The sequence below is a fragment of the Gymnoscopelus microlampas genome (assembly GCF_963454915.1).
Source record: "Gymnoscopelus microlampas genome assembly, chromosome: 6".
In the NCBI taxonomy this organism is placed as follows: Eukaryota; Metazoa; Chordata; class Actinopteri; order Myctophiformes; family Myctophidae; genus Gymnoscopelus; species Gymnoscopelus microlampas.
The window spans coordinates 36,490,274-36,550,940 of record NC_139943.1 but is presented as its reverse complement, the minus strand read 5'-3'; the positions used below and the strand labels follow the sequence as shown (position 1 = coordinate 36,550,940).

The window sequence follows — 60,667 nt, the reverse complement described above, 5'->3', positions numbered from 1 at the left end:
AACAACTGAGAACTAACACGCTACGTTCTCATAAAAAAGACCACAATCTGACAAGATACATTGTAAGCTTTGCTTGAAGATTATAAACAGCACAGACAAACTGAAGGAAATCTTAGAGTAGGCAACATAAAACTGTCCGTTGCCAGGCTGATCTTACGCTTGAAAGTTAAACTATTGAGTCATGACAGATGTATTGTAATTTATATAATTTATTCTTCCATTTATATGCTATTTTCTGTATATTTCTTCTGGCTTGAAGATTATAACATATCCTACCTCAGGAACAGGGAAGATGCCATTCTAAATTGCCTGTGTATATTTGTAGTACTGATTTAAAAAATGTCTACACTTTACTCACTGACACACTTGATACACTTTACACTTCATTACTTTTTGCTGCTCAGTAAACTTATGGCTATTATAAAAAAAATAATAAAAGGCTATTATAATCTTATTACCTAGTCGTATACTACCTTTTTTTTTTTTTTTACATTGTTAGCACAGTCTGGCAGAGTAGGCCACACCAACATTTCACTGGGCATACGTTATGAGTGCATGACAAATACATCTTCTTGAATCTTAATTATAAAACAATTAAATCAAAATGTATTAAAACATGGCTTACACAGAGTGAGGATAACATTGATTATGTATGACCGTGTATGATCATTGACCTTATTTACTTCAGTGATAGTGGTGCCCTAGGGGTCTATACTTGGCCCCCTCCTCTTTTAATCATATGCATGGCCTGATTAATCATGGAGGAACTTTGTGAATGATACCAACACGAAAGCGTGAAAACCATGGTCATAAAAATGCTTGCATAACTGGGTACAAAGAAGGACAGAAATAAGCAGACACATTCTTTCCGTCAGATTTATAAATACGCAATTCGCCTGATTATATCAATCATTGTGGAACTCACATTACACGTGAGTCGGTATGACATTACTTACGGGCCACAGCTGTGAATATTTATAGCTGGTACCTGTCATATTGTAATTGAGCAAGATGCACAGACTGCAAAGACGGGATCTCTCTGGGTTGGGATAATTGCATCTCCAATGTGCTTATTGAAAGGCACATATGTTGTATCCTGTCACAAGCACCTTGTTGAGACAACTCAACGACTCAAGTTGCGCACAAAATGTGTTGCAACGGGTTGTTAACCTCTGTGACGTCTATTGTTTTCAAGTACCCACAACAAACATGTTGTATGTTTACCAGCAAGGCTACACAGGGCCTCGTGGTGTCTGCCCTGAGACTGGGAAGTCAGGATTCAATCCAAGGCAAGGTCATACCAAAGACTATAATAATAGCCTCCCTGCTCGGCACTCAGCATCAAGGGTTGAAATGGGGGTAAGTCCCTGCGATATACTGTACTAGCGTCATGTCCAGGGGGTGTACTTCAGGGGTGTACATCAAGCTGCCTCATGCTACAGAAACATGAGATAGGCTCCTGACCTATGGGCCACATGGCTCGGAAGCTGTTGGTTCCCAAGGCTACTCACACTTACCCACAACAAAGAAGTGAGTGATAGCATTGAGAGATCGGCTCGCTTGAGGGAGGTTGTCGTACAGACAGATACATAATGGTCGTGAATATATTACATATAAAATAAATAAACAAAACCTTGTCATGCAGACTGGCATCGTGGGCCACCAGCTGTTGTTCCACAGACTGCTGAAGATCCCCTGCAGTATAGATGGTTTTGATTGATTGATTGATTGAATACTTTATTAGCACGCTGCAAACGGTGCGGCAAGTACACTTTAACAAGCTATGCTAAAAGGCCACATAAAGCCCTGGGTGCTTGTGGGCCTATATATGTCCTATGGTGATACAAAAGAACAGGAAGTTCTCAGAAGGCAGCCAGTTCCAAAAAAGTAAGCAAGGAAGTCAGACAAAGAACACATTGTGTTAACATGAAAGAACTGTGTAGGGCAGAGGAGGAGGCAGAATCCCCTTTTTGACAAGTATGAGGCTCCTACAAGTATGAACATACAAGATATACATTAATGCAATAAACTGTAGGCTACATACAGCCCATTCATACGGTAGACTAAACCTACTCAGCAGATGAAGTTCAAAGCTTAATATCGAGGAAATGCGTGTGAATAGTCATGTGATGAAGAGAAATAATGATCATCCTCTCTCCTTTTCATTATTTAGTATTTAATTAATTTAGCTCTGGCTTGGCTTACTTCAGTCACATCACAGCTGGGAATCATGAAACATAATCAATATGCTGCGTTGTGAGGCAGTCTGTGGTGATGCTGCGTGTGTGTGTGTGTGTGTGTGTGTGTGTGTGTGTGTGTGTGTGTGTGTGTGTGTGTGTGTGTGTGTGTGTGTGTGTGTGCGTGCGTGTGCGCGTGCGTGCGTGTGTCTGTGCGAGCACTTGCATGTGTGCGTGTGTGTGTGTGTGTGTGTGTGTGTGTGTGTGCACATGCGTGTCTGTGTGTGTGTGTGCGTGCGTCTGTGTGTGTCTGTGCGAGCACTTGCATGTGAGCGTGCGTGCATGTGTGTGTGCATGCATGTGCGTGCGTGCGTGCGTGTGTGTGTGTGTGTGTGTGTGTGTGCGTGTGTGTGTGCGTGTGTGCATGCGTGTGCGTGTGTCTGTGTCTGTGTGTGTGTGCGTGTGCGTGTGCCGTGTGTGTCTGTGCGAGCACTTGCGTGCGTGCGTGCGTGCGTGCGTCCGTGTGTGCGTGTGTGTGTGTGTGTGTGTGTGTGTGTGTGTGTGTGTGTGTGTGTTATACAGTGGAGGAGAAGAAGGACAGATGTCAGCACTGATCAGAGGCAAGAGAGAGGTGTAGATGACACGAGGGGAAGCTTCAGAAGTGATGAGGGAGAGAGAGAGAGAGAGAGAGAGAGAGAGAGAGAGAGAGAGAGAGAGAGAGAGAGAGAGAGAGAGAGAGAGAGAGAGAGAGGATCAGCTGATTATTAAATCTCACAATGTTCCCAGATGAATACCTCGATATAAACACACCACGTTTGAAGTGTCAACATGAGCAGAGACGGTACAGTGCCTTATCAAATGAGCACAATTTCCTCTGTGTTTTTGCTCGGTGTGTTGACACAAGTATAGAGGCTATGCTTACTCATGTCAACTGAATGCCAACAACAACAAAATACAGCGCTGTCAGCCCCCAGCCTACAAAAGATAAAGTCGTTAATGTCTAATTCCTCACGTCATGCAGTCTCTATTTAGCAATGACAACCAAGCTCAATTCGGTTGACACAGTAAACATCCTGGCAGTCCAAATGAAAACTAAATATTTAATTTGTCTCTGTGTCGGTGATCTAAATCTATTTTGAAGCTATTGTATTTATAGTGCTTGTGTAGAGAACACACAGTGAAATCCTCAGTGTACAAGTGGAACCAAATGGACCCGTAAGGTTACATCATTTGAGTTATAAATAGTTAAATAGTTCGAAAACTCACTTGTAATCCTTGGCATTCGATGATTCAGACTGAGAGTTGCTGTTTCCGTTAGGCAATGTGTCTATGTGTTGCACCCTCTATGTGTTTCTCCCCTGTTTATTGTTTATTGTTTTACTCTTAAGTATTTTATATTTGTTTACTGAGTGTACAGCACTTTGGTTCAACACTGTTGTTTTAAATGTGCTCTATAAATAAAGTGAATTGGATTGTAGTTAAATTAACTGCTTCTACAGTGCAGCAGTGTTGCTCTATTACTTTGTTTCTCATACAGTATCGTTGCTGTCAGGTAGAAAGCTTGTATCTCCATATTTCATTATCTCCATATATGTTTTTTTCATGATTTAATGCCCTACTACTTCATCATACTACAGTGTCACACAAAGTAGCAAAAATAGCCGATCTACAAGCTCAAAAGCATCTCGATGTGACGCATTGTGAGCTTATAGATCTGCTATTTTTGCGATTTTAGATTTTTGTGAATGAAATGAATGAATGAAAGTGGTTAAGTGTGTCTGTGGGTTTTATAAATATTGAACCCATGAAAACTATTAACAACTAAATAATAACTACAGTAGAGCCATTAGAACACAGGTTAATATTTTCCATTTCCTGAAAAGTATACAGTTTTAGAGATACAAGGTTTCTGCACGACAGCAAAGATAGTCTAGCTTCTTCTCATTGTTTGTACCATCTCATGTCTATCTCACAGTACACGGTAAAATCCTGAGTGTTACAGGCCGATTCTGTAGCATTTGTACACTCTCAGTGTTCAAATTACACTCAGGATTTTTCAGTGTACCTGTGTAATCCATTTTTCACATGTTATCAGACACTTCATATTTAATCAAATGTGCTGTAGATCATAACTAGGTCTATAATTCATAGGACTAGCTCCATGTGTCTTACATATAACACCAACTCTGTGTGTGTGCATGTGCTCTCTCTCTCTCTCTCTCTCTCTCTCTCTCTCTCTCTCTCTCTCTCTCTCTCTCTCTCTCTCTCTCTCTCTCTCTCTCTCTCTCTCTCTCTCTCTCTCTCTCTCGGCTAGCAGTTGAAAAAAAAAGAAAAAAAGATCTAGAGTGATCCCTTATGTAAATGGAATGTCTCTTGCGAGCCATATTCTTTCATACCATAATAAAACTCACAATTCAAGCCAGACAGAGTTAGAGACAAAGTGGGAGAGTGGGGAGAGTGCCACTTAGCAGGGACTGGAGTGGGGTTGGTGTGACATATTGTTCGTTCTTTCTTTCTCTCGCTCTCTCTCCTTCTTTGTGTAAGTGTGCGCACATGCACATGCATTATTAAATGTTGATTTCAAGAGCAATAAAGCCCCTCTGTGTGCTGGTTCTGTCTAATTCATGCTTCTCTTCTCTAAGGCAATCATGTAAGACAAGATCTGTATGTGCACTCTCCTCTTTTCCCTATAGAAACAGAGGATCAATAGCCAGCCTCTGGGCAATAGCATTCCATCAATAACTCATTGAATCAATCACCCCACGAAAGGCCTGCCTCATGTCTGTTTTCATAACCCTGAAGGCCTTTTCTGGACTTTGCTGTAAATCGGTAGTAGAGGAGAGGGCTGGCTGTGAAAAAAAGTTTTCACTACTCTTAAACCAATGAAAGATTTCTTTAATATATTTTTATTATTAGACCTCTATGTAACCACTTAAGCCCGATATATACTTAGTCATATAACAAATACTGATAATAGTCGATTTACAAACTCACATTGCATCACAATGCTCATGCAACATGAGCTGTTTTTCTAAAAATGTTGTCATTTTTAGATTTTCTTTGCCTATAATGTCCAAAATAGGGATACCAGGTTGAAAGTCGTTGACTCATGTGTCGAAACCACATGAGTCACAGTGAGATTAGAAGATCTCTTCTTCAAAGGAGCCCTGGCCACAATAGCATAAATTAGAGTGTCACAAAAGCAACTACAATGGCAAAAATCATATGCCTAACAGACATTGCTATTTATATAGCTGAAATCTAAAATGACACAGATTCTTTCCCGGTTTTAATGGGTTAAAGGTGTAACCGATAGCTACGTAAATCAGAGCAGGGCATGGGCTAGAATGAGATCAACTATTTTTGCTGTTTTCTGATCCGGTCTACCGTCTAGTGAGAATCAGCTGATACTGATATAGCCTGTGCACCTACAAATTATTCCCTCAGAAAGGGGTGTCAAAGTGGTAGGGCCTATAAACCTCTGAAATCTTATGAAGTTTCTTCAAATACTTGTTGGAATATTTAGTTTGGTATATCCATGTTTTATTCTAACTCGTAGCGAAGGGGGACGCTAGGCTACTCGTATTCATGTGGGGAAACAACCCCACGGTACCCAACTGGCTATGGATATTAATGAGGGAATTTGTGGCTTAAATCAGACCACACCAGTCAGTTCGGAACAAAAAAACGCGAGGTTAGGGCTGGGCAGTGGGCACTATATCAATATTACATTTACATTGTGATATGAGACTACGGTAGATATCATGTGGGATTTTGGATACCATAATATTGTGATATGACAGAAGTGGACCTTTCATCACTTCAGCCCTGTATTATACCTTCACATTTTCTAGCAAATGAGGGGTGCTCAGGTAGCGCAGTGGTAAACTACCTGCCCCCGACCGCGGAATCCACTTTGTCGAGTGTCTATAACCTATTTTCCACTACGAAGGTGGAACCAGAACTATCCAGAACCCAGAACTTCACAGAGTTCTGGGTTCTGGAAAGTTCTGGTTCCAGCCCCGTAGTGGAAAAGGGGCTTATATGAACACAATTGGCCCTTGTTTGGGAGAGGAAAGCCAGGCAGGGGGGGTGATATTTGTCACTGCATGGGCTCCTACGGGCTGGGGCGGCACCTGTCAGCAGGGAGTGTTGGGCAGGAGGAGTAGGACAGAGGTTCTCCTCCCGGTGGAGGCTCCTCACTGGCAGGTGAGCCAGTATGATACAAAAGCAGTTTTTATGTGTTTTCTTTGTTGTTGCAAAAACAAACCTGGGTACAGAGGCTACAACAGCAGAACTACTATATTGGGGTAAAAAGAATTATGCAAAATAAATAAAAACAATTGCAAGAATAGCCGATCTACTTTTGCTATTTTTGACAATTAAAAAAAAAGTTTGTTTTATCTTTTATATTATAATCACAATATGATATTATCATCACAATATCGATACTGAGGTATTTGGTCAACAATATTTTGATATTTGGTTTTGTCCATTTAAAATCATCCAGCCCTAGACCAGAGGATCTATAATGTTAATGTAGGCCTACATTCAATGGCAGACATCTCAACAATACATTTTCATCATCCCCCCAGAGTCCTATTTTCACTGAAGGAAGCTGATTGAAGTTCTGACAGGATGTCAATTAGCCATGATGACTGCAATGATTTTAACATGCAACTGAAAACAGTGTGAGGGATTACATACCCAGCAAAGCGGCTGTGATTTCTGTCACTCAGATGAAAAACACTTCAGTCCCCCGAGTTGTCAAATCCTACACACCACGTCAGCTGACCCAGGACAAGATTGTAAAAGAGATACGAGCTTCCACATATCAAAGTCTACACATCAGTCACTTGTATCAGTCATCAAACACAACTGACAGAGAGTCCCAGAATGTACAGTAAAATACAGCTTCAATCAACATGAAATCAGTCAACATCAAAGATAGATTATTGTCAGTATAAAATGTTCATATTCCAAACAAATTGGCTTACATGTACTTTCACATGTACTTTGTACACTGTAAAACCGCCGTTAAATTAACCGTGTTAAGTTTAAAACTGATAAATCATGGCTTCACTTAAATACTAATTGGACGTAGATAAACCTATAACCTGGCTGGACTGCCCCTTTGGCTACAGTTGGCTTTCGGTGTGCCTTTGTTAAGTCGCTTGTTCTACAGTATTAGTATTTATATTGTGTTTTTGTATGGTTTTTGTATAGTGTGTTGCATGTTGTTTGTTTTATAATGGACAACAATGGAAACAAGCATCCGCTTTTTTTGTCTTTAATCCATTTTGCCACTTTTAATCGGTGATACTGTGCTTTTAACTGTTGCCAATAAAGTATTCTATTCTATTCTGTTCTATTTTACACGAAGTTCCAACCCAATCCAACCTTACTTCCATTGACCTTCATTAGTTCCAAAAGTTCCAAAAGGTAAACAAGAGGGGGTCTAATAATGGCGTCGCTCCCATGTGGATCTCGGACTTCATGTGGCTAGTTGTCAGCCAAGGTCTGCAGCTTCTGGTGTTTCAGTCATATGCAAGCCTTTTGTTTTCCGTTTTGCAATGACAATAAAGGTGCATAAACTCAGCTTATGTTATTTATTCTGGTATATCGATGATGTCAGTCATCTCCAAAGTTGGGCATGGTTTCAACTTGATATGAACCCTTTTGACTTCCATCCATTATACAATTAAAGTTAAAATATTTCAGCCAATATAAAATATGAAAAGAACACATTTATGAAGGTACTAAAGTTGGCAAAATATACAGGGATTTACCTCCTTGGCCTACTAGCAGTGTGCTCAAGAATGTTGGCGCTGATAAGTCAGCCCCTGGCACGCGTACACAAACACACACACACACACACACACACACACACACACACACACACACACACACACACACACACACACACACACACACACACACACACACACACACACACACACACACACACACACACACACACACACACACACACACACACACACGCACCACACAGACCCTCTTCCAGACAGCTCGGCCCCATAGGAGCCACGCCGTAAGAACATTAAGACACACAGGAAAGGGGATGATGCAACATCAGTACCTTGGCCTACATTCCCTCCTCGTCCCACAGCCTCGCTCGGCTGGATCAAAGCAGTGCTCTTATCACTCTCCGGCACGCGCTCCGTCCCCAAGGTAAACTGTCTTACAGTGCTAGTCTGAGGGCAGCGATGTGCAACTAGCAGCTTCCTGCAGGGTTCACGGCCCACTTCTGCATACGGCTGCAGAACTATACAAGTACCGAGGGACATCGAAGGAAGCGTTGTTATTCAGAACCCAACTTCCCGGTCAGCCAATATGATGGATTTGGTTCCATGGGCCACAAAATGTGCTGGTCTTGGACTTTTGTGATTGGTGTCCGTCTAGAGTACTTTAAGCACTTAAAACCTATACACTTCATTGACAGGACAAGTCCCCCAGGGCTCTATACTAGGCATAGGCACCCTCCCTCTGGCAAAGATAGCAGATCTACAAGCTTACAACACTTTGCAGCGTGACACGTATGCTTGTAGATCTGCAATGTTTTTCAATATCTTTTGAAAGATATATTATCTTTCAAAAGACTATTATTATGACATGCCCAGAATAGGGAAGCTAAGGTACATGTGGTTAAAGAATCTGAAAGAATGTGTTGTGTCCAAATGAGTAATACTGTCAGGGAATATAGAAGAGCAATTGTGGTGAAGGTTATAACATTTTGACATACAGTGTTTTACATTACTTCAGTGCCATTCCTCTAGATTTGTCATCCCCATCCAAACTGACGAACAATGCAGTCTATTTCATTTCATCTGTTTCAAAAGCCTCATACTGTATGTATCATCACCTTTTTTGTTATCCGATTAATAACGATAGTCACACTGTCTCAATCGAGTCTAGACTCTAAACGTCTTAACTCAAACACAAAGGGGGATTTGTCTGAGACTGTCATGTCTAGGGATAACTCAAGACACCGGAGGCGCCTGTTTTCCTTCTGTATCTGTGATTAATCTATGGCAAACAAGTCTTCACCCGTCACTAAGTGTTGCAGCACTGCTACATTGCAGAGGAACAACCACTTAAATGCTGCAAAGAGACACAGGTTATGAACTTTAAAGAGATTCTTTTTGTTTTTTCTTTTGTTTTTTCGTAGTAGGAGGTGCGAAGAGAAGCAGCATAATAACCATTATGGGGCTATGCTCTTCCCATCAGATACACTCAATTTTAAGCATGTACACCAAAACCAGTTGAACACATACTGTACGCATACTTCCCACTAGGTCCATCAACAAACACATTTTACACAGTAAATCTGGAGTGTTAATTTAACTCTGAGAGTGTTGAAATTTACCCTTTCTAGTTTAATTAGCACTGGCATTTGACCGTGCAGGAGACGTCTCAACAGAATGAAAACAGATGCACATATTTGGCACAGCTGGACCACTAAAAGCTACGACATAATTTCCGAGGATACAAAGCAGATCGTTGGCCTTTCCATAACAGTAACATTCAGTGTTCCCGTCAGTGGACCCCTCTCAGCAGGCCCCTAAATGTGGGCGTTAGGCCACAATGCTCCACTGTTGCCCCCCTGACGTATGCCATCCTGGCACTGACGCAGGCTCTGAGGACGGGCAATGCTGCCAAAAGGACTCAAAACTGGGCCCTGCCAAACCAACGGCTGACTTAATCCAGGGCCCATGCTTTTCCTATGCAAGACTGATCTATGAAATGAGAGAAGAAGGAAAAAAAGACAGCGGTGTAATGCTTAAGTTACGGTCGCGTGCTGAAAATAGTCAATCAACAAGCTCGCAACGCGTTGCAGCGTGAGCTTCGGCTGTTTTCGGCGCATGATGACTTATAAATCAGGCTTAAGGTACAGGCACTGTATGGTGTGGGGTATAGCATGTGAGTGGCGTGTTAGAGACAGAGAAAGCAATGAAAAGCGGTGGAATACTGCACGGCAGTTACAACACTATGGCCTATAAATACTGTAAATGACTGCCAGGCCAATCAATCTGTGACAGTTCTAAGTATGTCAGCGGAGGCAAAGGTCTCCCGCCCACTTGTGATCTGGGATTCAAACAGGGAGCTACAGTGCACGCTCCCAGAGGAGGCGGAAGGCTGGTCTTTGAAGCAAAGCCTTTTGCACACGCGCGCGCGCGCGCGCGCGCGCACGCACGCACGCACGCACGCACGCACGCACGCACGCACGCACACACACACACACACACACACACACACACACACACACACACACACACACACACACACACACACACACACACACACACACACACACACACACACACACACACACACACACACACACACACACACACACACACACACACACACACACACACACAGAGCAACACCTCATCATCTTTTCATGCCGCTGCCTGACCTTCCGACTCAGTCTATTTCTGAGCTCTGATCAGTCCAGTGCTTGAGTTCAAGGTAGTGCTGTACCTGCCATTCGTGAGAACTTCTTGTTCATCTCCCCTTGAGTGGGGTGGGGGGTGGGGTGGTATTGGAGCCAGAGGACGGGATGGCGGCTTGTTATTGGAGGAAGAAAACGGCATGGGGCAGGGGGGTTGGTATTGGAGGGATGGGGCGGGGGGTGGGGGATGTATTGTATAGGAAGAAGACAGCAGAGCTACGTAGCCTAACAATCGCTGAGGTAATTACAGATTTGAAGGTGAAAGAGACTTACACAATGTTCACTCAAACGACCCCGCCTGGGGCCAACTGAATAGAGAGGCCTCTTGTGCACGTGGGTATGTAGATGTGACTGATGTGTAGGGCAGAAAGAGATAGATTTTGTGCCTCTGTATCCGTGTCTGTGTGTGAGAGAGAGAACGCGAGAGAGAGAGAGAGCGGAAGGGGGGCAGAGATGGGGGAGCAGAGAATAGTTAGGAGAAAGGGTGGGGTGAAGAGGAAGGAAACACAAATACAGAGCGTGTGAAAGGATGAAGATTGAATTTCGTCTTCGCCGAGAGGTGAACACTGCCTGTGAGCAAACAAAAGGATGAAAGGATGATGTGCAGCGGTGCTCTCTCTCTCTCTCTCTCTCTCTCTCACAGCCTAGCTGATGCCGTCCTCATTGTCTCATGACCGCTCCCTCCACTGCGTGTCTTCCTCTGTCAGTGTCCGATATCAACGCTTAAAAACAATTATGGAACTGCCAGGGGGGTTGGACATAGCGCAGCGTCAGCAAACACATGTGGAACACCTGCCAAAATGGTGTGTGTTTGGGGGAGGGGGGTGTAAGATGGGAAGGAGGGAAAAGTCAAACAAAGGAGAACTTATTATAAAAATGGAAATGTAATGGACGTTAAGCTTCTTGTCGGATGTGGCTGACACGATTGTGTTTGTGTGCACAATATGTGTCCAGATGCATGCGTGTTTGTGTGCACATTATAATGTGTGTTTGTTTGTCTACACACAAGTGCATGGGAGAGATAATGTGTATCGTCTTCAACCGTAAAGTGTAACCAATATCTTTGAAAGAATCCAAAACTTCTCAGTGAAAACAGATTAAGAGATTAAGACATGTTCCAGAGGACATGAATAAATAATGCTTTTAGCTAGCTCTCAGTGTGTGTGTTTGTTTGTGTGTGTGTGTGTGCACGCCCGTGTATGCGTGCGTGTGTGGTTGCATAGCGCACGCCCATGGGTGTGTGTCTTCATGTGTGTGTCTTCATGTGCGTGTATATGTGCGCGTGCGCCCACGGTTTTGTGAGTGCATGTGTGTGTGAAAGGGTATGTTTAGATGATTTATTTCTGCATATTACTGTGGCCTAACCAGAGTGGAAGTGGACAGATTTCTAACCGTTATCTAACCAGGTAAAAAAGTTTTTTTTTAATTGTGTCCTGGTCAACACACAATAGCAAGAAAGCTGCAGATAATCACATAACAACACATTACAATGCATATATCAAAATATAGCAAAACACAACACAGTTGAGATCAAAACAGAGAAGAGAAGAGGGAGAGGGAGATTCTCCCATTCTACCAAGACCAAAGGGCCGAAAATGCGCTGGCAAATATTTAACATTTGGTGATGCCTCATTAGTACAGGTTGACGCTTTTATTCGTGCTGAAAATGTGCTATATCGCCTCATCATATTCACGTTATATGTGGATGTACTCATGACACAAACAACAATTTAAATTCATGCAAAATAATTGCACAGAATAAATTCTCCCGGTGTACAAAGAACCTTAAGACTTTACGTCTTAAGGTTCATTTTTGCAGATTACGAGATATCTTATCTGCAAAAATGATATTTTGTCCTGAGAATGGTGTTGGAAGAAAGGTCATAGGGTCAGACATAGTTTTCTCTGTTTTTCATCTTCCAGAAAGCACTCTTCAAGATTCATAGCAATCTGTCTCGATTTTTTTTATATTGTGTTCATAACTGGACATTAGAGAAAGGGTGGCTTTAGAGAAATAAGAGTAAGAATGGCCTCTGCAAGTTTCATGGCAATCTATCTGCCTATTATAGTTTGAGATGTCTTGTGTGCACAAATGAACATTCTGGCTTAATGGTTCTTTACGCCTCACAGGCAATTCAGCCAGGAGCTTTCGAGATGTGATGTTTGACACCAAAATACACCGACAAGTAAAGTCAAATAGAAATATTGACAGGAGCTGACATCTTGTTCCACAGATGTCAAATCATTTTAAATTCACAGAGAGATATTACGTCCTTTGATTATAAGTCCTAAATCAAGTCATTCCAGCAGCAAGGCAGCAACCCTGAACGCTTTTTTTGCCTAATTCAGTTTTAGCATCAGATACAGCAGATGGGTGCAGGTTTATGATTACTTTAATGGCTGCAATGAAGCAAATGAATTGCTAAGATCAGTGGATGGGCCAGTTGGTTGGATAATCATCCCTGGATGGAAAATAACCTGCACAGCTTCGCCTGTGATGACTTTGCTTTTATCTCCTCTTCCTGTGTGGAGTCTCCACCTCCGGTTAAGTCTGAGGCACCAGAACAATCCCACGGGATCAGATTGTTTTTACATGCAACCCACGTAGCATCGCAATTTGCTACATGGTACCACGTGTAAAAGGTGCCATGTATGATATCAGAGCTTTGATATCACCGCTGGCCCGCTGGGACAATCTGCTCCAATGCGTTTTCTATTCCTCAGTTTGTCTTTCCCTCTGTGCGTTTAAGCTTGATATACTTTGTTGCACACTGGTGACAAAAAGCCTTAGAAATGGGATGATCTGAGTCGAAAATAGGAGCAGCACTCATCAACACTCAACATATGGTGGCAGATGTGTGGCAGTGTGTGAGAGCGAAGATGGGGGAGGGGAGGTAAAATAGCGACAGAGGGGTTGAAAAAGAGAAAGACACAGACAGAGACAGAGAGGGAAAGAAGAGAGGGGCAAAGAGAGAGAGAGAGAGAGAGAGAGAGAGAGAGAGCGAGAGAGAGAGAGAGAGAAGAAGAAGAAGAGAGAGGGAGACAGAAAGGTGAGAGATGGAATGGAAAGTTGAGTGGTTCATACCACCACAGCAAAACAGATGCCACATTCTGTCTGGCACAGTGATCTGTGTGCTTGCCTCTATTTATACCCCTGCTCTGTCACTTCAGGGACAGCAAGCACTCACGCACGCACGCACGCACGCACGCACGCACGCACGCACGCACGCACGCACGCACGCACGCACGCACGCACGCACGCAGACACATTCCCACTCACATCTTCCATCATGCATCCAACTTTTTCAGCTCTCTCACACTGACTTGAAAGAAAGCCAGATTAAAGAAGCTTCCAGTGAGAGAAATATGACTGAAAGCATCGTGTGAGGGCACAGAGATGATATACAGATCATTATGGATGTGATACGTGACCAGTGAAGTGCTGCATGTTGGAGTAGAGAGGGAAAAAAGTGGTTCAAAATGTAGGGTCAAGGCCATTCTTGTGGGAGATCAAAACAGCAAGTTTCCTCCCCATTCCTTTTCTTATCGCCTCAAATGCTTGGCTTTATAGTTGCCAGGCTGGACTGTGGGAAAGAGGAGAACGAACAAACAGAGGGAGGAGGACATTTATGGAGCTTCTTGGATACTGAGAATAACAGCCATCAGTTACATCAGCTTTTCCACACTGACACCGACTAGAGCTGGGAAAACCCAAAATAAGGGAGGGAAGGAGCGACGATGCTAAGAGAAAAGTAGCTTGTTTTCAGAGCACCTCTTGGACAGAGGAAGAGAATGTGTTAATTCAGGGGCAATATACATTTCTATAATGTCTCAATGCAAAAAGCTTTGTTTATTATATTAGTGCTGCAGAGAGAGAGAGAGAGAGAGAGAGAGAGAGAGAGAGAGAGAGAGAGAGAGAGAGAGAGAGAGAAAACAGGGACCTTTAACCACAAGAACCCTCACAGTATGTCCCTCTTCTGGGCATTCCATAGGCAAACATTCTGCGACGCGTGCTGCATTGTGTTGCAGTCTAGCTATTTTTGCTATTTGACGTAGGGTTTAACCACATGAACCTAATCTGGGCATGTCAGGCGAACATTCGGTCAAAATAGGTGGACATTCTGTGAAAATAGGCAATTTGGTGTACAGGGAAACGTGGAGGGGGCCAAGTATAGACCCCTGGGGGACACCGGTCAAAAACGTACGGTTAAGTAGTTAATTTAACAAGAAGCACCCAGCGGACAAAAAGCCTACTGTAAGTGTGTGTGTGTGTGTGTGTGTGTGTGTGTGTGTGTGTGTGTGTGTGTGTGTGTGTGTGTGTGTGTATGTGTGTGTGTGTGTGTGTGTGTGTGTGTATGTGTGTGTGTGTGTGTGTGTGTGTGTGTGTGTGTGTGTGTGTGTGTGTGTGTGTGTGTGTGTGTGTGTGTGTGTGTGTGTGTGTGTGTGTGTGTGTGTGTCTCATTTCTTACACCAAGTCCCCTTCTTAAGCGGCAGACCACCGCTGCATGTTAAACGGCCTTTGTTTGTCATCAATCAGTGCAAATGTTACAAAAGCAGAACAGGGTTCATTACACATCCAGCTCAGAAAGATGACACAAGTTGCTGCATCCATCAACTTCACAGACCGCAGGCTCCTGCAATATAGCACTCGCTGGCAAGGAGAGGACGATGCACACTCACACACACAAAGGTATGTGCGCGTGCGGACACACAGACATACAACACATGTGCGCTCGCACGAATACACACCTGCGTGACTGATGATGTTCCTCAGGAGAGTCACACAAACAAATTCAAACGGTGCCGGGGGGGTGGCACTTTAAGAGCAAGGTGAATATCTTATGCAGGTGCAATGAAAGAAGCTTGGAAGCAATCTGGGGGAATGTCACCTTATATGTCATGAAAAATGAATAGCTAAATCCTGTCACTATAGCACGTTGTGTGTGTGTGTGTGTGTGTGTGTGTGTGTGTGTGTGTGTGTGTGTGTGTGTGTGTGTGTGTGTGTGTGTGTGTGTGTGTGTGTGTGTGTGTGTGTGCGCGTGCGTGCGTGCGTGCGTGCGTGCGTGCGTGCGTGCGTGCGTGCGTGCGTGCGAGAGAGAGAGAGAGAGAGAGAGAGACTAAGACAATAACAAGCCAATTTTCCTGCAGTTTGATGTGCTTCCAGGAAATACGGCCCATGCTAAGTGTGACCAGGCAAGGGGCAAGTTCTAAATCATTGACATGACGTGTGTGTGTGTGAGAGAGACAATACAGAAGGTGTGTGTCGTCGTGTATGTGTTCTAATCTGTGGGAGCGTGTGCATGTGCACATAAGCTTTGCATTTGTGCAAAAGTGTGCGTGAACATTACAGCTGTCAAAGGCAAAGGGGGGAATAGAGAGATAGTGAGTGTGTGTGTGTGTGTGTGTGTGTGTGTGTGTGTGTGTGTGTGTGTGTGTGTGTGTGTGTGTGTGTGTGTGTGTGTGTGTGTGTGTGCAGGAGTGAGGGAGAGAGAGAGAGAGAGAGAGAGCAAGGACGACACGGGAAAGAACAACAACAAACGCTTGCTCCTCTTTGAAGTAGCTCCCTATCACCTTCTCTCCCCTCCGTCCTCCCTCCCACTGTCCGTCAGCAAGCCATAAATCGGGGCTCTTGTCTGGCAGAACGCCTCTGAAGTTCAAGGAATGTGTGCCCGGGATGTGAGGCCCGGTGAGTTATGGGAACACCTGGGAGGGGTGGAGGGGGGATGGATGTGGGGGGGGATGTATGAGGCGGCAGGAGGGGGAGGGGAGCTTGCATTCGCCCCCCTCATCCATCCTTGTACCCATGCAGGGGCGCCACGATGACAGCCAACAGGGCTGATGGATGAGCTGTCACCTACCCGCTCAGCGCTGGAGATGGGCATTTCAGCCACGGCATATGCACGGAACACGGGTCCACACACACGGACGCAATGCGGTGACACAATCACACAAAAAAAGAAGAAAAAAACACCCGCAAGCCTGTCCTTATTGTGAGAAATGGGAATTTGAGTATAGAATCCACACAGTAACATATTTTACTGACTTACAGTGTTACTGTAAGTCAGTAACAAAGTCTGGGAGTGTAAATGGACCCTTAGAAAAGTGTTAATTTAACCCTTATCATCATAATCATCATCATATCCTTTATTTAACCAGGTAAAATCTCTTTTCCATGAGTAACCTGTCCATGAGAGCACATCAACACTGTCACAACAGTAAACACAAATGAAACAAACAGACAAATACAACTATCGAGAGAACTAAATTCTCGATATTTCATATTGATCAGTTCTGACCATTTCAGGTCCTTCTGTTCTTGATTCCAGGATGAAACGGCCTGATTGCCTGATTCCATTCTAACTCTGGGGAACAACACCTGTAAGGTAGCCTATAGTGAGAGCACAGCCCATATAAATGTTGGTTTCTTCACACGTATGTATACAGATAAGGAGGAGCCAGCCCAAGGTGTGTAGAAATGTGTCCTTATGGGTCCTTATACAATCCTGAGGGCTAATTTAATTCTCAGAGTTCAACTGACACTCAGGATTTGGCTGCAGAGGCCTGCCCCTCCAGCGGCGACATCAGAGGCAGGGTTTTGGTGAGAATCAGCGGGCCGGCGGGGGCGAGGAGGGGGTCGTTTTTAGAGGGAGGAGGTTATCAAAACAGAACATGGCTGAGGTCACGGCCTGTCCTGGCTCTGTCGTTCCTGAACAGCGAGCTCACATTCCTGGAGCCTTATGGAGCCTGACACGCACCAGGAAGCCACCCATCTGCCTGCCTCGTGTCTGCTGCATGGGACCATGGATGCACCACCGCACTGCGCTCCAGATGCAGGCTGGATCTTTCCATTTCTAGGTGGATATGTCTGCCAGGGCAGAGCTAGAATGTTTTAATCTGTGCACCAGGTGGGTGTTTCACAGTAAAAGGCTCAGTGTTACTTTATTCCACTGGTTCTCAAAGTGGGGTCCTTGAGGGGGTCCCCAGCAAAATGTGTTAATAAGCCATCAAATTAGTTTAACGACTTTAACACTATACATCAGCTATTTGAAAATAGCCGATCTACAAGCTCAAAATGCGTCGCTCATATTTATTCAGTTCAGTATGCTTTATCAACACAAATGCAATATGAAAAATGTCCTAAAGTATATTAAGTGTGTGTATGCTAGTTATATACTCTCTCTGGGTCGGCTTGCTTCTCTCTTAAAGTGCGTGTTGTATGTGATGTGTTTTGTGTGCATACATTTGCATGTGTGCGTGTGTGCGTGTGTGCGTGTGTGTGTGTGTGTGTGTGTGTGTGTGTGTGTGTGTGTGTGTGTGTGTGTGTGTGTGTGTGTGCGTGTGTGTGCATGCGTGTGTGTGTGTGTGTGTGTGTGTGTGTGTGTGTGTGTGTGTGTGTGTGTGTGTGTGTGTGTGTGTGTGTGTGCGTGCATGTGTGAAGGTATGGAGGGGGACATTAAGATGTCACAGCAAACGCATCATATTACTTTGCAGATGGTGAGACAGCCAAGACAGCAGAAAATATAAATCAATAGGCGAATGAATAAATCAAATTAATAGTTGTATATGTCCTTGCAGGAGATTTCTGTTTTCCTTCTCTCTGTGTATCTCACAGCCCATCTCTACGGCTTCCCCCCTTCCTGATGGGAAGGACATCAATTTTGCCATTAAAACGATTGACTCCTTTCCTATCACCAATCTCAAAGATATATTCCCGGCCTCAAGTGTCCATTAAGAATCCCCCTCTCTTTCCTTCCAAAGGCTAAATGATAAAGAATAAATTAGGTATTTCACAAAAATCGAAGGAGAAGGGAGAAGGGAGAAAATGAAAGTGAGAGAAAATACAGGATATTCCCTTTGTGCCTCGATACTAATGGATGTGGAAACCAAAGAGAGATTTAGATTCACTGTCAGCGACATTGATTTGGTGGAAGATGTCTTTGTAGACACCCTGGATGATTATCCCTCCCCCAATCAATCAATGCACACAGGATCTTACAATAGCAATATTTGCACGGGCCAAATTGACAGAGGAAACTGAAATGATAAAGAATATGAAAAGACGGTATAGGGAGAGAGAGTGAGAGATGGGTAATGAGTGAAACACAGCGACAAAGGAAAGGGGGAGAGGGAGTATTTTCTGGTCCTCTGCGGAGGGGAAATTGCTTGCTTCACCCAGCAGATGGCTGATCAGATTGCTCTGGTGAGCTGTTAGGGGATAAGTGTCTTGCTCACGGATCAACGCGTAGGGGGTCGAACCGGCGACCTTTCCATTCCCACACGGCCTCCCCACCCATTCAGCTAAGGGCAGCCAGGGAAAGACCTTATTAAACTGACACAAAGGAGAGCGCCCTCCCAAGGTGACATACATCCAAATTGTCTTACTTCGGACAAAACTTGGGAAGAAATTGAATCCACCTTTATTCGCCTCAGCGCATGTGTGTTATGCACAAAGTATGTATAATGTGTGCATAACAAAGAGCCGAGAACACAAAGGTTTGCTGTGGTTGACTTAACACGCTCTGTGGAAGGAAGTAAAGTGCTATACGCCCAAATTATGTGTTTTTTTTTTCTTTCTTCTTTTTTTAGGGGGGAATGTGAGGATGTCATGAAGTGTTTGTGTTAAACAGAGGGCTGCACCCTGCGTTTGTCTCAGGCTATAATTACTGTGGCTCCTGGCAAGGGAGGCCAGTCTGTATCAGACCTATGATTTGACTTGAATCAGGTTACAGGTGTGAAAACAATCTCTTTGTAGGAGAGGGGGGACATTTTCACTATATGACTGTTAGTTTGCATGAACACAAAGAGTGTTCATTTAACTCTGAGAGTATACAAATGCAACCAAATGGAAGAGGCAGCCAGGCTACCTGATTATTCTGTGTTCTTGAACATTCCACTTTTTTTTTTGGATCGATTGAATACTTTATTAGTCAGAAATGCAGCACGTGGTACAGTAAGACATTAAGACGAAAAGGATAACAAACACAAAAATGTCCTGAGGACTTGTTTCCATTGCGGTCCACTTTAAATAATTAATTCTATACACAATTCCACAAACCGATCACAGAGTGAGAGGAGGTGATAAGGTTTGCAGTGAAGTTTTTGATGTTGTGAGACTTGTGACCAATAAATTGGGTTTTGACTCGTCTCTGGATTGCTTGGTAGCCAGCCAGAGTTTTATAAATGATTTTTTTTTTCGACAGCAGACTTTTTAAGGTGTCATAGCTGGGTAAATGCAGGTGAAGATAATAACATTAATCCTGGTCTGTTTCATTTGTGTGTTTCTGGGTGCCAGCATGAAGTTAACTGGACAGGTGTTGTTCGTGCTGGCACTATAGCAGTACACAGTATAACTCTATAGCTGAGGATCACATTGTTTATAATATGTTTTAGAAGCTTAGCAGCCCAGAGTGTGATTTCTGCACTACCACCCTCCTGTTAAGACCGACCAAATGTGTTACCACTTAAACTCTAAATACTTTGTTGACCAGTGGTCTACTACATCTTGCCCCCCTCCCTTTCCCCCTCAACACTAAATCTCTTTGCAGAAAATAACTGATCTACAAGCCAGGGTTTCCGCTATAGGCATTTTTGGGCTGGCCAAAATGGCAAAAGAATAGTCATACTGTAATACGTCACGCCACATGTATGTGCTTTGCTTCGCATTGCAAGCTTATAGTTTGGCTATTTTCGTTCAACTATTTTCGACAAATATTCACCTATTATGACATGCCCAGAATATCGATGCTAGCGTTCATGTGGTTAAACAAGACTGGGGTAAAACAAAGTAGGCCTATGTGGTGGGACCTTGTATGGGCAACTTATGAAATTGTTGGCAATTGGTGAGTGATGCAATGTGGTGATGAACATTTTTTGTTGTTTTCTTTTGTTGCTGGTTGTTAGAGGGATAGTCAGTGGTAATGTCTGTAATGTGAAATCCTGAATATCGTTGCTGTCAGGCAGAAACCAGCTATCTCCATTTTTTTCATAAATCAGTGCTATTGAACACCCTTTATGTCTGTGTGTTGGTTTAAACAATATTGAACCAAGTATCCAAAGTAACCAAAGTATCAAAAAGCGCTTCTGACAAAACCAGCTAACTCCATTGGATCCTCAAATTGTCCACCAAAGGGGAGTTAGCACCGGCTTCGAATGCTATCAATCCGAATCAGGTGGAGTTAGCTGGTTTTGCTGACTCCCGGCACCACACCCTTTTGACATCCAACCTCATTGTGAGCTTGGAGGTCCATTCAGCTTGTCTTATCAATGAGGAACAAAACCTCCTAACTTGAATTTCCTGAAAAATGAACATTTTGGAGTTAACTGGTTTCTGCCCGACAGCAGAAACCGATGAAATGTTCATCTGTAATTTTCTGTAGTTGTCCCGGTAATATTACGTTGTTCAGTGTACTGAATTAGGATATCACATGACATGGGTAAGATATGATGATAAAATAAAAAAAAGTTATTATACATTTAGTTGCAAGAGCAATACTTGTTTGATGTTTTCTTGAAAGAGAAGTTATTAATTCATTATCACTAATTATCTGTTGACTCCCCTGGCTCTTTCGTGTGTTTCCACTTGCGGATGTGTGTTGTTTGTTTTTCTGTTATGTTAGCGTGATTGTTTTTAGGGGTGTTTTCTCTCCTACTCTGCTCTACCGTAGATTGTTACAGTGGGTAACAAGATGTTTGATTTGAAAGAGGATCACACATCAAAAGAGGTCACACATTCCGACAAAAAAAAACTTCTGCAAAGGAGCACACTTGATGTATCCACGCTGATCCTCGCTGCCAGCAACTTGGGGAGCCTCCTTTCTCTTCGTTCCTCCAAAAGCAAATTAAGATTTGGAAGTGGAACGCATGCGATTTCTGGGTGATGCTGGAGGACAAAGGACGGAGGAGGCAGAAATGTGTGTATTGGGATTTGGCTACAGACTTGTACTCCATTCACTTCATCCCATAGCCTGGAGGGACGATAGATCTGTGATTGGCTAGTTAGTTGTTAGGCCAACCAAGGATAGAGTACATCCCATAGCCCGAAGTGAAGATTGCTAATTTGGCTAATCCGTTGCGGGCAACCATCAGTCAGTCAGTCAGTCAGTCAGTCAGTCAGTCAGTCAGTCATTCAACGACATATGCATCTATAGGGCTGGTCCAGGGCCCAGCCAAAAACAACACCACATAAATTCATTAACTGCCAATTAGGGCCGGTCCGGGACACAGCCAAAAACAACACCACATAATGTAATTATCTGACAATTTTTCCGGACATTCTGTACAGTCTGTGCTTGTTCATCTACAATGGGGATTTATTTTTGCACATTTGGATTGGCTATATGATGTTTTGTTTTGTTTTGTTTTGTTTATTTCTGTCAATTATGTAGTAGCATACAGTTTAGATTTCAATACAATAGGTAATATTGGCTATAGCATGTTGCAAGGTGTCACTGTCCACATCTGAAACAGAAGTAGTAGTATAATAAGCTGATTAAGATTCCTGCAATACACACAAGAGCCACATGAAATAACAGTTCGATTTACTTGTCTAAATAAAAGTGTGCCCCTAATTATATGCTATTACCCATAATGTTGTGCAGTACCATCTCACCTTCACCAAGGCATGACCGATCCTGTTGAAAAGACGGAGATACTGCCGAGTCAGCCATAAAGTGCCTCTAATGCAAGTGTCCTATGAGCTGATCCCTCTTTCCCCTCCTAGGAGAGAGGCAAGCACATGGACACAACCCAAAATCACTACCTGCCTCTACGGCAGCCTCACTGCATGACTGAGTTCCCTGGATCTGCACTTCCATCTACCTATCTACTTGATTGACAGGCTGACTGCCATGGCATCTTCTCACAGAGAGAGAGAGAGAGAGAGAGAGAGAGCCATAATCATTTCGATGTAACGCTGCACCATTACTGTACGAGGCTTGCCGGAGCATTTATAACGTACAACAGCCAAGTACAGCAGCACAAAGCCCAATTTACATAGAAATGACCAAATTACAGAGCACCAGCACAGCCAATGGATGCTATCATTCAAAGTGACTGCTACAAGTAACCTCGAGCGGGTCTCCAATAGGCTACAGCCTCCGGCTGGGCTGACTAACATTCAACAGAGAGTGAATGGTCAGCTACAACGAAGGAATGAGCTGACTCAGCAGTGTGAAGGTATTTTGTCATCAAGTGTCATACGTCCCCCTGCCCTTCGGTGTATCGATCCCCTCTGTACTACAGCCGGTGAAAACACAAAATCCTTGTGACACAGTCAAAGCACACAGAAGAAATAACCAAAAGTGGAAGAGCACTAGCTACAAAGAAAATTTCCCAGGCATGGACAAACATATTCATTTTTGTAGCTTCGAGCTTGTAAAGTTTTTGTAAGCTAAATCCAGAGTTATACTTGGTTGCGCGCGGGAGCTTGTAGATCTGCCATTTTCCAAGTTTAAAGTGTTTTTTTCACACGGGAAGCAACTGACGCGCCTAGTAATTTGTTTTCAATAAGGGGAACGTTCAAGTAGATGGGCAAGTGGGCGAGTTGAATTGTGTTTAACATTTTTCACATGAGGTGTGCAATGCGACCCCGCGGATCCAAGTGTCGCTCCCCGTGTGACAAAACCCGGGGAGTATCAGGTATGAGGTTTTGTAAAGGCAAAATTGACACTGAGAAGACATGAAAGAAAGGGTTATGCTAAACAGTGGTGCAGTATTGCAGATGCCTTTCCGGATTTAGTAAGGTCATCTGCTTCTGCTTGTTGGGCCAAGAACAACCGCATGTCTGGCCAGCAAATTTGGGCCAGTCACATCTTTGTCTGGCACTGATGGTGAATCACAAACGTTGTGCACAGCATTAGCATAGAAATATCTTCATAAAGGATATCAGCTAGGTGTACGCACCCATGAATGAGGCTCATTCAACAGTCAAATCATAGATTATCTTTCCATGAATGTGACGAGTTATTCTTTCCTTCAAAAGACTAAGAAAACAGACATTTCCATAAGCATACTAATTCAAATTTACATAGAGATGAAGCTGGATGCAAATGAGCGCAACTCTGCTTGAAACAGGTCCCCTGGCTGCAACGAGGCATCGGCAGGCGTCACCCAAAGGATTACAAGAATCCACCAAACATGTCAGTCAAATTCTGGGTGAGGTGTGACTTAAAGCAGAGAATAAAAAATTATGGCACCGTAAATGCTGGAACACAGTAAAAGTTTTTACAAAGGACCTTAAGGCCTGGCAAAAAAATAAGGGAAAAAAGGAAAAAGAAAAAGGATAAACCATACATGATGTCATTTCAAAATGAGGCACATGTTCAATATTTGTTTTCTATTAAACACTCTTTTATACTTCTCCATATGAGTGTTGAACGAAAATAGATGATCTACAAGTTCACAACTTGTCGTGATGCGACACACTTGTGAGCTATTTTTATGTTTGGGCAAGTAATGACATGCCCAAAATAGAGTTGCCAGGTTGACAGTGGTTACTAATTAAAAACACAAATGTGTGAAGCTGTGAAGCTAAATGAAGGTTATGACTCTCTGCAGGCCATGGTCTGACATTTGTCTTTATGCCACAAATAACTGCTGGGCTCTATACTTTACTTCAAAACAATTGAGGGACGGAGCTTGAGGGGGAGCGCAACAAATGTGATGAAGCTAACTGTAAAAAAATGTATTTTATTGTATTCTCCAACTGGCATGAAGCTACTCATATTAAAGAAAGATGGGGATGGATAAAAAAGCAAACCTAGGACAGGATGAACTATTCTTCTTTGTAAAACAGCATAATTGGGTACATGCAACAGCAGTAGCTTTATCATCCATCAAACATTAATAGAATGATTAAAAAAACAGTAAACAATAGGTATAATACATCATACATTTCCCTTGCAAGTCAGACGATTCTTTCTGCAATAAAAACCTCTCTTCAACAAAGACCACTTCTGCGACCACTTCATTGCTTGCTAGCATTTAGTTATGATTGAATGAAAAGATGCACTAGCTCAATGAGGGTAGCAGCCATTTGTGATGGAAAGGGACAGGGAGGACGCAATCTTTAAACTAATCTTTAAAGTGCAGCCACAGTGAGGGTGGACAACAGCTGGGGAAATGTATGAGCCGGCCTGTTCCCCTGCGTACGATTTACTCTGACAGAGATCAGGGGGAAACAAAAAAACAAAAAACAAAACAATTCCACATACCCGGATGTGACTGTCCATAATAACACAACATAGGCCATCAGAGCGTATAGGAAAATCTCTTGTGCTAGAAAGGCTGGTCTCTCTTTCATGGGTAATAGGTTTTTGCTTTACATTATAGCACCCAGACTCACACAGCAAAATCCTAGGTTGTCAACTCTGTCTGAAAGTGTAAAGATGGACTTACATTAACACTCACTCACTTGCTGTTTCTTATTCTCTTTTTCTTTTGTTTCTATTAGAAACCGACTGGTGCAGTATTTTCTGAAACCCATATCGATTTTAGAGATGGGGGGGCGGGGGGGGGTTATGATTCACCACCCACAGTGCATAGTTATTTCCAATATGAGTATCCAAAGTTATCCTATTTGAATGTGAGTACTGAACTTGACAAACTCGGCAAAGACAATTGGGAGAAAAAATTGGGAGACTCGCACTATTGTAAAGTAAAATCATGTACCGGTAGGTACTCTGAGATACTCTGTAATCTGAGCCTATTAATTTCTTCCTCAGACAAGCTAGTTATAATACACAGAAATAATACATTTTGTTTAATTTGGTGATGACTCTTCTAACTTCTAACTCAAGATTTCTTACTCTGTAACAATATGAATAGTCATACGCTATTAAAGCAGCAGCTCATACATAACAATGATTTTTATGTCCCCAGGACAAATATACTGCAATACAGTGAATGTTTTCCCAACTGAAAACAACTGAGTACACAGCTGGGTCTCTCTTCACTTCAGATTCCATTTCACTGCAAAATGTGTGTATGTGGCTGTGCAAGGCACGCATGCATGTGTGCGTGTCCATGGCGATCCACCCTCAGCTACTCTGGAATGTGTGCAATGTGGAGGAGACAAAGATCAGTGTGTTTACCTGTAGTCTGGGCTCATGTCTGCTGCGGGCCCCTGGTTGTGTGTGACTGCTTACAATATTAGCATTTAACCACTTTCAACCTGGAGTCCCTATTTTGGGCATGTCATTACAGGCAATGTTTTTTAACACGACACAACGTTGACACCTTGTGAGCTTGTAGATCAGCTATTTTCATCATATGGTGAAGTATATATGGCTTAATGTGTTAGGGATTTTTTCTTTAAATAAGTGTTAAATATCTCCATAGCATAGCGTATATTTGGTATATAGTGTCTGTATTGTAACTGGGTCTCCCCATCTCTCCAGCTCTTTAGTAAAGAGAAAATACATTTTCAGGTTGGGATACCAATGAATGTCATCAAATCAGGAAAGAGAACTCATACAGGATATAGGATCCTGTATGAGAAGTGAAATTGGAAGTAATAAAAAAAAAGAGCAAACTAAATTGGAACTGGAACACTACAAAGTTGAAGCTGATAAATGGGTTCTCTCTCCTGGTTGGATGAAATTGGAGACCCACCTGAAAATATAGTATTTTTTGTCTACTAAAGAACTGGGGACCCTAGGCAGACCCCTGTTACTGTGGAAAAAACATTCTATAGCAATGATTGCTAGTACTATATAGAGCTATAACTTTTTTACAAAAACATTTTTGTTTTAAACAAATAATAATGTCCTGCTCTTTTTGTTTAGTTTTTTATTTGACCTGAGTAGCCTTTAGCTTGCTGTCTATCAAAACAAGTGCCGTTACCACCTCAAGTCGATAACGTTAGGGTACCCAAGAAGGGCCCTGACTTTGTGACTTAATCCTTGGGTTTTTAGACTAACCTATGGCCTGGAATCCTGGCCCTTGCACTCACCAGCCCCCTGGGACCACCCAGCCCCCAACTTGTCCGTCGTGTCCTGTGTGCCCACTGCCCACTCAGCTGTGACTAAGTGACTCTCCCTCCAGTATGTGCTGCGTTTCATAATGAAATCACTCAGTCATGAACAGGAAGTCCCCTGCACTGTGCAGCCATGAAAGAATGCCAGTTATGTCCGTCCACGGGGCCCACTCCTCACTAGGACAGAGACAGTTAAAATCAGCAAGCCTCCCATGGCAAAAGACACAGTTGTTTGTTAACTTGTTAGTCTTTTACACTTTGAATAATGCCATTTCTTTGGATTTAATTGAGCATCAGCAATACAAGCAATACATATCAATCTTTAACAGCCTTTTGCTGCTTTTAATTGAGATATTCTAAGCACAAACAATATGTTTGGTTTCATTTGGTGACACTCATGATGTAACATGATTAAGTTATGTTTTTTCGAGGGAAATACTCCCGCTTTCTCTATAACATAGAATATATGTTAAGGCAGCTCATAGCTTACGATGATTTGATCAGTCCCACTCCCCAGGACTGCAATACAAATCAGTGGAAGTCTTCTCTACTGAAAACAACTGAGTTTATATACACAGATGTGTCTCTCGTCACTTCAGTTTTCATATAGCTGGAAAACATATGTATGTGTGCACACACGTGTGTGTGTGTGTGTGTGTGTGTGTGTGTGTGTGTGTGTGTGTGTGTGTGTGTGTGTGTGTGTGTGTGTGTGTGTGTGTGCGTGCGTGCGTGCGTGCGTGCGTGCGTGCGTGCGTGCGTGCGTGCGTGCGTGCGTGCGTGCGTGCGTGCGTGCGTGCGTGCGTGCGTGCGTGTGTGTGCGCGCGTGCGTGTGCGCGCACGTGTGTCTCCTTGGCGACCCACCCTCAACTACTGGAATGTGTGCAATGTGGAGGAGGGAAAACACCAATGTGTTTACCTGTGGTCTGGACTCGTGCCTGCCCCTCTCTGTCTGTGTGAGTGTGTGTGTGACTGCTGCAGGCCCCTGTCTGTGTGTGACTGCCCAGTCTGATAGACAACAAGCCGAACTGGATTGAATCTATCAGACAACTGGTCAGTCAGTGATTAACTATTATAGATTGGATAAAAAGGATTCTGGTCAAGTGGCAGCAGTGGCCAATGAGGCCAGTGACACCATTTGACACATGGATGTGCCTAGAGATTTTATTGTGTCTGGGTGAAGGATGGCTAGATGCCGGAGGGGGTAATTTTATGCAGTGAGCCAACACAAGCCAGGCAGGAAAAGCACAAGACACATGTAAACATTTAAAAGGCTGTTAAACCACTTTGATATCCACCACTGGCATGATTAAGGCTGACATGGTCTCTTGTCCAATAAATAAATAAAAAAGATAGAAGGGTTTTCTGGTAAAAAAGCATACATAAAATAGCTACAGTAATCAAAAATATGAAAAGTTATTTTTCCGTTTAGCTAACAACTGAAGACAGACGCAAAGCAGGGAGGAGAATGGAAGGAGGGTACAAGTCTGGTTTAGACATGCAAACCTCAGTTTAGCATTGTTTTTAATCCCTGGCGTCTGCAGACAGTCATAAATCTCTCGGGAGTGTTTAGTCACCGACAAGACGTGCCTTCGAGCAAGACGCCCAGCTGCAAGCACAATCCTTGCTGCAACCCCGCCCCCACACTACATCATCGCACCACATCCTTCGTCCAGCCTACAGCCAGCCCAGCAACATCCAGCAGCTTACTGTCTGCTAACGTGGCCTGCTTTTCCCTACACAGGTGTCTGCACATATCGATCCTCAGGTCCTTATTACAGCCACAGCAGGCAGCAGGCCGTAGGACTGGGAAAAGCCACCAGCTCACCTGCCTCAAACCACCGGCTGTGTCTCTCTCTTCTACACCACTAATTGCAAACTAATAAGGAGGAACACATATTGATGCCACTGATACACATACTGTAAAACAGTGACCCTTTCATTTTAAAGACCCCCAGTTCAACCATCTGATACATTTGTGAGTGTGTGAGGAGTGTGTGAGTGGGGGACTTCTAATTTAACCGTTACAGACCCTTCCATTTGGTTTATACATATAATTTAGCAGGGGACCCCCTGGAACCCCCTCAAGGACCCCTGGAGGTCGCCGGACCCCTAGTTGAGAACAAGTGTGTGGGAGGACCGGAGAAGAGAACATCATGCAGCCTAAACCCTTATAGCCACTGTGAAGGAACCACGCTGACTCCACCTGCCTGCCTGGCTCTCTGGAACAGGGTGAACTGTACAACACAGCCCTGAAGCTAGCCATCAACAAAAGGTGTAAAAGAAACCAGATGCAGGATAGAGGGAAGAGGGAAGGATGGAAACCATTAGACCTTCAAACGCTTTCTCATTGACATCCCCTCTGATGTGCCCCTGGGTGTACTAGATCTAGTGGATCAGACTCTGCTCTGCCCACAGTGGAACTAATGAGGGAAAAGCCGCTTTCAAGTGGGTGAAATTAAATGAGTGTTGCGGTGAGAAAAAGTGACAGCCTATAAGGCAATGACACAACTGACCCCGGGGGTGCAAATATACTTTACACGCTGCTCTTAAATTCCTTTCACAGTGATAAAATAGATTTATTTTTCTTCCCAATAGCTTCTCTAGCAAGGCTCTCTACTGAGAGTAAAGTCACCATTAGTTGTGGGCTCCTTTATGCCAAGAAAATTAGCTATTCTCCTTTGGCTATGACCATTTACATGACCGGAATAATGAATGAATCTATCTAAATATAGCATCAGCTTCCCTGTAGATATAAACATGGTATTATTACTCAGTACCCTTTCACTGTAGTCAATGTAATTTTTTTATGTAACAATAACATATATGGATATATTATTTTTGTTTACAAGTTTTAACACATTTCAAAGGGTAGGCTACTGACTGTTCTCATGACTCACGACACTGATCCTGTTTTTTAAAAAGGGGGCTTAGAAATTCCTGTTGTAACCTGCTTGTGACTGACAGAATGACTCCTCGGTAACAGCACCACGGCAACGCATTTCTACAGCACAATGGGGACCCTGTGGCAGACACGCACAAAACCCTTTATATAATCCCCCAGGGACACACACAGATAAGCAAATGTTTGACCCGCCATTGTAATAGCCTGAGAAGGACTTCAATAAGAAACACAACGGTCTGACAATTGTTAACTTAAATTACAATATTTATCAAAAAGGATGACAGGATTTGGAATGTTACAATGCACATTAAGTTAGTGGCGCTTCAAAAGTCCCAAACGGATTGACAGACAATTATTTACACGGTACTTACAACATGTACAACATATATGTTATTATGACATTAAGGCTGGATTTACAATCAAGAAGGTAAGTAGCCTACATGAGAGCAGGTGCTTGCAATGACAATTGGTTTTGCAACATATCTTCTATAAAAGAGACAAACATTTGCCAAAACAAATTAAAGTAATACAGTATTCAAGAGTCAGCTCATGTTAAGGCTTAGGAGTGTATCTCAAGGATATCTGAACACAAAGGCAAGAAGCCAAAAGCACATATTACAGGCTGTGGTTACACGTCATCAATATACCCATTACATTGTGTTCCTTAACACGTCAGCAGATTTGTGTCAAGTGAGTGAAAGGCAGAACATAAGAAATGCATTGACTGTGACCATGTCTCACTCCTCTCTGAGGCATGTTATGAAAATGCCCTATAGGACCCTTGGGGGAGGTTATAAACAAACGTCCATTGTTGACAGTAGGCAACACATTTTATTCACAAGAGGTAGTTCAGCTGGATTCTAGAGACAGCTTTGTATAATGCATTGATTTAACACAGGTGTGCCAAATCACATTTCGCAGTGCTCATATTTGTCAGCAGCAGCAGGCAAGAAGAACTAAACCCCATCACCTGTGTGCTGCGAGAGGGATCTAACGTCAAACCCTTTAGTGTTAATTTAACTGAGAGTGTAAAATGTGAGTCTATTTGGGTCATTTCTTGCACTCTCAGAGTTAACCACTTAACCCCCTTATGGGTAACCGGAGTCCTTCAGGGCTCAATACTAGTGCCTTTTGTGTTATTGTCGATCTGCTATTTTCAGCGAAAGCTTGCCCCATGATACGGATGCTGGGGTTTAAGTGGTTAAATGAACAGATGAATTTTTACTGTGTAGCGAATGCTCACAGTTGGCTAAACCTTCCTTTGCAATGCAGTATGTGTTTGTATAATCTGTCGATTCTGTCCTGCAGGACCCCCGCGTGTTCGTCCGAGAGAAACCCCAGCAGCGACGACAGAGGCTCGTTCTCACGGTAACGGTCCAGGAGCCTCGTCCTCGCGTCTCGCCGCCGGTGCAACTCCGTCACGCGTTCAACGGTCCTCCTCCTGAACACGCACACGGAGCCCAGCACGGCGCTGTGGTACTTCTCCCACATGCTCAGCACCCGGTAGCCGTGCACGAGCCCGGCCTCGTTGTCTATGAACACGAGGTCGCCGCGCGGCGTCCGTAGCAGGTTGTTGGTGTCCCGCTCCATGACGCGCGGATCCCACTGCAGGCTGAACAGGTTGCTGACGAGCCGGTCGAAGTTGGCGGTCAGGTAGTCCAGCACGATCAGGTCGCTCCACTGCACGAGCTCGGCGAGCTCCGCCGCCGTCTTGTTCCGCAGCGGAGGATGGAGCCCCCCACCGCCACCGCTCTGCTGCTGCTGCTGTCTGAGCGGCGCAGGTGTGACGACCCCCGTCAGGTTGGAGACCCACTCGGTCAGAGACACCACGGCCCGCTCGCTCCACTGCAGCGCGCCGATCCTCCTCCTCACCGACGCCCACTGGTCGCCGTCCACGTTCAGCTGGGCCAGGACGAGAGGCGGAACGTTGGTGATGCCCAGCAGACTGGCCAGGTAATACGTTAATGTTTCCCCCTGGACCTGGTCCGCGTTGATCCCGTAACGGACGCACGCTCTGGTTCCGTCCGAGAAGGTGGCGAGCTGGTTGGAGATCCTGCCGCAGCCGGGCTCCAGCTTCACCACCCGGCGGCCCCGGGCTCTCTCTCGCCAAGCCCGGGCGTGTTCCTCCGTGAAGCCCACGAGGAGGTTCTCGTCCAGCCGCTTGTTCCAGAAGATCCCTTCCTCCACCACGGGGGAGCCCACCGGGTCCTCCTCCCCATCCCCTTGCGTTGACCCCTTGTTATCTACATCCACATGGTAACGATCGGTTTGATCCCTCGCATTAGTGAGGTTGTGAACCTCCAGACTAAGTCTAGTATGCGCTGCAGGAACGGCGAGCAAAGTCCGGAAAGTTTTGGTGGAAAGGTCCACGGTGGGAGGACCGGGGTGCAAAGACCCCAAATGGAACCCGCGTTTGTGTCGCTCCAGCCGGTTCTCCAGCGTGTCCCACACGTAGAAAACACTGGCGCAAGTGCACAGAAAGAGCAGTGCGAATAAGTTGGCTGAAACAGCCCTCATGGTTTAAGACTAACTGACGGGTTATCCTTCCTTTTTGGTGCGACGAGGACCGTCGCCTCCACCGGGATCGGGATGAATTCTACGAGGTTAATGTATTAAATAATCCAAGTTGCTCCAGGTCCCGTCGCCCCATGCATACAATCCAAAGCCGATCCGCTCACATGCGGACTGTTTGGATCATAGGAGTGTCCGCTAATAAACGGCGTCAATCGCATCTCGTCCTGTCCCGTTTGGGTGCAAAGTAATCCGTCTCTGTCGATAACACTGTGTGTTTAAAGCCATAGAGCAGATATTCTCAATTAAACGCTCTTCGCATCGTACGGGTAGCGACGGCTCTCTCTCTGTGTTCTCATCTCTCTCCAATGGGTGCTGCTGCTGCTTGCTTGAGTTTGATTTGTGTGGCTTCGGCTCACAGACACTAGGCGGTGGGGCACGTGACTCTGCACCGCGATGGGAGGGTAACTGGAAGACTCGCCCCAAAACACGCTCGTCCCCATTTTTTAAACGGGCGGCTCGCCGCCAGCGGTTCTCGTATTCGTGTATTTGTTTTACTGAGGATAAGGTTGGAAAGTTTAGCCATAGTTTTTTTTTACTGAGGTTACATTTAGGAATAAGGTTAGGTTTAGGCATAGTTTTACTGAGGTTAAGATTAAGAATAAGGTTTACTGAGGTTACGATTAGGAATACCAGCCAGGTGGCGACTGTTCCGAGGTCGCCGGATTTGCCCCGGGGCGACTGTGTTTTGGGGCGAATGTTTTGGTATTCGATGGGAGGCGTATCATGGGAAGGAGGGTTCAGAGACGAGCAGAGCAAGTGTACCATATGTAGGGCCAAATGACACAGAATTAGTAGAATCTGATGGGAGGCGGCCGTTATGAGCGGCACTTGGGAAAGTAATGCCACTTAGTTTAGGTAATTCCGAATGCTAAATTCTCTGTATTTGAAGTAAAACCTGTCAGCTAAATAGTAGCTAAAGTCAGTGAGGCACAGTATGCTTATTTAGGCTTAGTAGCCTACATATAGACCAATTATTTGTTTACTAACATTGAGCCTGGACGCACAGGTGATTGTTTCACGCAATCAATTCCCAACCTGTTTCGGGGTGCACTGGTTTCAGCACACCCCAACCCCCTCTTGTGTGTGTTGGCTAGTGAGACGCGTCCTAACGAGGCCTGATATAATGGGTTTCGTTGCGCGCATACTGGCTGCACGCAGCCAGTATGACGTCGTCTGTTAAGGGGTCTATGGGCCCTATCACAAGCCAAGTCACATTCATGTCAGAAATTTGACAATTTATGAAGGCTTATCTAATCACTGAGATGCACAAGAGCCAACTTACTGCACTAACGGATGCTTTACTCAATTTAGCACTTTGTAGCCTATCTTATTCATGTATATTTCAGTCACAGCAACTCATCTGAGAATCTTCAAAATGTTCTGCTTCTTCATATGCTACACAAACACAAAATAAGGAGCATACTCATGCACAGTGCCCTACCCTTCTGAATATTCATTGTCAGCATCCTTGACTCACTTTGTAATTCAAGTCATATGAATCCTAACCTAAACCATAGCTTCATAATCAAATTTACTGTTCGGTTTTATAGTAACATGGTGGCATGCTAAATTGCCCGAGTTAGAGGCACCGCCCCATGGACAAGAATACTCAATTATCCAGACTAAAATAGTTAGAAGTCCAGCAATGCATGGTGCTCCAAATGCCAGCAGTAGCTGCAGGTGCCCACAAATTGTTTAGAATTAATGACTTCATGCCCAGAGTCAGAGAGGAACAAAGTGCTAAAAACACAACTACACAACCCAAATATATATTTCGACTATGGCTAAAGAACATTGCTTGTTACTTACTACTTATAACTACTTATAATAACACTTTCTATAATGTATTTTTTTATAAACATACACATAATGCATTATAATGTGCTTGTAACATGTACATGTATAATCACAGTTATAAGCACTCATACGTTCTCATAATGCTATATATATGTATAACAATAATCATAACATTATAGGATTATGGATCATATAATACATAATTACTGGTCACTCACCTTTTTATTTTGGCCAGCATTATAATGTATTACAATTATCAAAAAAAATACATTATACTAATTTTAGAATGAACTATAATCACTGTTACATAATGCATTATAGTGTGATTATAACGTACTACACGTGGTCTTTGGGTGCTTTAAATAAAGCTGGGGGGTGCATTAAATCTATGCAAGAACAACTCAAAAAAGTTTCTGCATTCACCTCCAGGAATGTCATTACTTTAAATAAAACAATTTATAGTACCTTATAACTCATACAGTGTTAGCAGATTAGTGCATTCTAGCCATGGGCTTCATAGAAAGTGTTACCATGTGAATAATTCCCTATTACTTAAGGCAAATTGGCAGCAGTGCAAGAATGTTAGGGGGACATTGGTGTGTAAAAAGAATCCCCAGAAATGACATGCATGAGTTAATGGAACTTAAAATAATGCCATACAATAATTATTGTTATGGAAATAATGTGTCTTTTGAACTTTAACTTAAGTGCTATAAACCATACACTGACTATTAGTGCATACAGTATATCTTTGTCAACCGTCTCACTGTATACAGTACATGTGTGTGCTTGTAATGCCACACGTTTCTGGCAGGCCTACTAGTGTATTCGATTTCCTGCTTCACCTTGAACCAGAAGAAGATGACTCTCCTGTCACTTTTCACATTGGATCTCCGTAACAATAAGGTGTCAAGATTCCGGAGTCCAGACATGAGGAAATGTAGAAGGTTTGTAAGTGCACTGTTGGAATTCCGTCTGGCGGGTTTAATGCTTTTTAGGGGTCTGGAATAACTCTGTACCACCACCATACTGACTCGCTCAGTCTGCAGCAGCATTCGTGCTGGTGTCCCTTTCGCTCTCCACGAGTGCAGACATGTTCAGATATCAAGCCTATCCGTTTCCCTGCCATATGTTATCTGCAGGTCAGTGCGCCTCTGAGCCCCTGCCTGTTACATTCTTCCCTCGGCTTTACTCATAAAAGACCCACGGGAGTCCCAGGAGGGCTGTAACACAAGGGCAAGGTTCTCTCCACCAATCGGTGGCCATCTGTGGTCAGCGTAACTGTGACACGGGAGAGCCCGCACTGTCCCTCATTCTGTCCACAACGACACAGTACACTCAATGCTGCACCGTCAGGCCACCGGGCCACAGCTGTGACAAGATCTCGGGTTCATCCATGTGATGCCTGTCTGCCACCGTTGGATAGACAGACAGAGGGAGGAATGGAGGCGTGGAGTGAAATGATCAGAAGAGGAGAGAGTGCGGCAGGCTTCCATCACTTCCCTCACATTCTTAAGGTTAGCTCCCGCTGAGCCATAACTCATAGGTCCCCCGACGCTATGCAGCACTCTGGTTCCTGGACTGAATAATGAATGTGCGGGCCCTCCATTAGCGTTGAAAGCTCCGATCATTTCACAGGGGTCTGACAATTACTCACGCTCAGAGAATCAGGGACAGTGTGGAGGGTGGAGTGGGGTGGGAGGTGGGGGCACTGGAATAAATTCATTCTCTCTCGCTGTGTGCTATCTGTATGACAAATATATCTGTGAGCTTGCATGTGTGTAGGTGTGTGTGCATGTCTGTTCCCTGGACATGTGTGCTCCCCTCTTGTTTATAGTGTTGGGTTGTAGCCTCGAAAATTGAGCCGAGCAGATAAGAGCAAGAACAAGGAGGGAAGGCAGGAAATGGTTTAATTTTGTATTCTAGAGGTGAATACTTATGCACACAAAACTGTCTGTATAGCTACCTTAAATTCAGACGGCACGATGTTGCCATCTGTTCAAGGAACCCTATACGTTCTCTGCATACAGTGGGCTGATACAATCTGGCTGTGGTATAGTAGAAACAAGGATGCACCCTTAAAATAGAGCTTCCTACTAAGCTGCACAGTGACTCAATAATGAGACATGTCCTGTAACCACTGGCGACATGGACACAGAGTGGATGTTACAAGGCCACGCTTGGGAGGAGATGACAAGTTGTCATCACTTATCTCAAGTGTGCTCGAGAAGCTTCTGAATAATGCATCCATTGCATCCATGACAGGACCTTGCAATCATTTGTCTATTACACGTACAGAATGCTTTACGTTTACGTCGGAAGGCGTATGTCGCTGATGTCGTAGAAACACTCCATTGTTGGTTCGACCACAGCAGTGAGGCCAACCCTATAGACACGAAAGTCTGTGACTGATTCACTGAGTCACTGACTGACTGACCGACTGAGTCACTGACTTATGAAGCTACACCATTGTTCATCGAATGTTGGAGTTTCCTCACTGGCCATTGCTCTTTCAAAATGATTCAGTGCTAGCAGTTTTCAATTATGTCATCAGTGTCTTCAGTTATGCATTCAGGGGTCTTCAATTATGTCCTCAGTGTCCTCAGAAGGCCACTCAGTTCCACTCAGCTCATTCCGAACTTATTACACGTCACAAATAGAATACTTTGCTGCTGCTGGATAGTACAGCTGAAGACCAATGCTCACTCACCTCGGCAGAGTGTCGGCACTTCCTCTATCTGTCATTTCAAATTAAAAGCTCTCTAGCGTTTCATACACGGTCCAGCCATAACTATACTAGGTTGTCAGTCTTGTCTGTATCAATGCTTCTGAAATGCAAGAGGTTATTTAATGTGGAGCCATATCTTTTCTGTGATAGCGCAGCTTTATAATACAGAGATTTTAAAGTTGTACAACTCTCCACCTCTGGTGTTATCTATATAGAAACTAAGCACCAAGGGGTAACAAGCAGAAACAAGCAGCCTAGGCAGAATCAAGAATCAAGAGGCTGATCTTCAAACAGGAAATTTGCTGCTCTGGTGGGACCTGAGCATGGCACACAGCCACCAAAATCACACACTCACTGCAGTTTCATTAGCTTGCTGTTGCCAATTTCCTGAGGCCCATTACTGCTCCCCGATAAGCAGGCTCGTGATTCTCAGAAATGATTTTCTACCCGCTAATTGCTAATGAATGGGTAATTGTTAATGAATGCTAAATTGCTCTGTCAGCCATTGTGGGAAAGGGAGACTTCAGGCTGTCCGATATACAGTACTGTAAGTCCTCATCTCCATCTGGTTTGAAGTTGTGGCAGATGAGGCGGGACTTTGTGCTCCTCACCCTCCTGTTCAATCAGCAGGAGAGAGGGACATTGAAATGCAACGCTGTGCACGAGAGACCTTCTCATCCATCCATGCCAGCATAAAATGGTCAATGCCAACATTTTATTCTGGCAATTGAGAGAGGAGGGGGCAGAGAGAGAGATATACAGAGAGAGACAAAGAGAGACAGAGCGAGCGAGAGAGGGGGGGAGGGAGAGGGTGACTGTCTTGCAACTCAATTAAAGAATCAGTGTCCAATCCAATCTCCTGGATTATACCCCCTGACCTGACACAGCAAATCCCCCATTAAATAAGTCAAGAACACATTTTATTTTACATTCATTGTCTTCTAACTGGCTTATAGACTCCAGTGTGCTCAGATCTTTGTGGAAGGAAGGCTTGCCTTTATTTCAGCTAAAGACATTTTGCCATGTGAGACAAAGGCTTGTCTTTTTACTGATATATTTATGTTATAGATGATTAGACAGAACATACACCATTGACTCTGATTTTGACCTGGGTCTTCCAAGGGTCACGCAGCCAGTTACAATTATTATAATTATGTGGTTGAATGGTGTTCTGATGTTCCAAGTGAAGAGTTACTTTACTCGTCACGAGTTGCAACGGCTTTCAGTTTAATGGGCAAGGCAGCCTGAAATGTTCGCTCTCATCACATCACATTGAAATGATTTTACATGGAAGGGAGGAGGGTTGTGGTTAGCGTACCCTTTCCTAACTCTCTCCCTTGTACACACATCACACACACCACCCAACCAGCCCAGATCTTTGAGACCAAGTCAGCCAACCACTAATGAAAACCATTTAGTGTTTTTAGCCACATGAGCTAGATAGAGGGAAGATGGAGCTCGGTTGGGTTCTCTTAAATCTCTTGAATAGGCGATGTGTCCAGATGTGCAAACGATGCCTCCAAAGGAAATGGTTCTTGAAACAGTAAAACAAATAATTAAAAAATCACAAGATAACCTTCAACAGTTTGTTAGTCTTTTTTCACTTTCTTTTATGTAGCGATATACTCAGATATGTTGTGGTTAACCACCGCGCTCCAGGGACCCAGGCACTTTTGTATTGCCTCTGCTTAGTGCGTCAGTAAGCTTATGAATCGCAGATGTGCTCTTTGCACTAAATGCTTACTCTTAAGGTTACCATCAGATTGTGAGGCCACCAGAAGCCTCTGTATACTCATTTCTTATTTGCTTTCTGTAACTCTAAAACAACAGAGAAGATGAATTAATTATGCAAAAATACAGGAAACCAATTTTTTAAATGAATCAGTCAGTTGTCACAATCACTATGACAATGTTTTTTCAAGGGTTATCTTATTTCCTGTCTTATCTCATTCTATAGATCCTATTAGTTATGTTTGTTTTTTAAACCTTCATTAACTCGAAATCTCATGAAGCATGACAAGCTCTTCCACAGCAATTCCCTGCTTTACACTTGCTTTATTTACTATAGATTGAGATTCACGTGCTTGTTGTGATTTTGGTTGACCAACCATGTGGTCACTTAAGAGTCTCCATCTAACTACTAAGGGTGGTGGGTGATGTTTCAGTTGAGTCGCGTGCACGGGGAACATGATGACACCAGGCAGTATCACACGACAAGCTCTGAAGTATAGAGAAATATATACAGTATTGGACAGTGGACACATGACGTGACCAGAAGATATGGAACAATGACAATAACATAATGGCTAGGCACAGAACATGTATCTCGTATCATTGTGCACAGACATCAGTCTCACTGATAAAGTATGGTCATTGTATCGCGGATATCTTATGCTTACGTATATGAGTGATTCACCACATACAAGTGTGCTGGGTCAAGCGGAAAAATATCATAATTCATAACAATGCTAAGTGATGGCTTGTGACCTTACAGTCACAAGCCATCATGTTTTTAGCGGTGCCAGCCGCTCTACTCTTGACTATGTCCGTCCGTATGTCTGTTTGTCCGTTTGTCCGTTTGTCCGTTTGAGCACGGGCTTTAAACAGCTATAACTCCAGTTCGCAGCATGCCAGCAAGTCCAAATTTGGTATGTGGACTTACACCACCAATTGGGACGAGCATTGATTGCTGAAGCCCCGCCCCGTCCTATTATAGCGCCACCAGGAGGCCACTGTGTCCGTTTGAGCACGGGCTTTAAACAGCTATAACTCCAGTTCGCAGCATGCCAGCAAGTCCAAATTTGGTATGTGGACTTACACCACCAATTGGGACGAGCATTGATTGCTGAAGCCCCGCCCCGCCCTATCATAGCGCCACCAGGAGGCCACTGGCTTTAAACAGCGCTTTACACAGCTATAACTCCAGTTCGCAGCATGCCAGCAAGTCCCAATTTGGTATGTGGACTTAGACCACCAATAGGGACGAGCATTGATTGCTGAAGCCCCGCCCCGCCCTATTATAGCGCCACCAGGAGGCCACTGGCTTTAAACAGCTATAACTCCAGCTTGCAGCATATGCCACCAAGTCCAACTAATACCACCAATAGGGACCAACTGTAATTACATAAGCCCCGCCCCCTCTGTCTTCCCATTGGCTGGGCTTTAAACAGCCATAACTCCAGTTCACAGCATGCTACTGAGTACAAATTTGGTACGTGGACTCAGACCACCAATAGGGACAAACTGAAATGTAGTAAGCCCCGCCCCCTCTGTCTTCCTATTGGCTGGGCTTTAAACAGCCATAAGTCCACTTTGCAGCATGCTACCAAATACACATTTACCACGTGAACTTAGACCACCAATAGGGACAAGCTGTAATCGCTGAAGCCCCGCCCCCTCTGTATTGTCATTGGCTGGGCTACAAACAGCCATAACTCCAGTTTGCAGCATGCCACCAAGTCCAAATTTGGTATGTGGACTTACACCACCAATAGGGACGAGCATTAATTGCTGAAGCCCCGCCCCGCCCTATTATAGCGCCACCAGGAGGCCACTCATCAAAGGCACCGCTTCCTTCACACAGGGTGGGATTTTTAAGATACTTTTTGTGTTTACCCTTTAATCAAAATCTAGGTTTTTCCCTCCACATTGTTCCTTGCAATTCCAATGCAATGATATACAACAGATTAACCCCTGCATCCTCAGCTGTTGTGTCAAGTTAGAGGGAAGTAGAAAACACAGAGAGGTCAGAATCCCTGGACACAAGACTGACCCTTGGCATTCTGACCCCCTTGGGTTAGTGGTGTTGACAGAACCCTGGTGGGGGAAGGGAAACAAAACAAGACATGTGGAGACATGTTCAGGCTTCTTCTGAAACAGCCAGGCATCCATTACGAAGTTCATCTCTTGGAACAAAAACTATACAGTTAAGCTGAGTTTGAATAACTTTGTTTACCACACCATCTGGACTGTTTGAAAGAAATGTTTGATACATCTTGTGCCTCTCAATTTGAATGCAAATATATTTGTAATACTTGTTTTGTAAGCTTATCAAACTGCATGCAAATCAGGAATAATCCCCTAACTCTTTATCTCTTAATCTTTGTTTATACTTAATCCATGCTAATCATAACATCCTGCAGGTTGTCGTTGTTGTTTTTGGTGGGGGCGTCAGGTATATAACAAATAGGATTGTCAAATGCTACACAATGCCCTGGCCATTTAATTTCAGCTGTATTTCACTGAGAGCCACTGTGAACGGTATATACTGTATGTATAGGCTTGATTTACAACTATGGCCTTGTGGAATGTCCACCTCCACAGGCCTTGAGGTTGAGTATATTCTACTTCCTTGTGCCTGGATACATTAATGTTGTGAATAGACTACTACCACCACTGATAGATTTGTGTCCCCTGAGAACGGCTTGTATCACTGTTGGCTGTCAGCACATACATTACACCGTTTAAGCGAGAATGATCACCGCCATTAACAACAAAGGAGGCCCAATTGAATAATTTAATGTGGTAGAGGGTATAGTGGCAGAAGCGCATTGCTGATAAAAAAGGAAGAGCAGAGAAAACGATCAAACAGTCACGCTTAGCTCAGTTGGGGGAATATAAATAATGGAATGAGATGAGAGTGATCAGTTATGGTGGCCTGTTCCGCCCCACTGCCTTCTACTTACACTCCTCTCCTGCTGAGTGTCTAGCTGTGGACATCTTGATTGCACTTTGCTGCCTAGCAATGGCAAATCAATACGTTCCATTACGGATGGAAATGCAACAGTATTGGATGTATTTCACGTGAAGTCATAGAAATCATTATGTTGTAGAGGTGAGGGGTAGTGGTGCGGAATTATTCATTCGATCTGTATTGATCTGTGCGAGCAGGCCACAAAAGTTAGAAGCGAATGAATGTGGCATTTCGTTATGATTAGGCCAAACTGCAAGCCTTAATGGCTACTTTATACTTCATTGTGCAACCGCATTGCTTGATGAAAATCTGATATTTACGATGAGCAACACGGTCGTACAAGAAGTATAAATTAGGATTAAAACTATGATGAATTCATCACATGCAATGCCTGCAGGACTCTTTGGATTATTAGGCTATGGCTCCCTCTAGAGGGAGACCAGTATGCATCCCATAGATAAGGCACTAACAACAAGCCTAATTCCCAAACCACTGTCTGCAAGTGTTTTTAGCGGTGCCAACCGCTCTATACGTGGCTTTTGACTTTTGTATGTCCGTCCGTCCGTCCGTCCGGCCGGCCGGCCGGCGGTTTCAGCACGGGATGAGCACGGCATAGAAGCAAACAGCTATAACTTCAGTTTGCAGCATGCCACCAAATCCAAATTTGGTATGTGGACTTAGACCACCAATAGGGACGAGCATGAATTGATGACGTTATCAAAAAGGGGTCCAGGGACCCCCAGCGCCCGTATGAGCACGGGATGAGCACGGGATTTTAAACAGCTATAACTCCAGTTTGCAGCATGCCACCAAATCCACATTTGGTATGTGGACTTAGACCACCAATAGGCACGAGCATGAATTGATGAAGTTATCAAAGAGGGGTCCAGGGACCCCCCGCGCCCGTATGAGCATGGGATGAGCACGGGATTTTAAACAGCTATAACTCCAGTTTGCACCATGCCACCAAGTCCACATTTGGTATGTGGACTTACACCACCAATAGGCACGAGCATGAATTGATGAAGTTATCAAAGAGGGGTCCAGGGACCCCCCGCGCCCGTATGAGCACGGGATGAGCACGGGATTTTAAACAGCTATAACTCCAGTTTGCAGCATGCCACCAAGTCCACATTTGGTATGTGGACTTAGACCACCAATAGGGCCCAGCATGAATTGCTGAAGCCCCGCCCCCTCTGTCTTCCCATTGGCTGGCCTTCAAACAGCCATAACTCAAGTTCGCAGCATGCTATGGAGTACAAATTTTGTACATGGAGTAAAGCCAGCAATAGGGACTAACTGTCATTACTTAAGCCCCGCCCCCTCTGTCTGCCCATTGGCTGGGCTTTAAACAGCCATCATTCCAGTTTGCAGCATGCTCCCAAGTACAAATTTGGTAAGTGGACTCAGACCACCAATAGGGACGCATTGAAATGAGTTAAGGCCCGCCCCAAAGGCACCGCTTCCTTCACACAGGGTGTGATTTTTTTTTCTTATCTTGCAAATGTGACCTCTTTGACTCCATCAAAACTTTTCTTTACTTATTATTTGCTTCTCATAGAAAGGAAAGGACACAGCCGCCTTTCTGCTTCAGTTTTATTAGCCTTACTGCTTTTCTGGCTGATTAGTTGAACAGCTTTTGCGATAAAGCTCAGTGTTTTAATAGCTTCCATCTATATACAAAACAGTAGCCTATAGCTATGTCTCCGTTTCAATACCTCCTAGTTTGGTACTGAAATGTTTGCTCTAACTTCCTTCTGTTATTTATTTTTTGTTCATTCTTAGCTATTTCTTGTAGTTACCAAACAAATGTAAAATAAATAGAACAAAAATGTGTTTAGTTCAGTACATGGATCTAAAAATAAAATAAATACATATACATTTTAGCTTTATTACACTTGCAAAGGCCTTCATTTGACCCATAATGTTCTCCAGATGAATTATGATAAAACAGATTAACCATCCTCTGGCTCCTTATCATCCTGACCTATCCTACAATAAATGCGCAAAATCTCTGTCTGTGTGTGCGTCCGTATCTCGAGAGCCGTCTGACCGACCGACTTCAAACTCAGCACTCGCATTGGCGAGGACCCGAGGGAGTGCCGGTACCCAGCATTGAGTCAGTGGGATAAGCGGTTGTCCAGAACATCTGATCCGACCAGTATACCCAAATATGGGTATTGCATAACTGGGTGGGCATGCATTTCCAACTTGCATAGTTCCCCGGTCTAGTGCCATGTAATGCCATCGTCTAAGATTTCAATTTGTAATTTATTAGCATAATGCAAAACTGGTCATGTTTCTCAGGAACATTGCAAAGACGTTTCTGTCATCTCAACACACAGAGAAAGTTAGTCATGCCTTTGACACATGTTGTTTAAATGACTAAAATGCTGTTTTTACTTGCATGACTCGGTCGTCTTTAAATCAACTACAGCTTGTCCAAAATTCTGCTGCCAGACTCCTAAGTCTGATCACATTACTCCCGTCATAGCCTTCGTACACTGGCATACACTGTATGTTTTATAATACATTTAAATTGTATTTTATTGAATTACAAGCCTGTGCATGGCTGAGCCCCATCATATATATAGCGTATTGCCTTAAAACCCTAACCTTACCTAGCGACCCTATTCTGGGCATGTCATCATAACAGGTGAGGTGAAAATAGTTGATCTACAAGCTCACAACGTGTAGCATTGGCTATTTTTGGTGATGTGATTTGGTGTATAGGGAAAAAAGAAGGGGGCCAAGTACAGACCCCCGAGGGACCCTGATCCACAAAGCAAATAAGGTTTAAGTGGTTAAAACCCTACCATTCTTCCAAGGTCTTATAGCTGTCACTCCGGTTAAGCTTAGATCAAAAGGAGGCGGAGACCAAGCATTTCCACTTCTGGCTGCCAAGCTATGGAACAGTTTACTGAACCTTGTAAATCCATGTTTTCGGTAACAACTTACCGCAATAGAATTGCCTTTTCATCTTTTTTAACTTATTGTTTTATGTAATTTTATAGTATTTTATATTCTAGTATTGTATTATATCTGTTTCATTATGTCATATATTTCTGTTTAGAAGGGGCGTGAGGCCTGGTCTGTTTGGATGTTCAAATTTTTTTACATGCTGCACAAAACTATAACATCCACTGTCTGCCTGTAAGTTCTCAATGTGACACCAATTCAACCGTCATCAACGTCCTCGTCAGAATCTATTATACTGTAACTTTAACATAGCCAACTCTACCACACGTAACAGCAGTGCCGGTTTTCTGGTGTGTAGTTCGTTTGGCTCACTGAAGGAAAGATACAAGCAAAATGCCTGTCGAGTTAGATCAATAACGCACTTCTTTCCTATTGGTTGACAGTGACACACGGTCAAAGTTCACCAATGTTGAACTCCATGCTTTAGACTCGTTGAACACGATGTGACAACTTGCCGCAACTGGATAGAGTGAAAGTGAAGAGAGAGACACAGACACGTTTGAAGTGAATGTGTGACCGTGCGAGTAGGGGGAATAAGCTGCAGGCTCAGAGCTTGCACTAACAGAACTGCACTCACAGAACTTCACTGACAGAATCCTAACCCTAAGCCTACTTGGCTTGGGGGCGCAACAGTTAATCGAACTACTTGATTTACTAATTGTTTTAAAATTAGTTTAATTTGCTTTTTGCGCTACGTTTTATGACACCTATAAAATAGGCATGTGTTTAATCACACTAGTGATTTTAGTGGATTATGAAATATCTATTAGAATTGTTTCATGTGGATTCATTAGATTTTTTTTAATGAAAACACGCACGTGTCTCGAATATTTGATTAATCGAAAAAGTAATGCTAAGAAGATAATCGACAGTTGCAGAACTAAACTCTAACTCTAACCCATGGTTCTATCAGTGCAGTACTGCTGTTAGTGGAGTTCACAAAAGCTGAACTCCACATGAGGCCTGACCAGTTCGCTCAGGCCATTCACTTGCATCGAATGAAAGTCAACAGGAGGCGAATATAACATTTCTGCATGAAATGCACCCTGTACCCTGACACGGATTGGGTCTCAACAGCTGATGATGGCCACTCACTCCCCTATATTCATGCATGTGTGACCCTATGGGACTGATCATATTTTCAAACACCCCAACCGGGACCCTTAAATGAACACGCATGTCCATGCACACACGCCCATGTATGCACACCACAGGTGCTTTCATCAGGATGGGGAACAATACATCTTTATTTGAATGCTTAGCACACCTAGTGCCTGACCTTTCAACAGAACAGAACATGATAAAAGTCTATGTAAGCACTGGAAAAAAATCACACCCTGTGTGAAGGAAGCGGTGCCTTTGGGGCGGGCCTTAACTCATTTCAATGCGTCCCTATTGGTGGTCTGAGTCCACTTACCAAATTTGTACTTGGGAGCATGCTGCAAACTGGAATGATGGCTGTTTAAAGCCCAGCCAATGGGCAGACAGAGGGGGCGGGGCTTAAGTAATGACAGTTAGTCCCTATTGCTGGCTTTACTCCATGTACAAAATTTGTACTCCATAGCATGCTGCGAACTTGAGTTATGGCTGTTTGAAGGCCAGCCAATGGGAAGACAGAGGGGGCGGGGCTTCAGCAATTCATGCTGGGCCCTATTGGTGGTCTAAGTCCACATACCAAATGTGGACTTGGTGGCATGCTGCAAACTGGAGTTATAGCTGTTTAAAATCCCGTGCTCATCCCGTGCTCATACGGGCGCGGGGGGTCCCTGGACCCCTCTTTGATAACTTCATCAATTCATGCTCGTGCCTCTTGGTGGTGTAAGTCCACATACCAAATGTGGACTTGGTGGCATGGTGCAAACTGGAGTTATAGCTGTTTAAAATCCCGTGCTCATCCCATGCTCATACGGGCGCGGGGGGTCCCTGGACCCCTCTTTGATAACTTCATCAATTCATGCTCGTGCCTATTGGTGGTCTAAGTCCACATACCAAATGTGGATTTGGTGGCATGCTGCAAACTGGAGTTATAGCTGTTTAAAATCCCGTGCTCATCCCGTGCTCATACGGGCGCTGGGGGTCCCTGGACCCCTTTTTGATAACGTCATCAATTCATGCTCGTCCCTATTGGTGGTCTAAGTCCACATACCAAATTTGGATTTGGTGGCATGCTGCAAACTGAAGTTATAGCTGTTTGCTTCTATGCCGTGCTCATCCCGTGCTGAAACCGCCGGCCGGCCGGCCGGACGGACGGACGGACGGACATACAAAAGTCAAAAGCCACGTATAGAGCGGTTGGCACCGCTAAAAATATTATTTGAATTGTGGTGAAAAACGGGACAGCTCTATCTAAACTTATCAGAGCAGCATGTATTTTCAGTGGTATCACAATGTATGTTTTGTCCAGGGCACCAGGGGTTGCTGGGAGACAGCAGAAGCAAGGTAGTGGGAAAACAAGGCCAACATCCTGTACAGCTCTACCAGCCAATGGCAAAGAGGGGAAGGATCTCTGACTCTAGAGTAGAGAACCTGTTGACTGCACCTACAGTACTGTTGGGCCACCAAAGTAAGACTCTTAGTGAATACTGAAAACCAGGACGTTTTAGTGGCTTACTTGGACTTAAGCCCAGGTAAGCCTGTGTAGATCCTTGTGTGCTACTGTGCTTGTGGCCAGGCCTTTTACCATACACTATGTACTAATTTAAGTGGTTCCATGCTTAGCCACAAGAGGCTGCTATGATGCCTTGTGGTGTTTAAAATGCTTCATTCATCATTGCAACGCTCTGCTTTAATTGGAGAAGCGAAGAGTTGAAGTGATTGTTCGAGACTAACATTTCACTTACAGGCACCATACACAATTCTTATGAATTGTCCTGATGTTCTGTTGTAATAGCAGGAGTTTGAGGTGGAGCCCAAAAAAACATGTGTAATTCCCCTTTACATTGGGGGATGTTTGGGAATGGAATGAGTAAATTGCTCCAGATCCTGGATAATCCTCATATCACAGTTAAGGTAATCATAATCAATATAGATGTTTGTGTCTTTTGATATCGCCCTTGATATAATGCCCCTCTCTGTCTCGGTCAGTCCAGTACAGGGATTCCCCAGCCTGGAAAATAGAATAGTAACATGGAAAACAACAGGCAATGCTGTCTTTTGCCAACTGACTTTTCAGGGATTTTTTCAGATAAATGGTTTGCATGATCTCAATGTTTGACATATTTTTCCTGCGCCAAATCGTATTTAATTGCACTGAGGCCTACCACACTGCCAACCCTAATATTTGGCATGGAACAAAAAAGGATACCACCCTGGATACAATGTTATTTTCATGGCTGTGGAGCAACTAACCCTCCCTGAAACCAAATCCTCAATTTTAAGTCAAAGTAAATACAAACTGATCAAGTTTGAGATTGTGTGCATACATCCACACCCCTCTATGTCTCCACATCCTGCACAATGAGCACAATCCTGCTGTCTGTCTGTCTGTCTGTCTCTCTGTCTGTCTCTCTGTCCGTCTCTCTTTCTCTCTGTGTCTCTCTCTCTCTCTCTCTCTCTGTTTTCCATGTTGAGTCCCATTAAGTGACTGTGTTATGAAAATGTATTTCCTCTTGCCAAGTGTTCCACTCCTCTCCGAGGATGCCACATATGTCATTGAGAGCACTTTAAGATCATTGCACTGTTTCTGGAGACTATCCAGTTGGCAATTACCAATAGAAACCAATAACAAAAACACAACTCCTAGACTTCTGGTTGAAGTTGGGTAATGAAGGTAGTTTTATGCAAAGAACAGAGGTGGTGGCGTTGCTGTAAAATGGGCTCTGGTTGAATGTTTTCCATTTAAAATCAGCTTGGTTTCTATTCTGCTTTCTCACCCTTTGTGCTCTCTCCCTCTCTCTCTCTCACACACACACATAAACATGCACTCACAAACCCATAGCATTAAACATAAAAGACGCTTTCATGTACCTGGCCAAATTATTTCCACTGGAATGACACAGTTCCGTTGCTCTGCTGGATACAGAGAATGGGACGAGGGGGGGAGAAATAGCAACACAGCAACTTTGTTGCTATGGCAAACAAAAACAAACTCTGAGAGTGTTAAAGTTCTGTTTACATCATAGCCTGGGGGAGTCTTTCCGCACAAAGGGACAAGAGGATCTGAGTCACACACTCATTTAGATATAAATATTAAACAAGGATGCTTGGACCCCTCCAGTGATCAAAAGCTGAATGGTCTCATTGGAGAAGGAGAAAGAACTAGGGGTGCAACTATGAATTTTATTGTATTTAAAAAAAATATGGTTACACTAGATCTTTTGGGGGTGTTTAATCTATTTTGATTAATCGAATAATCGAGAAGCGTGTTTTGTTATTTCTAAAAGATTGTAATAGATTTTTTATAATCAACTGAAATGATTAGTCTTATCCACTTAAGCCCTTTTTATACTGTGACGTGTTGCAAGCTTGTAGATATGACATTTTCGCAATGTTTGCTACGATATCTTTTTTTAAATTGATTATATTTTATAATTGTTTAATTGTATTATTTCGATTAACTGTTGCACACCTACAAAGTACCGCTGTGGAAACAATGGTACACAGACGCTATATCAGAGCCCCCGTGACCTGCAGCCAGGGCAGATGGAAAGTCTACCTCTTCCTCCTGCATACCACACTTTCCCTCTGTCTCATCCTACCTCTTTCTGAAGTTTCCATTACAAGACTGACATTTTGTTTCCCCTCCGCGTGTTCCTGTCTCGCAGGCAGGGAGCTTGGTCAGCAGTCCTGCCACTGGAGGAACTCCCAGTGCTACTGCTTCCAACTGTGGCCCCCATTTCCTCTTTGACCGTTTGCCCCTCAGAGCATGGTGGTAATCACAGTCACACAAGACCATGCTTCAGACTTGTGCTTGTGGTCGTAGCGCTATCTGTGATGTGCAGAGAGAGGCAGTGCAGGATTAACGGAAGGGCTTTAGGTGCTGAAGCACAGGCCACCAAACGGCGGGGAGAAAGTGGAAGACCGAAATTTAAAAGCAGCGGCTGCTGCAGATTATACATTTTACTCATAAACTATAAAATATTTACCTTGTTGGTTTGATAATTTAAAATATATATAGAATATATTTTAAAGTAATTATTATTTATTCAAGGAAGACCTAGACGTGGTTCGCCGCGCTAGCGCGACTGGGTCTGAAGGGAGATCCACCTTAAAACAGAAAATATATCTTCCTTTGATTAAAGGCTTTTAGCATGTAATGACAATCCAACATAATATATTTTGTGTGTTTATAGTGCAATTTGTCCAATTGCGTCCAAAATGTGGTCATGGGTTTGGGCTGTCAACCGTCTACTTTTGGTAGGGGCAGGTTTGTCAGCAATTGTTTATTATACATTAACATCCAATAGCTAAGGTGGTTCGGTCATCTAGTACAGATGCCTCCTGAACGTCTCCCTAGGGGGGTCCTTGGTGCACGTCCCACTGCGAGGAGACCCCCTTAGCAGACAAAGGACCAGATGGAGGCGTTATATCTCCACACTGGCCTGGGAATGCCTCGGGATCCCCCAGGAGGAAGTGTCTAATGTTGCCCGGGTAAGGGAAGTCTGGAGCTCTCTGCTGGAACTGTTGCCCCCGCGACCTGACTCCGGATAAGCGGTTGAAGATGAATGGATGGATGGATAATATCCAATATTTGGCCCATATTTTGGACATTAGGGTGCCCAGAGCCAATGAGATAAAAAGAGTTGCGCCATCTCCGTTCTCCATCGGCTTAGTTATACTGTAATAGCATACTCTACCACACAGATTGGTTAAAATAAAAATGCATTCATTAAAATGAATGAATACAAAGCCTTTCTAGTTGTGCAGGTGGTCTGGTCAGACTGATATAAATGAGTGCCTTGCCCTCTTAAGATTCCTGAACTGAAAAGATGGCATACAGAGTTTAAGCCAATATTGTACATATTTTAAGGGAGGTCATGTTTACAGCAACATAAGCCAAGTGTAAGCAGAAGTTAGATGGAATTGAGATAGACGATCTGAGGGCTTTCACACGTTGCAGTCAGTAGCCTACTACCTTGGAATGCTCCACCTGCCAGACAATAAGTGTCACAAAATTCTATCTCTCGTTTTCTTTTCACAAAGGTATTATTATTGTTGTTTTATTCAAAGGACTGATCAGTCATTTCCAATTTTCCTATTTTTGGTTGCTTGACCGTGTTCCTTCTAGTATAATTTATGTGTAAAACTTCTTACATTGTGTGTGTGTGTGTGTGTGTGTGTGTGTGTGTGTGTGTGTGTGTGTGTGTGTGTGTGTGTGTGTGTGTGTGTGTGTGTGTGTGTGTGTGCGTGTGCGTGTGTGTAATGGATGAGGTTCAAGGAACAGGTATGATTTAGGTTAAGGGTTTAATTTAGGTTATGGATTGGGTTGCTGTTTGAAATGACTACATTGGTGGTCATTATAAAACAATATATGACACAGTCATATACAGTATATTGCTCGCAGCAAGCGTACTTGAAAAGTACTGTCGGAGTCAACTACACTGTTTCAGAGACATAGTGAATGTCATTCTTATTAAGCTATTATTCTTTATGTAATATAATTCTGACCTGAGCGCAGAGTTTAAAATGATCTAATAAATGAACTAGGCTATTGTATCAGACAGAGTGCTGACAACGTCGTCATATGGGGGAGGGGTGGTCTCGGTAAACTGTGTTGTTTGGGCCATTCATCAATCGAATAGACGGCTTATCAGACAATGTCACACTGATAAGTAGCAGTACGCGCGCAGTTTAAACAGAGCGTTCTGTTTACAGTTCATTCCGGGTTTAGATCCCGCCTACTGTATCCGATCATTTACACTCACACATACATGAATAATACATGTTTGCTCTAGACCAGATATGCAAATTACAAAGCGAATTGGACAGAAATGTCCCATAACCATTTTCTTCATCGAACATGGCCAGCATAGCATTCTGACTAGTAATGTACTGTTGCGTTCTATCGTGGCTGGCCTTTTACCAAGGCCAGCCAATGAGGAAAAAGTGACAAGAAACTGTTGAGAAAGTGACCTCTAGCTGCAGCGTCTCTTTACTGATCAGCTCTGCAAGCTGATAAAAATAGAAGAGATTGAGAAAGAGCAGTTGCTTTACAGCAACAGCATATTTACAAGTTTACAGTTGCTGTAAAGGACCATAATTTAAAGGACCCGTACTGGTGTTCTGGCATGTTTAGCCCCTTGACTACGACTCATGCTGACATTACTGCAGACCATTTTCCAAAGCATACCATGGTTTGTTTACTGTAATTTCCGAGGAAACCGTTGGATTCCTTTCATTCCAGTACACAAAAAAATCTACTTGCAGAGACTTGCTTGAGATAGGTAATTAGTCGCACATTTGTCACATTGCATGGTTATTAGTCAAAGTTACATTATCATTGTGTTTTAATGCATTTTAAAGCGCAAAAAAAAAGTCTCTGGAGAAAAGTTTACTCAATGAAAAAAAAAACATCTGATGTCTATGACTTACTAGCCGCACAACGATGTTTAGCCATTGACTCAATTATTCAGGCAATTTGGTGAACAAAGGGAATTGTTAGATCTCAAAATAAAGCCAATGATGGCAGAATTGTCACAGCTTCAGCAATATTGCTGAAGCTGTGAAGACATTAATGATTTGTATTGATGCTGGTATGGTCCTTTAAATGCCCAATATAGTCAGGGAAATACATACATAGGAGCAGTTGCTTTATAGCAGTTTTACATCCTTAATAGGCTACTATCAACCAGACTTCATTATTCAGTTTGCAGCCTTGCCAAAGTCCTCAGCACTTAGATAATTCTCTTGCCAATCGCAATAGCATAAGCGACACTTGTAGCTAGCTATCCTGCTAATTAATTAACTCTAGCCAGACACATATACAATAGCAAAATATATTCTATCCAGTAATGTTACTAATGTCATTGTTGTTATATCAACTGTCCTGTGCAGTTTAATTCCATCTTTGCATTCAAAGGACAAGTCTTGGTTGGAATTCTAACCGAGAAATCACACTGGACGACAGCGCAAGACCCTGAATTGCAAGATAAAGAATTTCTTTAATGGGCATGGCTAGCGATTCAGGGGCTGGAGCCAGGCAACTCTCCCAAAGCTCAAATCAATAGAGCAAGAATCCTTTTCATGATGTCATCAACACAGAATGACTGATGCTCCTTTTTCCCTTTATGATCCAAGGTGAGGAATATTGTTGTTCACTGTTATGTCTTTATATTCAGTTAAGGGTGTTCCTAGCAACACTCAGCTGTCATCTCCTTGTGGGAACAAGTCTATGAACCACCTCAGAGCTTTTCAGAAGGTTCACATTAAGCTCATACCATGAAAGCAGGGAAAGGAGGCGGCCTGCGCTGTATGTTCATCAACACTCATATGGAACAGTTCACACATGTTGGATGCTCTTGGGTGTGGAAGTTGTCATGATGTGTGTATGTGTTCAGAATCTGTGATCATATACTAAATGTACGTGTGTGTGTGTGTGTGTGTGTGTGTGTGTGTGTGTGTGTGTGTGTGTGTGTGTGTGTGTGTGTGTGTGTGTGTGTGTGTGTGTGTGTGTGTGTGTGTGTGTGTGTGTGTGTGTGTGCGTTCAGTCGCGGATGTGCGAACCCATATATCATACATCCTTGAGCATGCTATAATAATCTGTGCTATAATGTGGTTCTGGGCTGCGGTAGTCTCCTGCAGATGGACTGTTTGGTGTGGCTGTGGGTGTGTAATGAGAGGTGAAGTCTTTGTTGAATTCCAGTCAGGGCAGCTATTTCTGCATTGCTTCATGGGGTGGGAGTTTAGGAGGAAAGATTTAGAGCTCCACACAAAGTGTAGTGAAAATAGTCGGCCTGATATTAAGGATGAAAAAAAATCAAAGCCAGGCCACGGAAATGGGATTGCCTCTGACACAGAAATATGGAACTCTAATACTTGAGCTTTTTAAGTATCTGATGTTAGAGTGCCAGCAGCAATAATTTGTGAAAAGTAATGTTTGGGGCATTGCATTTCATTTGATGTGAATTGGCTTTATTATCTTAAGAAGTATGACGCGTATGATGTCAATATGAGGATTAGTATCCTGTGGTGATGAGGTCTTGATGCCAGAACAGGGCTAGTACACAGCAACTCTGCAATCTGGAACATATTTTGTCTAGTCTGTATGGTAGTCTAGAATATGTTAATAAGTTAATAAAATATAAGTAGCACATTTTGCAGTGGTAGGAGGTGATTAAGAAATGTAGACATCAGTGTTGGGTAGGACTGGTTGGCACGTGACACTGCCTGAAGCTTATAAGCACCGCACTCCCTCGGGTCCTCGTGCATTGAGGACCCGAAGTCGATCGGTCAGGCGGTTCTCGAGATACGTGAATATACACGTATCTTGTATACGTTTTGGTCATTTTAAGTCAATAGGGTTCTGATCTTGCTGAAACATTGAAACCTTGCTGAGTCATACATCATAGATATGTCATAGACTGACCACATTTAGTACAAGATAAACATTGTGATCCTGAGATCCACATGATTAGATTTTTTCCCGTCTTCCTCTCACACATGTAGCTCTCTTTCCCATTTTTACCTCCCAACTACCTCTCTGAATAATGGCGGGAATTGGGAAATTCGCAGTTGAGAAAACAGGTAGAGACTACTGCTCTTCTCTGGGGACAGATCATTCTAGCATAAATACAGTGGCTGGCCAGATAGAGTACAGTAGTTAGTTGACACGTGTTCATAAAAATGAGCTAATACTGACTTTAGAAGTGCAGTGTTCCCCTCTGGTGAGAGCACATTGGCCTCCTGTCTGGCTGTACCCTAGTCCCTGCATCACTACTAGCTTCCTAAACTGTCTGCACCTTGTCATGGGCGCTTTGTGCCTGGCAACGGTAGTCCCTCGGTATGCAAAGACCGGTCCAGGCATCTGTCTGAGACTGTCTCACCTGTGGAGCAGACTGCGTAGTTTCCATCCAGTGGAGACACTGGGTCACTTGACCTTGCCATGATAGAAAGTAAGGCCATTAACAGATGGCTCCAAGCCTAAGTCCCCACGTTACTGTGTCCAATGTGTAACCATAGAAACGGAATAAAAAAAACACTCCATCACAAGATGCTACGATTAGATTTCTTGATATTAAAACCACATGGTTCCAGAGTCAGACACCTTCATCTTGACTGGCCTGACGAGAACTCTGTGACCTCATGCAGGGATGTTAAAGCCATTAATAACATCTATAAGCATTCCACACACTGGTATTCTACTCACTTACTGTATAGCCAACAGCTATGGAGTGCCCCAAAATCTTCTAACATTTCACACTTCATTTCAAACAGTGCCATTCGTTAGTACAACAAAAGTAGTTGTTACTCATTAATTACAAGCATTTGACACCTTTAATGATGTCATGGTACATTTCTTCTGGACTTTAAATTAAGTGTTAAGTGTTTTTAATTTGCTGCCAGCCACCTCCACCCCCTGCCATATCACATCCTTTGTTTCGTGCTAATAACACCTTATTATGCATTTTGGGGTGTTGTAAGAAGCCCACTCTACTTGGCCAACCGCAGCCACTGTGGCGCTAACTGAAAGACTTAAACAACAAGCCCCAGCAAGCTCAGCGACATCTCTGAGGAGGAGCTTCATCTGTGGGTCATGAGACACATATTTACTCACAGGAGTGTCTCTGAGGTGAACTTGCAAGATGGATGGATGATAGAGGGAGATAGGATCTTGCTCAGATCCTGCTTGTACAAGTGAGGACAGCAGCAACACTTACAATGTAGTAAAGCTGGCCAGACAGAGACAAATGCAACAGCAGCAGTAAGCCAGTGTCTATTCCTCACCAACAGTTTTATTTGCAGACTTGTATTCAATATCTGCAAAAAAGGGGAACATTTAACTTGAAAACAATCCAAAACCCAGAGCACAAACTCTGTCTTTAAGCTGGTATGTTTGAAACAGCTAAAGGGCATTGTTGAAACCCCTTAGCTGTTACAACATCTCTGCAAACCACAGCCCTGTGAGGCTTATTTATTTGATGAAATGGTTTCTAAATATACTTGTCAATGCTTCATAAAATAAACTAACAGCAACACAAAATGTTATAATTTATTGATAAACAGATCATCCCCAAGCTAAGTAGTTCTTCAGTGACATTTAGGAGAATGATTGGCAAGCAACACAGTCGCAGCAACACAATTTGGTTGGCGCAGTAATACTGATGTAATGCGATCACAAGGGTGTGAGTAATTCACAAGGGGTTCAGCCAATCATAATCAAGTATCGGAACTATCCATTTCATGATAATCATTTAGAACTGTTGGATGGAGAGCTTACTGAGTGACATCATTTTTGTCCATCACTGCTTGTGGGATGACTACTAAGGAAGACGTGCGACTGAGTGCAGTTCACATAATTACTTCACATCAACACATGACTTACAAGGACTTACAACGACTTACTCATAGGAAAATATAGAGCCTCCATATATGCCTTAGTGCTCTTACGTTCGAGCGTGGAACAATAAGACTGGACTTGCGGTATAGAAAGAAAAATATACATTTATGAAGTAAGAGGTCTACGGGCCGACGGTGTGGGATAAACTCCCATTACACCTAAGACAGGCAGCCTCTGAGGATAGCTTTAAAGCTCAAGACTTATTTCTTCACTTCGCTTTTAGCTGATTTTTAAATCCCTGTGTTGTTATTCATGTCCTCACTGTTTTGCCTGATTCACTGCCGTTTTTGCTATTATTTTAATGTTGTTTTATGCTTTTGCTTTTCTTTTTTTGCATTATTGTTAAATTATCTGTACTTTTTTTTACGGTTGCAGTAATGTAGAGAGTCATTCCAAATATCACTGAAACCAATCCAATTGGCCAAAGGGGGGCGCTATAGCAATTTTTTGAAAATGCAAACTTTAAACAGGCAAAAGTCATGCCTCGTTTGGCCGAAAGTCGTGAAACTTGCATACACTTGTGCCTTGACTCATGAGGAACACATCTATCGCTTTGACCAGTAAGCTCCGCCCTTAGATTGTCCGCAATTTTGAGCAGTTTGAAAAACACTTAAACCCAGGATTTTTCAGCTATTTGCGTAAAACTGTATCATCTGTGTCATCTCCTTTTTCACAGTTCCTTGTCTGTTGGTCCAATGGCGTTTCCCTTAAATGAGTGCCTCACAATCTCAAGGTCGCCAGTTCAAGCCTCACTCTGTGCAGACTTCATTTAAGTTGAATTGCAAACAACATGACTGTATCAATGAATACATGTGCAAATGGTAAAGATAACCTGAAATGCTTATTTGAGAGTACGTTTTTTCAATGTATGACATACTTCATTCTGAAAATAGCCGATCTACAATCTCAAAACTTTTCAGATAGCAACGTGTTTCTGAGCTTGTAGATCGGCTGCTTTCACTGTTTTCGGTTGCGAGGAGCCTTACAGGAACTCATACACATTTCCCTGTTAACAACAGGAACAAAGTTCAGGAGTCCTTTAAATCCTAATCCAGCAAAGACATGTCATGTTTATGTAGCAGCACTTAAATTAAAAAGGCAATTTTCTCTTGACAATATTGTCTTAAACTGTTGCTGAAATTTACATTAAACTGTCATAAAACATTACAGCAAGCCCCTGACTGAAATGACTGAATCGTGTGGCTGCAAATGCAATGGAAACCTCCTGTTTCTGCATTCTCAGTAAATTTCCTGTTCTGATTAACACAGAATTTCATGGGAAATGAAACATGAAAATAAAGCTAACCTCAGGAAGGGTTTACTGTCATTGTTACTGTTCTGTGGAACTTCTTTTGTATTTTTCCAGGAAGATTTGAACAGAACAATGACATGGATGAGGGTGCCTTTATTAAGCCCTCTCTAGTGTATCTGTTAGTATCTGGACATTACTTTCGGATCTTGTTTCGTTTAATAAGAAAAGACGAGACAATAAGTGTTAATTAAGCGTTTCCAGGTAATTCCATGACTCACACTTCCAAGGTATTCCAGTTTCTGTGTGCACTAATTACTTGCTGATGTGAACTACCAAAAATGTTAAAGAAGGCATGGAGCAAAGTACGAACGAGTGATCTTAGTGTTGGCTTGGTTCATGACAGAAGGCAAGAGTTTATGATCTTCAACAGACAACTTCAGCCTGGACAAAGCTATAGCACTATAGGTAGTGTTGCAGCCTATTAGTCCGAAGGTTGAGAGTTCGATTTCTGTTAATGGCAATAGGTTGAGATGTCCAATCAATCCATTCTGTTTCCATCTCTCGCTCTCATCAATCTATTCCGTTTCCATGTCTCTCTTCAATCTATTCCGTTTCCATGGCTCTCTCTCTCTCTCTCTCTCTCTCTCTCTCTCTCTATTCAATCTATTCCGTTTCCATGTCTCTCTCTCTCTCTCTCTCTCTCTCTCTCTTCAATCTATTCCGTTCCCATGTCTCTCTGTCTCTCTCCAATCTATTCCGTTTCTCTCTCTTTCTCTCTCTCTCTTTCTCCAGTTTCCATGTCTCTCTCTCTCTCTCTCTCTCTCTCTCCAGTTTCCATCTCTCTCTCTCTCTCTCTCTCTCTCTCTCTCTCTCTCTCTCTCTCTCTCTCTCTCTCTCTCTTTCTCTCTCTCTCTCTCTAGTTTCCATGTCTCTCTCTCTCTTGGGCCTTGGGTTCCACATAATAAACTATTAAGCATCCGGACAAACAGTATGAAGGTGGTGAAAGGTGGTAAGAAAACAGCAGTGAGACGGTCTGTAGCACCTTTTACACAGCCTGTTAAAGCTGAGAATGTTGCGCCATCATTCCGCGTAGCTGTTCATATAAAAGGTACAGAATGGGGGTAATTTTCGTGGTGCCTTTGAGCTGGCACCAGAGGTATTCACAGAGCTGAATCGACAGGCTGTATAAAAAGGTACATTGAACTGTGCACCGTTATGTCTAAAAAGCGTTTCCGTCTTCTCTTCAAATTCTCCTCTAATGTATTTTTGATCACACAAATACCACTTCAACTCATCTATTTTCACAAGTTACCCAACCTAATCAATGGGAATCGTATTTTATATCATGAAAAATGGGTGAAATGGGAGTCCTGACTTTTCATTGTCAACAACAACAGATTTAAGTCAACTAGCAAACCCTAAATGAATAACAATACATAACATTTTTGTGTCTGTATTTTGTGAAACTGCAAGATGCAAGTCGGGAACGATGCAAGTTGGGAATGCATGCCCCACCTGGTTATGCAGTGTCCCTTTTATGCCCATATATGGAGATTTCTGTATATGTCTGTCTGTCTGTGTCCTTTGTATGCTTACTAGAAGTTCGGGTCGCTACGCGGCCCGAACGTCTAGCGTGACGCGTCGTTCACTTTGCAGTGCCACCTTACAGGCACCTCACAGTGTGAGAGAGAGTTTTGTGCTCTCCTAAATCCACGGCAGGCTTTGAAAGTACCCACTTCAGAAAGAGGTGACGTGCATCACCTCTCCAATGACCAAAACCCACTATGGAAGCCGTCGAACTGGTGCGATCTGACGGCATCCTAGAATTTATAGGTAGGATGTGATGTCATGCTGTCGTGAGATTACGTCACACTGGCGTTGTGTCCATATTCGGGACGACCGTCTCATCGTGATGTCAGATTACGTCAGACTGGCGTGATGTCAGATTACGTCACACTGGCCACATACAACGTACATACATACTGACAACCGACATGGCGCAGGATTCAAATTGTATATATATACTAGGCTACGCGGCCCGAACGTCTAGCGTGACGCGTCGTTCACTTTGCAGTGCCACCTTACAGGCACCTCACAGTGTGAGAGAGAGTTTTGTGCTCTCCTAAATCCACGGCAGGCTTTGAAAGTACCCACTTCAGAAAGAGGTGACGTGCATCACCTCTCCAATGACCAAAACCCACTTTGTGATTACTCAGACCTGGTATGGCAGACCTGTGGGGAGTGTGCAGTGGTGTACAATGTGAAAAGATAGTTGAAATCGCAGGAGATGAAGTTAGCAGTTTATTTGTGTAAAGGGTCGTCGGCGTGGGTTGTGTTGAGGATGGAAGCCGTCGAACTGGTGCATCCTACCTATTTATAGGTAGGATGTGATGTCATGCTGTCGTGAGATTACGTCACACTGGCGTGTCTCATCGTGATGTCACGACCGTGATGTCATATGACGTCACACTGGCCACATACAACGTACGTACATACTGACAACTGACATGGCGCAGGATTCAAATTGTATATATAGACTAGAAGTTCGGGCCTCACTTTGCAGTGCCACCTTACAGGCACCTCACAGTGTGAGAGAGAGTTTTGTGCTCTCCTAAATCCACGGCAGGCTTTGAAAGTACCCACTTCAGAAAGAGGTGACGTGCATCACCTCTCCAATGACCAAAACCCACTATGGAAGCCGTCGAACTGGTGCGATCTGACGGCATCCTAGAATTTATAGGTAGGATGTGATGTCATATACCGTCTCATCGTGATGTCAGATTACGTCACACTGGCGTGATGTCAGATTACGTCACACTGGCCACATACAACGTACGTACATACTGACAACCGACATGGCGCAGGATTCAAATTGTATATATATACTAGAAGTTCGGGCCGCTACGCGGCCCGAACGTCTAGCGTGACGCGTCGTTCACTTTGCAGTGCCACCTTACAGGCACCTCACAGTGTGAGAGAGAGTTTTGTGCTCTCCTAAATCCACGGCAGGCTTTGAAAGTACCCACTTCAGAAAGAGGTGACGTGCATCACCTCTCCAATGACCAAAACCCACTTTGTGATTACTCAGACCTGGTATGGCAGACCTGTGGGGAGTGTGCAGTGGTGTACAATGTGAAAAGATAGTTGAAATCGCAGGAGATGAAGTTAGCAGTTTATTTGTGTAAAGGGTCGTCGGCGTGGGTTGTGTTGAGGATGGAAGCCGTCGAACTGGTGCATCCTACCTATTTATAGGTAGGATGTGATGTCATGCTGTCGTGAGATTACAACAACCGACATGGCGCGTCACACTGGCGTGATGTCAGATTATGGCGCAGGATTCAAATTGTATATTTCGGGACGACCGTCAGATCTCTCTGTGTGCAATTCCTCTCAAATAAACAGCCCCCCCCCAGCACACGCTCGCCCACTCTCTCATCCTGTTTTGTAATGTTTTAGGGTCTCAATGGAAACATTGCAGGCTTATACAGGACTGGACAGTAATATTGCGGTACTATGCGGGACTAAAGGCCTTTGCAGACAGGGTGCGATTAGTCAATCAGTTTCGCCGCACGGTAAATTCGGAGCCGGTGTGCATGAAGTCATTGAGAACCATGTGTTCATT

General features: G+C 43.6%; 1 protein-coding gene across 1 annotated transcript; it reads right to left on the bottom strand.

The window, feature by feature from the left end:
* Window positions 1–29,763: 29,763 nt before the first annotated feature.
* fjx1 (four-jointed box kinase 1) lies at window positions 29,764–32,425 on the bottom strand. The gene has a single exon (XM_084060192.1). The coding sequence runs from the start codon at window positions 32,043–32,045 to the stop codon at window positions 30,768–30,770; it is 1,278 nt and encodes a 425-aa protein (XP_083916318.1). The 5' UTR covers window positions 32,046–32,425; the 3' UTR covers window positions 29,764–30,767.
* Between the last annotated feature and the right edge of the window lie 28,242 nt (window positions 32,426–60,667).

Bases quoted from the DNA above. Each gene is read 5' to 3' on its own strand.
- fjx1 (XM_084060192.1), bottom strand. From the start codon at position 32,045: ATGAGGGCTGTTTCAGCCAACTTATTCGCACTGCTCTTTCTGTGCACT.